Source organism: Bemisia tabaci, chromosome 6 (genome assembly GCF_918797505.1).
Source record: "Bemisia tabaci chromosome 6, PGI_BMITA_v3".
NCBI classification, from domain to species: domain Eukaryota; kingdom Metazoa; phylum Arthropoda; class Insecta; order Hemiptera; family Aleyrodidae; genus Bemisia; species Bemisia tabaci.
Window position 1 is genome coordinate 16224682 of NC_092798.1, and position 63153 is coordinate 16287834.

Here is a 63153-nt window from a genome sequence, read left to right on the forward strand (position 1 = left end):
TGGCGATTAAATCGCAACAAATTACAATTTTTGGTTGGATAAAATCGCGATCGATTTTTGTCGATGAAATAGAGATTAAATCGCCATTTATCGCGATTTTTATTTCGAAAATATCGCGATAAATTGTCGGGCGATAAAAGCGCGATTCTATCGCGATAAAATCGAGGATAATTGCTCAGATGTTGATGATCCTAGCGATTTTATCGCCGATAAAATCGCAATATATATAGCGATTTTTCTGTTGAGAAATGCTACTTGGGAGGTATATGACAACAAACACCTCCACTAGGATTCATTTTGAACGCTTTGATTTTTAGGTAAAGATCAACTGATTATTGGTATGAGGAAAAGTACCGCATGAAAACCAACGGATATTTTTTAAAAAAGTCCCTGAAAGTCGCATCCTGTTTGCAGTGCGTCTGCATCAAGTATTAAGTAGTATACACAATTTGATTGGGAAATATTCTAGAGAAGATACTTCTAGAATTACAGTCCGTCCGGATGAACAGGTACTTATTACAAATCGTTTTGTCTTAAATCGATTTATGGGATTTTCACCAAGGACGTGCCTACTTAAACTTAAGACTCTTTGAAGAAATGGCCTGAGACCCTAGCTGCAGTGCCCATGTGACTAATTTTGGTACCTAATCAAGCAGTCATTGCATTTACTTAGATATTTAAAAAAAAAGAAGCCATTGGCGACTTCTTGTATCAGTGAGATCTGAAAATCTTGATGTCTTCCAAGTCCCTCAATTATAAAGATACACTAAACAATTGGACGTTTTTGAGTGTTTCTCAGAGGAGAAATAATTAAAAAAATTGTTTTTGATCTTCTGAAATCAAGTAGGTAACAGATTTCTTTTCATTTGAAAATAAATTTTGCTATATACTTTGGAGGACATGACAGTGCAAGGATCTTAACCTGTCATTACCAAGATGCAGGACAAAACCATCAACAAAAATGCATCACCTATACTTTCAAAGCAAGACAATGTTTTTAAAAAATGATTGAGTACTTTGCGTTAATCCTTCGCCTCGCAAATATTTCAAGGCTCTTGCCTTACTTTTTGATACAAATGGAGAATAAAATGGATAGTAAGCATTCATTTTTTTTTTTTTTTTTTGGCAAAATAAAGATTTAATCGATTTAGACATTTAGTATAAAAAACAATAACATGGAAATACATCTTTACACTTTCCAAACTATGTAACATTGCTTGTGTATTTACACTACTTATTGCGTTTGAATCTTTACATTATATACAATGGATTAGCTAAAGTCATGCAAAACAATTTTTTTTAATTTGACGGACTCTTGGAGGATAAAATCTTGAGGCCCCTCATTTTTCATGAGAACAGAGTAAATGTTCCTGAGTCTAAATTCAAGAAAAAAACCTCTTTGCAGGGACCAACGAATAATTTTAAATTTAAACAGTTAATTGGTTTCCTAGTTACACATAGTAATCTTTTCTGCTCCAAATAGAAAAAAATTGAGACTATTAAGCTCAAATCGAGTCAAAATATGAGGAAAGAAAGAAAAGAAGAAGAGGGCCAACAATGGATTAGAATTCATTAATGCATAGACATTTTTGGTTAAGGTTGGGACACTATAACATTGGGAAAATTAAGAGCTTTTTTCTTTCAGATGCTACTAACAAGATTCCTATGGTAAGCGACAAAGAAATTTTTGTACACAGGTTATTGTCAGTACAGAAATGCAACTAAAACTCATGGGCATGCAAAAATAAAGCTTGTAAAATTCAATTGGTACAGCCCGGGAAAGCTACTCATTTCCTTTCAGACAAGCTCTCCTTGAGCTTGTCCGGCCCAATACTGCCAGACTTTTCACATTTTAAAGATCGTTTTTTGATGGGCTTTTTCCTTGCTTCTTCTTGCAGAACATTTTCGTTGCCTCTTTAATATCCTTACACCACACAAATCTACTACCTCTCAGATTTTTTTTGGCTTTGGGAAAATCTGACAGTTGCATGGTATAGTGTCATGTGACTTTGATCATATTTTTCAAGACATTTACAGAGGAAAATTTCAGATAGACCATGCTTGAAAGATGGGTGAAGAGAATGGGTCTGCATCTGATGTGTGATAATCAATATCTTTAAAAAGAAAAGATACTTGATTGTAGGAAATTCTTGTTTTAGGTATTATTTTTTTGTTGGTAAGAGATCTGCTTGTGAAGATCTTCAAGTAAAAATGTACGTATTAATTTTAAATCTTGATTCGAAAGTCACTTTTTTCCCTTAGGAACTGTTGGAAAATTTGCAAGTCCCTCAACAAATGCTCTTTAACACATCAAGACTCATGTGATTTTTAACCAAATAAGTTCAAAGAGAGCTTGTTTTAAGGCTAATATGAGTAATTCTTCAGGGTTATACGAATCGCATTTTGCATACTTCATTTGCTTGCTCCTACCAGAACCAATCGTATTACTTTACAGACAACTGATGTAAATAACCCTTTACCTACCTACTTTTACTTTTGCAGAGAGTAAAGTTCATTTTCGGGAATCAATTACATTATTCACAACAACAATAAAATTAATGTACTAAAAGGACTAATGTTTAAATTTTCAGTTCTGATTAGTTTCAATACCTACACAATTGCAGGTTTTCTTCATGCTGGTTTGTACTTTTATCCTCATAATTTTAGAAAAACAAAAGAGACCTGTATTTCCTGATTTGTGATTATCATGCCCAAACTTGCCTTGCCATGCCTACAGACCTCAAACATCGCCGGATATTCCTGCAAAACATTGGGATGTTGCTCCCTGAATTTGGAGGAAGCAAGGTCCTAATTTATAGTGAATGAGGTTATGAGGCCTCTAGAGGATAAGTTATAATAACAATTTTTTAACATAATGCCAAAAATTATGACTGAGCGTCTGAAGAGCACAAAAATAGGACATATTACTATGATGTTGATACTGAAAAACATGGCACTCAAACCTCAATTTCAAAGAATAGCGTGTTTCTTTTAAGAATCATATCATGCATGGCTCCAGACGAAATTCTTTTTTCAGTGATGAAAAATTTATTCTAAGATGATACCTTCATTTCATAAGCGGATTCTAGGCATCATTTTAGGCATTAAATTGTTATTCTTGTGATAAAGTATGGGGAAAAAATTGAAAAAAGATTAAATAAATACGTTTAAAAAATTGGAGTCTTTTAGTTCCTCCCTCCTAGTAAAAATCTTAAATGTTCTTCTACACGTAATATCAACTTATCATTCCGGTGGTGCGCTGAGAAGATAATAATGTTTAACATTGTAATGAGCTTAAAAATACTAGTTCCACTCCTTCTTACTTTTCGTTAGTAATTGCGGCCTATGGAGGGCTACGTCAGGAGGTGTCAAATCATACACATCACTTTCTGAATCTTTGATTGTGGAAATTCCGCTGCGATCCTGTTGAAAAAAAATCTCCGGTGACAGACCATTCGAATCACCAGGTGAGGGTGCAATTCCTGAGGAACGACCATTGGGTTTCTGCTTGATGGGGGTGGAGTGTTTTGGAGTGTTTCTGAGATGAGCCCGGCCATCACTAACATCTGATTTTTTCTTCATTTCTGCTGGGCTACTGTCGGAGCTAGAGAGGGAGTTCAAACGAGATGTTTCAGCGATTTTTTTCCACGTAGACAGTGCCCAGCTGCTACCCAAGTTCTTACAGACTTTTTCCAAGTCTGTTGGAGATAAGTCATTTCGAAGGATATTTTCCAATTCTTCGTTGATCAGCGGAGTTGAATCAGATTCTGACGTTGTTCCTTTCTTGCTTCTCCTTACTGTTGTATTTTTGTCGTTGCCATATTTATCTTTTAACTCCTTCAGCCATGGAAATGGACTGGATATTAAACCTCTTTTCAAGAGCTCGTCAACTATGTCTGGAAGTTCCGATTCAGTGCTTGTATGGTGACCATCCGAGGCTGATTTCTGTTTAACCGATGGGGAGCCTCGTGATGACTTTTCTAATCTCTTGAGCTCAGCACTGGTATCAGCACTGCAACTTTTACTCAACTCATCTATCTGCTGTTGTAATGTTTCTATCCTACTCTGCAGCAAGGCCTGTTGTCTTTGAACCGTGTGGTGGAGAGAGGTATCAGGTGACTCCTGGGGTTTTCTCTTACTTGGTTTCGATGTGCTTGGACCTTCTTGGAGGGTTGTTTGCTGAGTGGTTGATGGTGTGTCAACTTCAATGATCGTTGAGAGATCTTTTGCAACACGGATGCGCCGATTATTACTGTAAAAAAAATGGAAAACTATTTGTAGATGCAGACTAAGAGGAGAGGAGTTTCTTCTTTAAAGATTCATACATTTGTAACAGGCACCAGGAATGCAAAGAAAATGAGGGAGGGTGCGATCTTGGATACGATGTCACTTCTGGAAAAGCAAGAAAAGCTTGAAAACTTCCAGCCTTCTATTGTTGAATTGTCCAGAATTTCCTTTAATATTTGGTTTGAACGGCTAGAATGATAAAATATGGAAGTCGAGGGTGCAAATCACGCGATCATCATCGCATGGCCGCTCGCTTGAAAAAATGGGAAGATTATGAAAATTGGGAAATTCAGCTCGTGATATAGCATAAAATTCCGCTTTTCTCTTCAAATATCACAGTGAAATTCGCGTTTTTTTCACAAAATTGCGGCAAAAGGGGCATACAAACGAGGCCAAGAAAATGATCACAGCTTGGGAAATTATGGGGAAAAAGAGGTTTTTTAATGTGGGAAGGCCAATTCCAAAGACCGAAAGGCTACTTCTCATTTTCGGACTTCCCCAACTTTCTGCAACCTTTTCTTCGGAACTTTTTTCCCCTTGGAAAATACACTAAAAAAAACCAGGGAGTAATTGGCATTTTGCCGATTTAGAGACAGGAAAAACAATCACCCAGTCACACATGTGAAACATTATTGGTAGCTAAAGCTAAAAAAAGGATTTTTGGTTAGTGCCACATAAAATACACCTACTTTTAATGAGAGAAAGAAAAACAATCAATAAGAAGTGAAATTCAGACTCAACATTTTTGGGATCTCAAATGAATTAAACATATGTTTCTATTTTGTGCTATTCATACAAATTATCATAATTCATTTGAATAATTAAGACTGTATTACGAAGAAGTGTATGTTATGACAGAATAGAATAGCCATACCATACCCATAGAAAGAAACAGTGACAAGAGGTTGTTTAAAAACGCCATCTTCATGCACAGTAGATTTGCCGTTCCCCTCACATGCATCGATATTTTCTGATTGATCTGGGTCCAACTTCCTGTATTAAGAATGTTAGTTTTCATGAAAGTCCTAGATTTTGGATTTACCCAGACTTAGTTTAATAAGACAGAGACTGTTAAGGAAGGATAAAAGTGGAAACAAAACTTGATACTAATGAAGAAAAAAAAATAAAAATATGAGATTATGAGACAAGGTAACACTCGTCGTAAGAAATCATGGGATAAGGTATCTAGGAGATAAATTTAAAATTGAACCTCCAATATTGAAAGTAGCTACCAGAGTTACCACATCATTTAGAAAATGATTTTCCCTGACATTTCCCTAATTTTCTGGACACATTTTGATAAAATTCCCTGACAATTGAAGATATGCCAGATGGATAACAAAAGCAAATTTAGAAATCATTTTCAGGCAAACTTTGTTGCTTGAAACGTTGAACTCATTCTAGAAAGCAAATGAAGGTGACTTAAAAATTTTCCCCTAACGCTTTCATCACTTTTCCTGACATGTCCAGGTATCTCGTGATTTTTCCAATTTTCCTGTCATTTCCTGATTTTCCCAGAATTCCCTATCTGTGGCAGCTCTGAGTAATGTTGGGTACCTCTGAGGTATCCATAAATTCAAAGACCAATTTTGTAAGTACTAAAAATTGTTTGACGAATTCTCTTTGGGGCTAAGTTTTGTCAGAAAAACTAGCAAACATAATTATGTTTACAATGAGTCTCACCTGCGCTTAAGTCAAGAAATGGCCTGGGGCCTTCAAATTTTTCGTAACAAGTGCTAAATAAAAACGTTAACATCTTGGTTAGGAGATTTTTGTTGCATTAATCGTGTTCTCCGTAAAATTTTGAAGAGGAGACATGTATGAGCATACTGAAATTCATTCCCTGCACTTCATTGACAACAAAAAAAAGAAGGAAGAAGTAAACTGTAGAAAAGAGAGAAAAACAGAATGTATTGATGTATTCTAAAAAGAAAAAAAAAAAACCCGGCAGCATGCAACCATAAAATTTAATCTTTTGATTTTTAAACGTATATTTTACTCACTTTGATGCAGAAACTTGAGTTGGGTCATTCCTTCTGAGGAGCTGTGATTGTTCATCAGATTTTGGTGAGACTTCAGAGGAAAATACTGGTTGCCCATTTCCATTCTCTTCTGAGGTGATTGAGGATACATCCAAAGTGAAGTTCCCATGGGGCCGCTCGAAACTAGGAGCAGAGGAATTGCTCTCCATCGTTTCTGTCGAAGTTGATTGATCCGTCAAACTTCCTTCATCATCGCGCAAGGAGAATTTAGGAAGATTTGAGTTTGAGGAGAACAACACTCCACCTGACTGTTTTAAACTTCCCCTTATCGTTTCACATACTTTCTCCACAAAAGATGAGTCCTTAGATGCTGATCCTTTGTCAGGACTGGATGTGACGGGCGGCTGAAAGGTGATCGGTAATTGTGGCTGTTTTAATGACGATGTCGGTTGCTTTGACGTGGATGTTAGCTGTTTTAGCGATTCACTTAAGCGAATTGAGTCGCCATACCGAGGAGGAGGACTGCGATGGGAGGTTGAACTCGAGTTCATTGATTCAGTGCGAGTGCTTTGATTTAAAACACCAACAATATTGTTTATAACGTCTGTGTACTTATCGGCAACATTGCAATAGTAATCTATTAATTGCTCCGTCTGTCCATGCTCTGCTGGCTCCTGCAGGGACGAATCGACGATAAAATTTTGGGGTGTTACTGAGGGGACATCCTTCTTTTTAGATTCTTGACTTTGAGACAGTCTCCGGATTTCATCATGCCAGTCAGAATTGTCTTGGCTTTGAGATGTTTGATGACTTTCATTGCTTTGGTCTGAATCCTCGTGATCATGCTCATCTGCCGGTGATAAAATAGCTTGCCTATTTGTAGGAGGTTGGGAATCTTGTGTTCCAGATAGTTGTGCTGAATGAGGAGGAATTTTACAGCTTTGGAAATTTAATAGCTCGTCTAACTGACGAAGAAACTGTTGCAGTTTTGTTACTTTAACTGGTCCTGCCTTTTTTTCTGCTCCTGATGGTTTGGAGAGAGTGTCTTCTAACTGCGGTAATAATTCTAGTAAAAAGAAGAATTCGGGTAGTTTTGATGACCCACCTGAATCAGGGAGGCCGAAGTACGATTTGAATGCCTTGATCACATCGGGTGAAATATCCAGGGATTTTGAAGCCTTATCTACATTAGATGGGATACCTCTTTCTTTCGATACATTGCTCACATTGCGCAAAGCATCTCGCTGATTTGGATCCTTGCCTTTATCATCTTGCCGTTTAGATGCCTTACTTGTTACACTTTTTGTTCTGCAAGCTCCATCTGAACCAAATGAAGACTCCTGTGTTTCAGATTCTTGATCAGAGTCAACGAGAACAACTTCTGGTTTAGAGGTCTTATCAGGCTCATGTGAGGTGTGTTTTGTTTTCCATGCCTTCAGACTATCACCACTTTGAACTTGCTTGTCTTGCTTTTTGGGGTATCCTCCTTCCTGAGCATAGCTGAGATTGATATTTTCACAACACTTTGTCATCTTCCTTATTGCCCTGTGGAGAATTTCATGATTTTCATCCACGACCCTGTCCGGGGGACTCATGTAAGATGTCACTGAGCCAGATCCACTGTGAGCTTGACGGGATTTTGGTAGTTTTGGTTTCTCTGGTTTTTTCAGTTTTTTCTTTTTAACTTGGACAGGTTTTCCGAGTTTGGTGGTTTTAACTGTATGCCTTTGCCCTTTCAGTTTGACTACTACTTTGACACCCTCTACTGTTGTTTCGGAGGAATTGTTACTATCTATCATTGATCTTGAAACAGACATGTATGTCAATGACGAGGAATTACTCACAGATTCTGTGACAGTTGTTGAGTGATCTGCACAAGAATGCTGAAGATATTTTTTACAACTGCTGCAAAAATCGTTTTCCTCTTTGGTATTTTTCTTCACTCGTCCTACATCCAGGAAAGGACTTTCAGCACCTACAAAAAGAGAAAGAAATTGATAAATTCAGAGAATTTTTTTTTTTTTTTAAATACAAATTTTGACTGTTGTTATGATTGGTTTTATTTAAAAGTTACCTACAAAAAAAGGGGATTTTAAAATGTAGAAACAAATTTGAAAAAAAATAAGGAGGTCAAGAACTTTTTGCATCCCTGGTAAAGCATCCTTTTTTGTCTGGTAGTAGGTAGCACTTTCGGTCATCTTGAGCTTAGCACAAGACAAAGTGATCGTAACCAATTTACTCGAACTTGTAATGATGACTCAAAATATTGTCACTCGATTAAACTAAGCACATTGCTCCTAATTAAAAGAGTTACAGTAAGTTTAGATTACAGAGGGCTCACATTCTTACAGTACAATATAACTTTCAACTTCTTTTCAACAGAAAAACTTTGTCAATCATCAACTTGAAGTAGATGTAAACAAAAACCGTAGATGTTTTAGAGAGAAAAAAATTGAAGATGAAAAAATAACACATCACATTCATTATTTTCATATTTGTTAACACCTATCTTGGGAACCATTAAATTTTTGCGTTAATAATTTAGTTTTAATACTTGCCTTGAGATAGTGTAAGGCAAAAGAGCTTTAACGGTGGAAACTCAAATTGTTCAGTACACTAAACAAACTCAGTTGGGATGAAGAATATAAATTTTCAGTTTTTTAAACTGATCGCTTTGTAATTCTCTTGGGGATACTGGATTAAAATTTCAAGCCATGGTATGAATTGATGTCATAAACAATTGAAAAAAATCGTTCCTAAAATTAGCAACGAAGGTAGCAAACTTCATGTTTGTTTTTCTCAAATTCGCAATTTAGCATACTTCAACTTTGAACTGCTCTCAAAGGGTCAACATTAAGAATTTTTGGGTGTTCTTGTAACAAATGATGCAAGTGTTTGTAACCCCTTCAGACTGTGATGTGCTAATTTAATTTAATTTTGTTTCAATCCAAAGAGACTTTTTGTCTGGATTAATTACACACTAGGGCCTGGCCGCTCCGCGGTCCAACCCCCCAGAGGCGCTTCGCGCCTCTAATTAGCAGATATCGTGAGATCGTTAAAAGATCATTAAGAGTTAGGGAAAACCCGGTTTGGAGACAGCGGGAAGCATGTGAGCGTGCGCGGCGGGAGCGGAGCGGGGAGTGGAGGAGAAACCGGTTTGTGACATGATTAGTGTTACACCCTCAGCGTGACACGGCACCCTTATGATTTTATACTGTAGAGTAAGATATTATGGAAAATCAGATTGATTGGATAAGGCTGCATAAAAAAGTGACGATATGTACTGGATCGATCCTGAGATTTTTGACACTTCACGAAAGGCCACGGCCAAATTTTAGACAAAAGAGAGAAGGGAGATATTTTCAACTTTGACCTTCATAAGTGAAACGTTTGCCCTTCCTTAAAGTTCAGCTGCGAAGCAATGTCTTCAAACACACGAAAGCCAGCAATTAGGGATAGGCAGAGCTAGCTGGAATCTGGCCATTAATAGACCTTCCTACTTTAAGTATGAAAATAAAATGAAATTCATACCGTTTTGGTTTATGATCGAGAGACCCCTACCACATGCGGAGTCTGAGGAGATACTTTGATTGACATCGTGTTCAGAGTAAGCTGTTTGAGAAGCTTGGTTGATAGTCCGCTCTACAAACTGTCTATTCTGATTGACCCAGCAAGAATAATTTTCATATCTTTTACGGGGTTTTCCAGTTGTTTCAGTCCGAGCAGTTGGCTGAATATTTTGCTGCAAAGGGGGAAAAAAAAACCTAATGAAATAGAAAAATTTGAAAACTAAAAAAGCATTGAACACATACTGGTGAAATGCTTCAGCATGCGCACATTCATCTTAGCAGGGGCCAACCCTGAATGTTCCTTCTACTGAACCAAGGAGTGAACCATTGAAACGTAGTAACTATCAAGATTGCACATTAATAAAAAAATATTTTGAGAGTTAAGTATTAGAGCTCTTTTTTGTCATTTCAATTAGACACTGTTTCCAGAGCAATGAACGCAATTTTATGATGTTTGTGCTTACGCGATGCAAAATTTCCTTTAACATTATTGTTGAAAGTTCATTGCAGGCTCTCCCCGTAATAGAATGGCATAATGCTAAAGTAACGCATTTTTTGTTGGTAAAAGACTGGTAAAAAACTGATTTTCAATCACTAATCTTTGCTAAATTATGTTGAATTTGTGTTGATCTTCGGAATCCATTTCTTTCGATTCATTGTAATAACTTCCAAACACATGTGGAATGGCTTCATGGGATTACATACAACAAAATAGAAAAAACCATGGTTGCCAAAAATAGATTACAGGTGCTTAAGCGTGCTGTTATTCAAATTGAGAAAAAAATTAATATTTTATGATGAGAATGGATAAGCCTATGCAATTGAAAATACAACCCACTACATTCGTAAAGCATTACAACAATTTCATGACATTTTGTACATTTGATGAAGCTGAATTATCTTGCAAATTAACTGTAGTAATTAACTAAAATTTTACAAACATATTTAATTTTGATTTAAAAATACAAGTAGTTTTAGACAATGAGGAAATAAATACCTGAACTTGAGACAGGAGCTGATTACGTAGATATTTTTCTTGTTCTGCTAGTGAACCAAATTTTTTGACCAAACGATGAAGATCTTTATTCATGCCAGGGCTCGTTTCCGCACTTTTGACACTCTCTTCCAAGATTCTTGCAGCATTACTCAATTGTTCATACTATAAGTGAGAATGGCGATTGAATTATAATTTTGAAACACAAATTCAGTTTCAAAGGTAATTGAATACGAGAGGAGTGTAGCAAGCCAATTTTAGAGTTTGTATTGATTAGGGGCTTTCATTTTCCACTCGTTCCAGATATTTGAAAATTTTCCAATGAGAAAGTAGAGATACAATTTTTGATGCAGGTCTGATGTCTTCGACAATTTGACTTCATATTCACACTCTCATACCTCGAATTTCTATTTGAAATTGTCATATGATGCTTGCAACTTTTTCTAACTTCATCTGATACTTTGAAAATTGGTTGATATTAATACAATAAAAAGCCACTATCCCACTAAAAGCATAACGAATTTGCTTAAAGAAGAGGTATCGATAAGGACCGTTCGTGGACCTACCCTCAATTTCTTCATCTCTACGATTTTTGCTCATTGAAGGTCTACACCTTGTAGAGTGCATCATGATTTTGTCACTTTCCGGCCAAAGTATCACAAGCGCCATGCGACGTTTAAAAATTTCCGCCGCCATTTTATTTTTTTATGTAGAAATTGTTCGTTGAATCTGATTGAAAATTTCACTGAATTTTATCGGCAGCACAAAAAAAAACCTCAGTGAAATTTTCAAACAGATTCAACAATTTTTCAACATATTCAACAATTTTTCTTTTAAAAAAAATGTTTGATTGAGCCTAACTGCTAAAAAATCACCTTTTTTTTGGCAAGATCTAGACCACTAGTTGAGATGCCACTTGAACAGCCTCGTTGGAAGGAATGGATGACTCTCCGAGGCTTCTTAGAAGATGATTCTTTCCTAGGTTTTTTTGTGACAGAGGATGAACCTACTTGGACAGGAGGAGTCCAAGATTTATGAGAGATGTTGCTAGGCCCTTGATCTCTGGAAATTGAAAAACAATAATAAATACCAATTTCTTAAAAGTTTGTGGACACATTTCTTTTTTTAAGCGAACTGGTTGACAAGAAAAGAAATAATCATGAGGTATACACACAGGCATAACGGGAGGAATAACAAGAAAAAAATCATGACACACCATTTCATAAGTGCACTGATTTTTTCATAAATTCACTGATACTGCTTCGTTTAGGGGAAGATACTACTACTGTGAGTATGTCCATTTCACCATCTTAACTACACCACTGGCTGTTTTCTAAAAATCAGACCAGATATTTCTAACTTTGTATATACATAGGTAAATAGGGGCACCTAAATCAATAAATCATCATAAAGACTGAAAGCCCCATTTTTTGAGACACTTTGAGACACCAGAGTTCTGGTTTTAAAAAATACGAATGAGCGTTGGCAGCAGTCAAAAGTCATTCAGATTAACTGGAGATACTGAAAACATGGAATTAGACTGACAGTTTTTAAGCACAGGGTCTGATAACTGTTTGATTGACTTTATAGGAAGTAACTCTATAAAAAGTAACTGCAAAGCTATAGCAAAATCCTTTTTTAAATATTTCAGTTCCCCCACATAAAAACAAAACAAAACAAAACAAAAAAATTATACCTTTGACCAGTGATGATACGTTTTCTTTTCTGTGGAGAGGGCTGTCCTACACCCTGTGTACGGCTTTCTTGTCCTGTTGTGTCTTTGTTATTCAAATCAACTGTTGATAGTGACTCTGCGTTCATTGGAGACGTTTGACATTTCTTGTTACTTATGTTTAAAGTTTTGCTAACAGATTTTTCCAATCTTTTCTTGGGACTAATCCTGCAAGAGTGTGAGTGAAAAAAGTAACAATGAAATGGGTAGAACAAAAAAATGACACAAACACAAAAAGACAAAAAATAATAGGTGAAAAAACAAAATAAAAACCAAAATATTAATGCACGGTTGCAACTGTCTTTGTCATTTCCAGAGAAATAGACTGAACAAAATACGCATCATAGAATAAGCTTTATCAAAAGGTGAATCAAACGAAACAGGAAAGCGCTTCTTACAACTAAGACTACAGGATTCTGTGTAGGCATGTCTACATGAAAAATAATAGCTCTATATTAGTGATTCTATTAATTTTTCTTTAAAAAGAGATGTTGATGTTAAACATGACATTTTGGTGAAGAAATACTAGGCAACTCAGATTTTTTTGGGCGGCAACTTTAGTTTCAAAAACAGGTTGAATGTTCAGTTTCACAACTTTAACTTCTGTTTTCCATTAGCATAGATTATTGCAGCCGGGAGGTTCTGTTTTCCATTAGCATAGGTTATTGCAGCCTGGAGGCTTTCCATAAAGTTAGAATTTTCAAATGCCTTAGCTTTATCTACTTCTGCTTGTAAGACAAGGGGTAGTGTAATGGGGATCATGACATCAACTCAAACATGCATGAAAACAGATGGATGCATGCAAAGCTTACAGCCTGCTTTGCTGCAAGACTCTCTTAAAAGCTCCAACGCTTCCAGCCTTTCTGTCATAGCACTAACAAAAGCTGCTTGCTGAGAGTCTATGCACTACTCATGAAATCCTCAAACTTTTACCCTTGAATTGCAAGAATTTTCTCTTTGAACTCCCACAGTTTTTCCACAAAACCCCAGACTCTTTTCAGTCACTGAAAATTCTCTGACTTCGCCTATTCCAATCATTAAAATTTTCTTGACTTTCACTGTTTTCTAGTTTGCCAGAAAACTTGAGCCTCCAAACATCCCATTCCCAATAAATAATGCAACTTCAGGAAGTCAATACAGCTCAAAATATTTTTGACTCATTTTAGCTAAAGTTTTGTACTCTTTTCCCTGAAATCAAAATCTATCACAATTACAGGTGATTGTGAGTGCCAATCATTGGAACTTTTGAACAAAGATTTAAAATATCTTCTTAATTATAGTTATTTGTAGTGAGTAAGCTACAGGTCTTAGTTCTTGAGGGAGACTAGAAACTGCAAATTACACATGAGTATGATACCTTTTGCTAGATTGTTTTGGATGTGGTAAGGTTGAAACAAGACTAGAGCGGAGATCTTCTACAGTTTTCTTAAAATGCTTGGCTTTTTCGGCTTTCAATTTTTCTGATTCTTGATGAAGAGAGGTTTTGCGAACCAAGTCCATCGCTTCCTTCCCCCGCTGTTCTGCCACTTTGGCAAGTCTTTCTCTCCTCTCTTTCATTATTGCTTGCATTTCTCGCTAAAACACAGAAAAACAGTGAAGATGGTCCTATTTAAAGTTTCATGACAAAACATGAGCAAAAATTCATCTCTGACTCATTAATGTCAGACAGCTTACTAAGAAAGTGCATGACACATTACAACAGACAATGCTCCAGCATTCTTTCTCTCTCAGTTCTCATGGAATAAAATATAGGAAGGACTTGCTCAAAATGTTCTGTGGCATGAAATTTATTGATTGAATACTTCTGAAAATTAATTTTAGAGAAGGAAATGAAAAGATTAGAAGTACACAGGGTGATGCGACATAGGCAGCATATTTCAAACAGAAAGCTGGTTTTATCCAAGGGTTGGAGATCTGCTCTTCAGATTGCCAGAGTATACAGTAACTTTTTGATAGCTTGCTAGAATAGAAAGGCTAAAGAAAAAGGAAATATCGTGGGTAATAAGCAAGCCAAGGGATAATTTTAAGCAAAAGGCCATAAAAAAAGGTTATTAATTGAAAATTTAAAATTTATGGGGTTTTCAAATCAGAGAGGGTAATTGGAAAAATTTGAGAGGGCAAAGACCTAAACACATTCCTGGAACTGAAATCGCTGAATAAAAGGCATACCTTTTATTGTTTCACAAACTTTGCCTCTTTTCTATTCGATTCAGTTTAGTGCAATTAGGACAGCTTGATAAACTAAAAGTAAGCTTTGGACAGTTCAAAGGAAATAATATTTGATTAGATTTTACTGACATAGTAGTTGAACACAACATTACAAAATGTAGTGTTAAATGCAACGATACTACATACCTAGTTGAAACTTTCAAGCTTTCATCTGCGTTACATAATTATTAAGGTGAACTAGAAATAAGCAATACAATGATACCTCTTCTTGAGCTTTCTGCTCTGCGCGTTTCACTTCTTCCAAACATTCTTTGAACTGCTTCTCCAATGACTCTATCTTCTTCAACTGCCATTCTTTCAGCAATGCATCGTGTAATTTTTCTTCAGCCATTCGCCGATTTTCTTTCTCAGCGTTCACACTGGAGCGAATTCGGTTAGCAGCATCTTTCGACTGCTCACGAACCTAACCCATGAAGATTTTTTGGTGAGAATACTTGAAGGTAATTCAAAAGAGGGCAGGATAATGATCTCATTGATGGAATTTTAGACATTCCCAAATTTTGGCTGGGGGTCTAAAAAATATACTACAACTAGTATGACAGACTGTACACTTTCTAGTTTAAAAAAGGAAACTTAAAACTTACTCATGTTAAGAATACGATTTTTTCAAAATAAAAACTAATTGGATTTCATTTTGAAAAATCATGCAGCGCAAGCGCGCTAATTTTAATTTTCATCTTTCTACAAAATGATCCCTTCATCCAAAATTAATGGAGACACAGGATAAAATGTTTTAAAAACAATGTCAATCTCTCTGAACTCAAGTGTTTTTCATTGTAAAAATGCATATAACACAGACCAATCTGTCAGCACGGGTTAATATAATCCGATTTGGTTGAAACTTGCTGAGGACCTTTTTTGATCAAATGGATCAATTTCACAGGGTAAGACAGAAATACACTGCAAAAATATTTTGCTATATCTAATGATCGGGCCACCATGAAGCACTATCTCTGTTCACAACTGAGTTAGAACTGAGTTACAAAAGAAAGATGAGTATTGAAGGTTAAAAAGAATTTGGGCATTTTTAAACATGAGATTACCTATGTTGAATGAAATGGCCACTATTAGACATTGGTTCCCGATTCAAGCAATAAGACAGAGGGGTAGCACAAAAACTTGGACTATTCCTTAAGTTAGTAGTTCCTTAAGGAGTTCCTCAAGTTTCAAGTTATGGTGATTTCAAAAAGGAAAGAAAAATAAGCTTACGAAGGTTGAGTAGAGTTGCTTTGTCAGTTCAAGACTAAGTATATTACCTCAAAAGCAATGTTCTCAACATTATTATCCAAAACTAAGTTCATTGCACCAAAAATGGCACCCTATTTTACCTTTTCTCCGAAAAATGGTTTCCGGTGTGGTCAAACTGAAGTGAGATACATCACATCGATTTTGTCAAAAATCACACACACACACATTTGAATTTTCAGCCTAAAAAATGACGACAGCCCCTGCACATGAGCCTAGAGAATCAGTTTAAAGAAAAAAATTGGCAAATCTTGAAAAATGAAAGCAGAATTCTGTTTGGAATAAAAACCTTGAATTGGATACAGAGATCGATAGCTGTATGGAATGCGAGGTTTTTCCCAAATAGCATTCTGCTTTCATTTCTCTAGATTTTGCCAATTTTTTGGTTTAGAATGATTCTATGCGCTCACATGCACAGGAATGCTTGCCTTTTCTTTGCTAAAAATTCATAATGTATAGAGAATTTTGAGAAAATGGATGCAATATATCCCACGCCAGTTCAACCACACCAGAAACCGTGACGAACCGCCTTAAACTGATCATCTAATAATTGTTAGAAAAGGCTCATTATTGATCATTTTCAGGGAATTGGAAATTTGGCAGTGAATCCGTATGTTGATTTTTTGCGATCCATCAATTAGTTCCTGGCCGCAAACGTTGGATGGTTCTCTAAAATCACTTACCTCTACGCAGAGCTTCACTGAGGCCGAATTTTGTCAGCTTTTTCACACGAAGTGCAACAGCCATCGATGAGTTCAAACCGCACCACCAGCCAATCAGAAGCACTAAGCCGGACTTAAGTGCAGTCGAGACCCCTCCTATGTATATTTAAGTGCGGTGGAAGGACCGACAAAATTTGGCCCCAGGTCTTAAATACAACTCTGATGATAATAATTGATAAGTTCTTTGATACTTTTGCTTAACAAGTGGTACCAAGCACTCATTACTATAAAAATCTGCATCTATAACTTAAAAAGATAAATGCCTACTGGAGAAACTAAATACTTGGTTGTATCACTTCACAGCAAATGATTTTCATACTCAAACCGTGGGATGCATGAGTGACAAACCTTCAGCCGTTCAAAATTCATAGAGGTTTCCAACCCTGATGTAAAGGAGGAGATATTGAAAATCTTACTTGTTTGATTCGCATTTGCCTTCTTCGGTTGTATTCATCTTTCTTCGCAGCTTCCACATCTTTCAGAAGAATACTGCTGCTACCGATTGGATGAATTGTTACATGAACAGACATTATTAACCAAACACATATTAGAAAAGATTTCCCAAAATCTCACAGAGGTGTAACTGATAAAAGATGGCCATGATGGCAAATGAAAAATCCTAAATTATGCTAAAATTGCAATCCAAAGAGCGTTATGATTTCTTCAAAAACTTGACTGACAGCTAATCAGCTAATCTTGCTTTGCTTGTCAGATTGTTGTCAGTTACGAATTTCTAACCTCCTTTTAAAAGCAAAATCGCACAAATTCCCGCATTCTGATTGGCTGGTCAGTTCTTACAGCCATTAGATAGGTTTGAATTATCTGTAGATGGTGCTCTACACTGATTCTCATGATATAGGGATCAAGTGCTCCAATCAGAGCTCTCTGCTTACTCTCGTAGAGGTACACTGTTTTTTTCCTGTATCCTGTATTGCAACTGTAATTGCAACGGGATGCTCAGATAATAAGTTACAAAATTGCGCGGACTTTATTTTTTCTCTGAATTGAAAAGTTTTTACAATAATGAAAAGAAGTTGCTACTAGACGCGGATCCGAGGACATTTTTACTCATTTTTGTAAAAGTGAAGTTGAATTACAAACTTCGCGGTTCTCGAGTCACCGTAAAATGGCGGAACAAATGTTGTTTTGTTTTTATTACTACATTTCCTCCTTGTTTGGATTTGGTGTGTGATTCCAGTTAGGTCACTTATGTTCGTGGACAATGGTGGGTCGGAGTCAGTGACTTACTTGCACGATTTTCTCTCTTTTTCGGCTGGAATCCCATATTAAGCGCTCCGCGATGGGTAATCACAACACACATCCAGATAATTCCAAACGATCTCTCTCCAGGAACAGCTCCAGCGTCGATATTCAGGAGAAGTCTCAACTCCTGCCCATTGAAAAGTTGGCCAAAGTAAGTAGGCTGTAGCCTTAAGCATTCACCTTGAAATCAGACTATACTCAGCCTTAGTTTTACTTTTAAAGTCTACTGGCATGTAAGTTGCAGCTTTGTAATGTCATGGCTGCCAAGAGGATTTTGAATCGCAACTTCAGTTTGCTTACTTTTCCGTACGGAAGTTCCATTATGGCAACTCTCACCAATGACGGACGCTGTACATTTTGGTACATCCGATTACCTTAGTTACACAGCCAAAGAACAATACCATTGTCATGCTTTACCTCATATTGTTACTGGGGTTCCATACCTCATTGTTATGAATCAATTTCTCAACGAGAACCTCAGGAGTTATTGAGCTTTTGACCACCATTGAACATCATTAGTCTGCTGAGAAGTTCGTTCTCGATTATATAGACAAAACAGTTTTTCTGTCCATTTAGGTATGCGTCTTTGAGAAGATGCCAGTTGATTTTATTATTTACTTTAACCATCATCTAGGTATACCTCAGTATTTCTATCGACCTATTTAAGAGTAATCATTTTTATCTAGAACTGCACTTATTATCATCATTCCAATTAGCTGGCCATGATGTTAACTTGATCAGTAAAAACTGTTAGTCTATGGTCCTGTTAGTATGCGCCACAGTTAAGTTTTCTGAACGATCCTTTCTTTTGGGCAACCGAAAGGTGTAGATCAGCTGTCTCTCCGGTTGATGAGGAATCAAGGATTCATAATGCTTATTTTCTGTTCCTAGTGCAGATATCATTGGTTAACCAAGAAGTGCTCAAAGAATTAGATACTTTTCTTTTACCTGGGTAACCCTCTTTTTGATCAAAAGATTAGTGAAGCGCATCTATTGTCACAGTCAAGGAAGCAACTTAGTACAGGGACTATTGTCGAGTTCACTTCAGCAGAGATTAGAAACTATTATGAACCCCTAAATGCATCCTTGCTATCTATGCATTCCAGAAAATTGAATGAGGGGAACCCTTTAGTGAAGATTGTCAACTTCCTGTTGTGTAGTGGTTGTGGCTCTATAATTGGGAGGTCGCAAGTTTGATTCCAGGCCAGGTGACCGGAGTTTGATGGTCTTAAATAACGATCACCTGGTGTTGGCTTCATCAGGGGCTGAGGGGATTGGGACGCTAACTATAAGCATGGAATCATCCCCTCAGGGGTATTTGAAAAAAAAAAACCCTTATCCTTCTCCGGTTGGCTTACTTTTTATCATTAATATAATGGTGTCTGACTAATTTTGCCTTTTTTCTTTCTTATTTTAGCTACTGGCTAACAAAAGTCTCACGGAGGATGCTATCGAAGGAATTGGCGCAAGTGCATTTAAGGTACGATGTGATCCTAATGAAAGGAAACAATGCCAGTTTTTTATCTTGATTTATTTCTGTCCTACGGAGAAGATAAATCTTCAAAGTCTTGAAGTGTTGATATTAAGCTCCTTTCTTTTTAAAAAAGACCGAATGACAGAAAGCCTGCGATCAGGGTGTCTACAAGTCTGGCAATAGTACTAATTTTTTAAGGGGGTCCGAAAGTACTGGAAAAGTGCAGAAATTCCGCAAGAGGTCCAGAATTTTTTTCATTGTTGTCTCAATTTGAGCAAGAAATTCAAATGTTTGAAATTTTTTGAATTTCATCAACTGGAAGTACTGCAAAAGTACTGAATTTTTCTGCTTAGAAGGCACTGAATGTTTTGGGAATGTACTGAAAAATAAGTAGTGTAAAAGTACTGATTTTTGGCCAGCCTGTTTTAGTAGACACTCTGGCAATGTCTCAAACCAAGATTGAAAGGTTTGGAAGTTACACCGTCAATACCTCATCAATACTAATACTTGATTTAGCTAAAACATAATTCTGGGCCAATAAATTATTCGGCCCAACTTTTTACATCAAACAATCGATCATAAATTAATATACTCGAAAGAGAAGTGCTTGACTTGAGTGGATAGAGAGTGCATGTAGGAGCTGAGTTCCCTCCTGTAACAGCCCTAGATGCTGAGTTTCAGTTGCCTCAAATGTGACTGACATCAAAATTGAAGCTAATACTTAAAGCTCATCACAGTCTATCCAACCAGAACAATCTAGAGCGGAAGCTCCTGGGGAAATGGATAAAAACTTCAGAGCACTGTGTTGGCCCTACGAGGACAAGCCTGCAGAGGGCCAATTATTGAAATTTATATGCAAAGAAGACAAAAAGGATATGGAGTGATCTTATTGGTGGAAGCAGGTTGTTGCGATGGACAAAGGTCGTAGTTAATAGACTAACTAACGGCAACCCACGAGAGACCCAATAATTAGTCCATCATTTACCCCCTTAGTCTATTAGAACCACCCATTTCAACAATAGGATCGCCCTATGCTCCTTATATCTTCTTTGTCTAAAAATTTCAATAATCAGCCCGCTGGAGTTGAAGTCCTTGCTCGCAGGACTTGGAAAACTTGGAGCTTGGTTTAAGACCATGCAATATGTGCGAAATTGTTGTATCATTAGAACTTGTCTGCACAGAGAAGATTCATGGTCAAGATTCTTCTTTGCCCCCACCTCCTGTCGTATAACTACCTTTCATGCGGGGTGTCCTCATTTCCCGCAGCTCTTGAAACTCATCAAAATGTTTGGAAACGGCATTCAGTATGAAGATTTGTGGTAAATTTTTTTTTTTTAACCCACAGAGATATCTATTTCCCAACTACCCAGAATTATCAAGACGTTTGTTCTCGTTCCTTGCGGTCAACGCAGGCTTACCTGGAAGCTCACATGTAATTAGTCCGAACCAGTTCAAACTTCAGAGTGAAAAACTCCTGGGAATTCTAGCCGAAGAAGAACAAGTATTGATGTATGTTCGGGTGAGCATATTTTACTCAAATTTCACTTTTATTTTTTACTTTTTTGTTTTATATATTTATAACCAACAATAATCTTGTGATTTTTAATCAGGAAATGATAATCATTCAGGGCTAAATTTTTAGAATTAAATGTCCAATTGATGTAACTGCTGACTTCGGCAATAACCCAATCTGAGGTTTTTTTCACATTTTCTTTTGTTTTACAGACAAATATTTTTTAGAGATTACGGTGCTTTTATTGCCAAAAGAACATTTGTTTGTATCAAAGGAGAGATCTCGGAAAACATTCCAAGTTTTTTTTTCTTTTTAAATTTTGATTTGATGCTGCGTGTACATTATGCATGTCAAATTTTATAGAATTTAATGGAGGTCAACGTTCTATGGTGGCACTGATGAAATGAAGTGATCAAGGATGTAATTCTCATGATACCGTTAAAAAAAGAGATTTTGATCAGTCAAACAAATTTTCTTCAATTCTCTCTAATCACTTCAGTGCTCTATCTAGGCCTGGTCTGATTTTTTTAAAAAATTTCTCCATCCATCCATGAATGAGTGTTTAATTCCATTGTTGGATCATTCTCCTGGATATTTCTAAATTCTCTTTATCTCGTAGTTAATTTATTTTTCCTGGATGTTTCTAAATTCTCTTTATCTCTGATTTTCTTTTCAGATGTTTGCTGACAACAGTGATGAGATAACACCAGAACAGTTTAGAGACTTACTGTTCATAATTTACAAAATTGCAATGGATCACTACGCTGAAGGACCGCAGTCCTGTCGTCAGACATTTAAAACAATCCAAGCTGTAGTTGATTCTGCCGTAAGCCTCTATTATCGTAATCTATATTGTTTATTCTCAAATAAATTGTTTTACATTTAAAACTCATCCGTTTTCACATAGTAAGTTGACCAATACCAAAGTTTTCTTCTATCTATCACAGTTAATGTTTAATTTTTATCTTGTTTTTTTAAATGATTTCATTAGATTTTTACAAATTGAATCACTGTCTCTGCTTTTTTCTCCTCTTTTTTTCTGTCAAAGTATGGATTTAATATTTGTTCATATTAATTGATGATTTTTTTGAGTTCTCATAGCCTATTACAGTTTTACATCATCCGGTCAATGCATCCATTACCTGATGTGGTAACAGTTCGTTTTATATTCTATCGAAATTGGTTTTAGCGAAAAAACTGCTTTCTCTTAAAGAGGGAAAATATGTAGATTTCAAGAAACAGTGATTCGTTTTGGTTTGTTAGTCGCTGAATTTTCATCTTGAGTACTTGCAATAGTATTAGTTTGATCCTGGTTGTCCGAACGCTCCCTTTGAAAATCTTTGTAGGTTAATTCTGTTATTTTAACCAAACCATAACGCTGGTGGCTTCATCCAAAAATGTATACATATTTTCCTCTTTTCTGAAATGTCTCTATTTTGGAAACCTCCTGTTAACTTGAAACAAGCTTTTTCAGAAATTTTTAGATCTTGCATTTTGGACAAGCAGGGAGTGCAACTAGTTCACTGGGATTCTCCTGAATTCCTGAATGATATTATGTAGGAACAATGAGTGCCAAGTTGCGTATTTTGAACCTTCATTGGAACGGGTATCGCTGGAAAAAGAGATAAGGTGCCCCAAAATATCTGTTCTACCTCAGGCACGCTTTCGACCGTACAACCCTTTTGCTGTGGTTCATAATCTGTGCATTATTTATCATCGCAGGGCCTCACGGACCATGAATTAAAACCTAGGGGTTGTGTAATCAAAAGTGTGCCCAAGGCGGGATATATATTATCCTTGAGATAAGCAAATAAGCAGGAGCTCATAATACGCGACTTTAAACTCAGTTTTTCTGGGTCAATATTGTTGAAAAATGCCAGGAAATTTCTGTGAACGAAGTACACTCCCTTCTTTTAAAAATGCAATAATTAAATAATACTGAACAAGCGAATTTACTTTCTAATGATCATTACCAATGGACTTCGTTTTGTAACAAGGAATCACTATTTTCGGCTCATCCATTGAAGAACGTAACTACACGGAAAGTCTAATGTCACATACGTTGTAGCATAAATGAATCAGAAAAAGTGGTTTTGTATCGCCAAATTCAGTCCAAATCTAGCAAAGAGTGAAAGAACTCTAGGCTGGTGTCATTTTAGTATCCGAATGCCCAAATGAGGTTCAGATAAGTTGGCAGTTGTGTTCTTTCCGTTTGTCAGCAACTGTGCTTCCACCATCCAATAGCGAACGAGGATTGATTGGGCAACATCAACGCTGTGCTGCTGATACCAAAAACCAATGCCTTCCTTTGAGGTGACATTGCCAGATTCTCCTCAGAAGTAAACAACTGCCAACTTATAGGATGAGATTTCTGAAAGGAATGATATGTGCAGGATGGATTACATATTTTCTAAGTTCTTTCAAGTTATGTCGTGGAAGATCCTTTCACAATAATTTACAACATCTACCATTTTCTTTAAAACCTTGCATACTTTTCACTTCTCTATTGATTCATATAATGACTAGGATCAGAGATAAAATCTCAACATCAGCAGAATAAAGTGTTACTACAGGGAAAAGAAAAAATAACATTAAACATATGAACATGCAAAGAGATCTCAATGAAGTGCCTCTCAGAGGAAACCAAATCAGTCGCTATTTCTTTCTTTACTCCTGAGTATGTTTTGATATTGCTTCGAATGCTAAAATGAGCAATACAGTTGCATGCTTCTTGCAACATGCAGGAGCAATTAAAGTATTTTGATATCATTTTCAGTTACTACAATTGCATATCAGTTATTTTACAGTTTCCTTCATCATTTCAATTGACTCACAGCTTACAAGTGGTTTTCTACAGTACCATTTAGTCGCACCCCATGTAATGGAACATTTTTCAAATGTTTAGCCTAAGTTCTGCCCTTTGAAATAAATCACAATGAAACATGTTCCCTCATCAAAGTTTATTTATTTGATTTTTTTGCCAAGCAAGAATTTTGATTTTCCGAACTTCCCAAACGGCTTAATTCTCATCTATGAGTTAAAATTAGATGCTCCCGTAAACTTTGATGAAAAAATGTGTATCATGATGTATGGTTTCTGAATTTTCACAGTGGTCTAATATTCATGGTTTTATGCACTTCAACTTTCTTTCAAAAGTAACTTTTGTGTCGTAGGTTTTTTTTTGTTTTTTTCCCCTAATATCATCATTAAGTATTGCATGGGACAAATCTACAAATTCCGATGCCTTTGTTTTTTCAGAAGAAAAATTCCTTCAAAACATCCACTCATTTTAAACCATTCAAATCTTCAGCTGTAATTTTCTTTCTTCAATGACAAGCAACTTAAATGTTTTTGAGCCTCTTTGTCTGATGTTTGTTTTATTTTGATTTGTTTCTTCCCTTTCAGTTCCACAAAAAAAATGTTGTTGGCGTCAACTACATGACCACCTGGCTCCTTGGAAACTGCCCAAGATTAGTAATTTTGTTACATCGCTACATCGTCCACATTTTGTCTACTTCTTACCGTATATTAGTAGAGAAACAAGCCACTGATAAACCTCCCGTAAGTTGTTTTGATGATCTTGTAGCAATGTAAGAATGAGGAATCTTGTTCGGTCATTTTGTTCCTAATTTGCTATCGGTAGTGATGCACCTTCAGGTTTCAGTGATTAGTTATCTATTTTGAATATCACATCATAGATTTTAGAACTTCAAAAATAGACCAGGTAAAATGTCCGCTTGTGAACAATCAAAGAGAGTAGGTCAGTGGTAGGGGTCAGAACGTTGCAACTTTTTGTTTCATTTTTAAAACTCCCCAGTGAGCTAAGACTGAAAGGATCCTTGGCTTTGAAATCAGATAAGTATCTCGGGAGTTATGACAATTTACGTCAATGTGTTGAAATGCTTCAGTTTTAATGAAGCAACCTCTCTCCGTTATCCCTCATGAGAAAAAAATTGTGAAAAATGCTCTAAACTTAGTGCCTTGAATACTTTAACATGAAGCAATAAAAGTCTGTCGTGCTACTGACCCATCAGAAATTAAATAAATAATGAAGGAGACTATGAGGGGGGTGCCAAAGTTTTCTCTGTTCCACTTTTTCATGGGTGTGCTGTGAGGGAAAAAAACTTTCCAATTACCCGACCTGACACTCTAATTTAATGTCTGAAATGGACCGTGAGACATGGTGCAAATTTAATCATCATGATGTATCTGATCAAAATTTCTCATAGACCATGATTTGTATGATGAGAATTATTGAAAGTAACTCCTAACCAAAATATTAACGTCTCTCGATGCATAAATTTAAACTTTCCACTCATAAAAAAATCACAATATACCTAAGTACTATTGCACATTAAACGTTGCGTTGACACTCTCAGAGGTATGAAAATATGACAACCGCAATCTCGTTTCAGGAGCTCAGATATTGCACATTGTTAGAATAACATAGGACAAGGAGAGAACACTGCTTGATTGAGAAGCCTACCAAAACCGTTGTAGTGGGCTTTTTGATTCTAGTAAACCCGTGTTTTCTATGTGAGTGGGAAATTCGTATTTGTCGTAGCCCATGTTAAATAAAAATGTTAATATTTCAGTCGGAATTTGATTTCAGGAATTTTTGTTGTGCAAATCGTGTTCTGCGTGAAATTTTGAGGAGAAACTGTATCAGGACGCTTAAATTTGTAACTTGTAACTAGTGGTCAGTCATTGAGAGAAATAAAGAATTAAATTGAATATCAGCAGTCTGTGTTTTATATGTTTCTAGAGAATGAATTATTAAGTGAGAAATGTTGCTAGGTATGTACTTTGAAGTAGTTAAATGTGCAAGCTGCCTTCAGGTATGAGTTTTTGCTTTCTGGTGTGCAACTGGTCTTTTCATTTTAACAATGTCAATCTAAAATCTATCTGGTCTCCATTGTAACTGCCTTTTAACGAATTCTATGATGCCTTGAATTTAATTGCTCAGTGGCATAACATTTCTGCAGAGTATCTAACAACTGTTCCGAAGGTAAAATCAAAGGAAAATATAACAAATATAAATAAAATGAAGTAAAAAGTCCTTGAAAAGTTTAAAAAACACTTTTCAGGGGAGAAGAAGCGGATAAAAGCTTTGCCAACTAGAAGCTGACAGCTAGGATGACGTTACTAAGCCATCTCTTCAGCTGGGCTTTAGCCAATCAGTGAATACAGACTCTCTCGCCTGCCATTGTCATATCAGCAGCTTGATTCTTGAAACTTTAACTGGCTATGTCAGCAAGATAAGACAAGACATAGCCCTATCTGAGCCGTGTAATAGATCGATTTTCGATTCTTGTCGTGCCGAAATACATTTCAACAATCGGGCTGCAGACTGCCAAAAATGTTGTTTCAGATGGGCCCAGATTTTGGCGATTTCACAATCAATTTTTTTTGTCAATTTAAGTGAAAAAAAAAATATGCGCTTCTGACCCACAATGAACAAGTGTATAAGCCGTGAGCTCTGATTCATAAGGTTATATGTTTAGTTTCTGTGCGAAATTGAAAAATTCTCACTCCTCCAACTTAAAACCAAATGAGCAAATTTAATTGATTGAGCTGACCTCTCTCTTTATATTTTCTCTCATTGTGCTTTTTTCCCTTTTTTTTCAGGAACTAGAATTAACAACACCTGTGCTTGAAAAGTCATCTCCATTAGACGAAACGCCACAACCACTCTTACCCTTGTCGCAAGTGTGGCTTTTGACAACAACTTTACCACCTCTGTACACTCGACCCACCTTGACCTCACCTTCAATAAATACTTCCTTCTCTGCTCAAAACTTCCTTGCAAAATTCGTAAGTCTGCCATAAGGAAACCTATTATTTTAACTGTTGTGTTTATTTTTCATTAATCTATGAGTGTCTGCCTTTAAATCATTATTCTAAGGACAAAGCTGAACCAGTGTTGCAAATTTGGACTTCAATTTCATACTATTCAGCCATATCTAAGGATGGCTAAAGTTTGATTCTTACAATAAACACCATCCTTGGCTATGACTAAAAATTCGAAGATACCCGTAAGTGTGATTTTGAGACTTCGTGTTTCAAAAATAATTGGAGTTTGTTCTTTTTTACCATTCTCGCTTTTGTTAATACGTTAATGTATAAACTGAATAACTTCATGAGCTTCTTCAAGTGAGAGGAAGGTGCACTATTCTTCTAAGAAAAAATCAAGTGCCACTGATTTTGAAAGATGATTCTTCTGGAAGCAGTCATATATTTTACCCCAATCAGCTGACAAAGAATTGGGAAGATCACAAATTGTTTGCTGGTCCCATCTGAGTATAGTCGTATTTTGCTTGAGGTAACAGCTGGAACTTGTTTCGGAAACATTATTTGTGTTACTTTTTCTCAATCAAAGCAATCAATGAGAGAACAGTCAAGCAAAGTGAGGTTAGAAACTCCGTAGCAATTTCTGAAACCTGCTCAGAGGATGTTCTGATTGTTGCGCATTAAAATGTTACGCCATTGCCACATGGTACAAAAAATGTTTTCAATTAAAGAAGCCCTGCCCTCCAACTTTCGGTAACACTCTAATATAAAACAAAATAGAAATGTTCTGCACTTTTGTGAAACAATTACGATTGTTACATCAAACCAAATACGGCTTTTGAATTGCTTTTTTCTTTTGTCGTGTTTGCCCTTGATTTGTACGGTGGTTGAGACATTTCAGAAAGAATCAATCAAAAATATAGTCTGCATGAGAGAAATTTTTGGAATTTGGCAACATAAGCAATAGCTGAAGTCCTGAGAAGTGAGGAAAGTCAACATGATTTTCATTTTCATATGTGCTTAATTGCAGTTGGATTTTTCTTGCCCATCGCACTGGACTATACTGTACAACAGTTCTCAACATGGCCTTGGTGCCAATAGGTAATCTCTACCTCTAAAATTATTTTTTTTAGTCTAACACAATTCAGTGAACACAGAAGATTTATACCAGTTCAGGTCTAAAGTGTTCCTGAAAATAACCCTCTTTTTAGCAGATCAACATATTGATGGCTAACAAACAGTACTGCCCATCTGCAAACTGACAATTTTGCAGAACAAAGAGAAAACTTCGTCATTTTTGTAATTTCAAGGTAAAATTTTTATTCATTCATACACTACAGTATCATTGAAGCGCTCCCCTATGGAATTGGAAAAAACTAAAATCAGCAGCTTGCGTATTTTATACTGTAGAATGCGACAAAGTCGCTAACTCATTTTTGTCAAAATTGTCATTGGTATTGTTTGTTAGCCCTCGATATTTTTCCATGGAACTGAAGGCACGGATGGGTACTCTGATTTCCGTGTGCTTCAATCCTTGAGTACGGTTCCTTGAAGTTTGATTTTTGCCTCCAATCAAAAAGAAGTCTAGAAAATTCATCTCATACCCTGTTCTCTCAATGAAGTATAAAGAGAAAAAAAAAACAGCTTCTATCAGATGAATGAACAAATTTCAATTTTATCGAAGTACTACAATATTTCTTAGAAGTTTTTAGGCTTCTCAAATAGTTTTTTTTGTTTCTATGACTTCCTTCCCTCCCCTTCCCCCCCCCCAAACAAATTTATTAATATCTCCGTGGATACTGTTTGAAACCTCAAAGTTGTTGGCTAGACAAGTCATAAGTAAGCTGATCTCATATGTAGTGGATATTAATGAGCGGTACGGTCTGTCAATCATTAAGATTAGAAGAGAACTTTTTTATCAGAATCATAGAAAGTGTAGGAAGTTTTTCATCAAATATGAAGATGCTTCAAATTAATTCTCCATCCTTTTTAATCAAGTTGAACCGAGAGATGAGTAATCAAGCACTGTCATTATAAAGACAGCAATTGTAACTGAAAGCTCAAAAAATGAGGCCTCGCTTTTTATTTATTGTCAGAGACTTAGGCATGTAGCATAGCTATGGCTTGCTTTTCTTATGATAAAATTATGCTCATTTTCCAGTTACTTCATTTCAGTGATTCTTGGAAATATGTTTTAGGTTCCTACATCATACGTTAAGTTACCGCGGTCCCACGCTCACTTTTATTCGCGGAGAGAATGACCTAGAGCTCTGCTGTGGTGCCACTGATGAATGGAGAGAGTCACATGTTTACTGGGGCCGTGAAGAATGCATTTGCCTGCAGATTTTACCTCTTTTCAAAGTTTTGGATCGTAAGTTCAATTTTTTTCTCTGTATTAATTATAAAACTTTGACAAATGAGGCTTTCTTATAGTAAAGGTGTGGACATTTTTACCAAGGATAACTTTCTCAGTATCAATTGTAAGTTTGATTAGATATCAGGATGAGGATATTGTTGATCCTTTACCTAACTACAAAATCCAATCACAAAACGAATCCAATAATTCTTTAGGGTGCCACTCTACAGGAACTGAAAAAAAATTTCAATAATTTATAAGACACCTCTCATTATTTTGCGTAGAAAATATTAGGTCTAGTTTTGTATTGCAGGAGCTCTTTCAGCCAGATTTTTTTGGGTGTAGCTTGTTTGAAGCAGACAACACACCAAGGTTTATGATTTGTGTCTTGCAATTAGTTACATTTTTTCCCCCAATACAATCGAACTTCTGTGATCTGGATCAATGAGGATCGGACTACATCTGGTTCCTGAAGTATCCAAATTTTGTGGAATCAGGTTGATGGAACACCGTAAAATTCAATTTGTTACAGATATGCGGCAAACTAATAGTATGACAGGGCTTGAAGGATGACTCATATCATCTACTTTGAAAGAAACCGGTATTGGATAGTTGCACTGTAGTGTTTTAGAGTATTTTCTGAGAGCAAAACCACTACTTTTCTTTTGCTGACAGCCAAATCCTTGTTTCTCTTCAGCCGTAATAGTTGAATTAGACATATCTTAGCTAAAAAAAACTATGTGCATAAAATTTGCTTGCAACCTACCTCCTTTTAGCATAAATACGTCCGATCTAAGTACATGCCTATTACTGAAAGGGTCATAACATGGCAGTTTATAAGTTCTTAACCGGTCTGGATAACCGGAGGTCTGGACGATGAAAGCGTGCAGAACTAGAGTTTTACTATGGTTTATAACGTCAGAACTGTAGGATGGTCTTCTGTATTTTTGATTTTAACAATTATCATTTTAGATGATCTAGAGCATTGCATTGCCCTCGACTCTTCTAATCTGTTTTAATTTTCGCAGCGTGCAGGTTTTTCCTCTTAAACTTTTTTCTTTTCGTCTCATGCTGAATACCTTGGAATAGAGTCTCATTCAGTGAAATGTAAAACCGTGCAAAACTCAATTAAATAAGTTGTCTAAATTACTGTTATTAAGACCTAAAAAATTCTGATTCAGAGAGGAATTTTTTTCTCTGAGGAAATGGATAAGGGATAGTCAAACCTTTGACTTGGATCATTTATCAAACTCTCAGAACATAGTTGTGCAGAACTCGCATTAGATAAGTTGACAGTTGTTCTCTTTCCTTTTGCAAGCGATGCAATGCTGCCGGCCAATAGCAATTAAGGATTAACTGGAGGTAACAACTCTACTGAGTTGCCATTGTGCCTAGATATTTGAAACCAATACATGCCTCTGAAGGCGTGTTGCTAAAACTATCTATTGCATATGACAATCAAAAGTAAAGAACTGCCAACTTATCTGATGCAGGTTACACTGCATTTTATTTTTAACCATTGCCTGAGCGATTCTGGATTTAAAACTTTTCGGGTGTGCAGAGGAGGATTGCACAAAAGCCAAGTGGACAAATTTTTAAACTCACATCTTTCCCACTGGAAACAGCGTCCATTTTTTTTTTCATAGGGCAAAAAGTGCAATCAAAAGTAGAAAGGGTCATCAGGGAGGTTGGGAGGAAATGTTTATAAATTGATGAAGGAGAAGCCCTCTATCCTAAAGCACCTTTTAAAAACCAATCATCTGGAATATATGTGAATTTTTTAAAAATATTTAATTTAATAAATTATGTGGATCTGTCTCATTTCACTCTCGTTATTGTTCTTGCAGAAGGAGGCTGGAGAGTTAAACTTTTAAGCTAATAAATACTTTCTTGCTTGCAGGTGGTCCCAAGCTGATGTACCTGAACACATCGATCAGGGGTTATCCATTAGGTCTTAGAGCAGGTAAAGACACCCGCAAGCCTTGCATAGAAGTTAATAATTCCTTTGACCAAGTCATGTTCAACGGTGTGCCATTCAGGCTGCACAGCGTGGAAGTCTGGGGCTGCGGTACACCCCAATCAAGGTGAGTGTTACAAATTCTGGGATAAATTTTCTTCTTCCTTCTCTCTTCCACAATCTTGAGTTCTCAGTGTGCTCTCAATTGATCCTTAAAACGCACTCATCTTGTTTTTATTAAATTTATCCTTATTCAGATAATGCCTGACATCGATGCTCTGGTAGAACTCAAGGTCCTTGGATTCATTAGGCAGTTGAGTGCTGTTTCGATTTCGTGAGGCACTTTCTTTTGTGAATCTTAATTGATGTGCATTTTAGCATTCGATTCGGGGTTAACAAAAAAAAATGAGGGATTAAAAATAGTGAGGAGCTGTAAATAGTCCTTCGAGTTATGAAGTTGCCTGGTTTATTTTTTCAATTCCATCCTGACCAGAATGTTTCAAATTATATTGGCTACAGCTTGACAACAGGAAGCTGACAACTCGGAAATTGTATATTTGCATCTTACAGCAATTGGATAGTTTGGTGCTGCCTTTAATTCAACTTTGCTCTTCAATTCTAATAAGTAGTTTGTTTGCCACAGCTTTTGCAACACTTATTTTCCTTGAAAATAATTCATAGGATTCTCAAGAGAATCAGGGAATTTTGCGGAGAGTGCATCAGCATAGTAACATCAGCTGGTGCCTTCGGAGAGGAAGTGAACCATTTTTGTGTGCCTTTTTCCATAGTTTGAATATCTAAAAATGAAAGTTTTTACTAAATTTAGCAAAAATTAGCTTATCAAGTAAAAAATTAAGTGAAAGTTTTGTTTGAAAATGAGGGAAAAGTCCGACAATTCAAAAAATGCAAAGTCAGGGAAAAGTAGAATAGGTAAGAGAAAGTCAGGAAATTTAGAAATGAAGACACTGAGGCGCTGAGTGGGATAAAACCACTTCTCAGTTATAGTATTTTAGAATCTCTGCTAATATTTTTTGATTGATTGTAAGGAAAGTGGATCCATGTATTCCATTGAAATTGGCTCTGAATATTTTCATGGTTCTATAATGTCCTACAGAAAAAATTCGGGGGAAATCACCCATACTCTAAGACGCTAGTTAGCAATGGAAATTCTGAATTGCAGCCAAGAAGTTTCTCAGAACCATCACCTTAATTATGAAAATCCTGATTTAGTACCTTAAAATTACCTGAATATCGAAGGAGGACCATTGTAGGCACCCTGATACAAACTGAGTTTAAAAGAGATGCGGGGAGTCGCCTTTTGGAAAAAAGTTAGTCATGAGTATTTCTGAATTCAACCAATCGTAATTATTTTCTCTTAAAAATTCCAAGTTGAGAAAAAATATTTTGAAAGTTAAAATTGTCCTCGCATTTAGGTCTTACGGAGTTTTAAAACTTCAAACCTCTTTTTCTCGGTTCAAACTCAAGGCGACGCTTTGTGTTCCTGTCAAATTCGGTCCATATGACCCATTCATGATGATTTATCAATATGTGTCAGAGTATTTCTTTTTTTCTTATGTCAAATCTTTTATATCCCAGAGAAATTCAACTGGATATCAAACAATGGCAACTGAAGCAAGTTGAAAAGCAGCGTCAAGTCAAAATGAGCTCAAAAGATTGGCTGGATCACCCCGACAGATATCTACTTGAAATGGCTGGCAGACAAAATTACACACCCAGCTAATCAAGAATGGACACCAAGTATTGTAATTTCATCCTAATGCTTTTCCATTAATCCTTTTTTTTGTCCTGCACTCTCGCCTTAACCAATTTTAAGAAGACAGATGGATTCAGCTGTTGTATCAATTTCTCGCAGACGAACTTAGTAATTATTTTAAACCTAAGTGGTGTTTAAATGTAATTTCAGGATGAGAAATAAAGGACAATCTTTTATTTCTTTGGATTTGAAATTTGAGTTTTTTGACAAGCGTATAATTTTAACGTGAGGACTCTCAATGCATTGCCTTGATTCGTAGTTATCTACTGACCTTTTGCATTAAACGAAATGATACTAAAGCTTCACATGGGTCAGTAACCTGCTCTCTTTTTTTTTTGCAATACTGGTAATGATTTTCCATCTCACATGAAGAGACATGTGGCGCAGTGTGCTCGAAATGATGCAGAAAGTTGCATTGTCCTCATAGATCCTCAGGAGCACCTGCGCACTGTGAAAAGCGGAGGAAACATTCCCCGTAAAAATGATGATCTCAGTAACGAAAGATAGGAATTTTTGGATTCTTAGCTGTCAGTAAAGCTGTGTACTGTTTCAAGCCTAGCTTGAAGATCAGGAAGAGACCTAATCTTTGTGGATATTAAATTAAATGGAATTATAGAAGAAGTAAAATGACATAAATCTTTAAGGTGTATGACTCAATATGCATTCTCTAAGATGAAGAAACAAGTTTCATGAATCAACTTTTAACCAATAAAAAGTGCTTTTCATTTATGTTCACATGACGCTTCAGTTGAAAAGTTGTTAAGTTTTTCGTAAAAGCAAAAGCTCCAAATGCGTTGTTTAGATCTGAATAAAGGCAGTGGCAATAGTGAAGCAAGTTGATAAAATTCTGAAATTTCAAGTGAGTGCACCATGTTGACATATTTGTAAAAATCAAACTGGTCGAAAATTTGGTGGAAATGAATCGGTTCAATTGTACATGAATTTGACTTGAAATATCTAGATTTCTCCTTTTGAAAAAACACCATTTTTGGCACCTTATCAAGTAAAATATAAGTCAAGTTAAAGAAGGAGGTTCTTTTAATTTATTAAGATCCTCTTCAGTCTTCACGTGCTCTATCAAAGATCCTTGCCTCTATCCTTGATCCCAAAAAAATTTCTTTTAAGTGTAATTAAAAAACTGAATGTAGACCATTTCCTCTGTTCTGTGAGTATTTTTTAGTATTTGTGTTTACTTCTGACACCAGAAGTAAGCTAATTTTAATTTTCTATTTTAACCTTTGCAACCGTAGTTGCTGTTGAGTTGCTAATTGACGAACTGGCCCTTAAGTCTTTTTGAGCGTCATGACCAATTCAATTGGGAACAGAGCTTCTCTAGTGACAGAAAAAAAGTTATTGGTCATGCAGTGGCGATAGTCTGGTGGTGACAGTAACAGACTGTCGCCATTGAATCGAAGATGTTACCATTGAATTGTTCTGTTCAATAAAAACAAAACTTAGTAGGGTTTTTGAACAGATAAATTATGGTGTTGTTTTAAATTGGCTTTTGCTATCACTTAATCACAATCGTAATCTGTATTCATCACCTGAATTAAAGTTCCAGACATTTTTGTGGCGCAGGAAATTGTATGGTGCAATTTTATTTTTCTGGGAGGGAGAGAGGCAGTAGAGTGAAATTTTTGTGCGTATAAATTTTCAGGGATCATAGAACAATGAATGGATTTAACGGTCCTGTTCATAAAATATGTAACACTAAATTTTAGATATTTTAACCTCCCCCTTCCCCCCTAATGCTTTTGTGACATAGGTCCCTACCCCTTAACATGTTAAAAAATATGGTGTTATACTTTTTTTGAACCGCCTAGAGAGTTGCGTTCTTTACGTAAGGCCCCACATTGAGATGAATTCTCGGATTGTTTGCCCGAAGCTTTAATTCTTCAAAATTCTGAGTTACAATCATTGGCTAATTTGTTTATCAAATTGTTTTTGAGATGAGCATCCTAAAATCTCTCAACAATTTCAACAATCTCTGTGTAGTATTCAATATTCTTTTTCATTTATTAAATAAAAATTTCAGAGTAGCTAATGCTTATTTGTGAGGACTAAATTAAGCTTAAACAGATAATCTATTTTGTTTAATAATGTCTTTGAAATCAAGATTGAAAATATGATAAAATATGACAAATATGCCAATATTATGCGGACAAGTGAATGTTTTTACTGTGAGCTCTTCAAATAAGAAAAGCTTATCAACCAAAACATTAAAAAAAAAACATTTTAAGAAGAAAAGCAAGCTCCTCTCAATTTATAATGCTAGTATGTACTGATTATGGTGCCAAGAAATAACTATTTTGAAAATGAATTTATTGTTAAGTATTTTAGCAAAACTTTTCACGCCGACAAATTTTAAACTTTTTATTGTAGAAGAAAATTTAACACTTCGGAAGCTTAGCTAGCAAATTTCCTTTACATTCTTCCACAAACCAGAAGTGGAAAATACACTTTTGCACATTATCAAGGACCTTTATTTGGATTCAGTTGTGCCAATTTTATTGAAGAACCTGAGTCCAGCTTTGTAATTTTATTCAGTTTCTTCAATCTGGGACTTTCTGAAATTTTGTGATAAGAGAAAAAAGGTCATCATACAATGCCTTATTTCATTGTAATTAGCTTAATTTTTTAGCATGATTTTATTTTATGTAATGCAACCCCACATTAGAAGTTTGCTTTGAGACGGATTGATATTTTTATTTAAATTTGGAATTATTATTGAACGAAGGAGTCTTTTTTGGAATATAAAATATGCTGGGGAATGAAGTAAAAACTTGATATTTCTGAGTAGAAGTAGTATTTTTTTGGTGTCTCTCTAGACACAATTACCAAACTAATATCATATTTATTGTAAATTCTTCCTTTGTAATATTTTTTTAACTAATTCATAATTTCTATTTATATTTCCACTACTCAAAATTTTGGTATTTGATTAATTGGTAAGAACCCATTTTATTGTCTGTATTTGAGAGCGGAATTATTGCTGAGTATCTCAATAACATCCTGTCGTTCAGTAATGATTTCAAGTATAGGAGCAAATGAAGTGTGTAAGAATAATTGGATAGAATTTATCCAAACGGTCAAATCTACGTAGTGGTATTTCAAAATCTCATCTCCTTTTTTAATTTTTCGGAAAGAAACCAACCAAAATCCCCACTTAAAAATTGCTGAATTTACCTTGCCCTCACAAAGGTTATTCCCACTAATAATTTGAAAATATTGGTTAGTTTCCTCCAAAAAAGTTAAAGAGGAGGTAAGATTTTTGTAGCCCTGTAATAAAGGTCTAACCGTGTTTTGCTTAGAATCCAGGACAAATAAGTTTACCCATTTTGAGACTGCGACAGATGATCCGCCATCTTGCTTCATGCATTTACTTTACATGTAAAAGTGACGTCAAACGATCTTCTGTGGCAGTCAAGAAGTGTTAAACTTATTTAACACTGACTCCAACCCTAACCAATTCATTCAACAAGATTTATAATGACTATGTAAACAGTAATTTGTTTTGCCACCAATTTTACTCCTAGCAACTTCAACCTACCTTGAGAATCCAGTTTGGCGTATCTGTCCATGTGTATCTGTTTTTGTATATATCACTATGTCTCAATTATTACTAATTCTAGTTAATTTAAAGAGTCTAGTTATTTTTTTAAGTGAATTACTAGGATTTATTTTTTTTATATATATTTATTTATATATATATCTGAGTTGTATGCTATATAGAGAATTTTAGTCATTTTTCAATTTTGAAGTGTCATTTAAGAAGCTTTTGCACACTGTTCCCAGTCGAGGCGAAAGCATGATGAAATCAAGCAGTCAGTACTTGTTAGGTGTACAAGAGCTTGTTTGTACTAATTTTGCTCCATACATATGGATGAGACTTCGTTCTTTTCATGGTTTCTTATCTTGTCCCTTTTACTCATCACGCTGGCAGTGGAGGTGCATTTCAGCGAACATAAGCACTGTTAGACACCTGCAACTGTCATGTCCCCAAATCTCAATCCTGCTGTTTTTATGGACTGAAGTCAAAAATGAGCGATAGTTTAAACTTGAATTAGAAAACATGTTTTGAGATATTTTGTGGAGTCTGGAGATCATAACTTGTAGATGAAAAGAATTATCATTCCACTCCCTGATGTTCATCAGTCACTCAACAGCACCTGACACCATTGTCACTGTGTTAATCTGATCATGATAAGAAAAGTACAGTTGGCTCCTAATTTTATGTTTATTCCTGACCTATGTAGAAATTTTTATCTATCTCAGCGTTTATGTTTTTCAATCTTTTCAGATGTTTTCAGTTTGAATAATTCTTTGCTTTGATGGCAAGAAGGACCAACTTTTTGATCTTTTCCCTGTTCATTGATAGCAATCTTTCTCTTAAATTTTTGTTTTCCAGCAGTTTCTTAAATCTGTTAGCGCCCTCTGGCAAATCTTCAGGTTGGTCCAGGAATGTCTTTAGAATTAAGGTTTTTTAAGTTTTTAAAAATTAAATACAACATTAAATATCCGTAGACTTTGCAGTGCTAACTTTTCTTTTTTATTTTATTTATTTATTGAGGCTTTTAGTGTGTTACTTGATGCCCAAATGTACTCCGCTTTTTAATTTTTAAATAGGGTAATCTCAAATCTAAAGTGGGTACTCTCTGCTTTTCTGAAGTGGAAAAACGATTGACCAACCAAAATAAGTATTATATGAAATGCATCCCAAATCAGGATCAAAAGAGATGTCATTAGTTTAATCATTTTTTAAAATTTACAAATGTACAATTGCAAGAAAGTTATTGGTAAAGTTCAATTGCGAATTTTTAATGAACATATACACATAAATCGGCCGATGTTTAAACAAAAAACGTCCATTATTTGATGAACCTTTTAATAAGATCATTCTGGTGAAGCCACAAACTGACCAGCAAATGAACTTATAAGGTTTTTTCATGAACAGATTAATGTCAAGTTAAAGCATTGTTGCCATATACTTCAGAAAAATCAGCATTTTAAGCGAAATCAAAATATAATATCCTAATTTTATTGCACATCCTGGTAACCTAGATTTAATGACATAAAAAAATTGGTAAGGGCAGTGAATCGCTAGATACTGACCAAATTTCAGACTTAAAATTGCTGAATTAGTCATTTGGATGATCCAGAATCGGTCATCTGCATTTTTGTTATAGAGTGAATTAACAGTCACTGTGTACTGGAGCGCCACTGAAGTCAATCCTTGATCGGTGGTTTTCTGTTCCCTGAGCAATGAGACCAAGCTAAGACTGTTTTCGCAGTTTTTGACACAGCGGCCCACTGAAAAATTGTCGGCTGGAGTGTTTTTTTTTTTGGAATTTATTCATTTAACCAATCATTACTCTTGTGGATTTTGAAGAATAATGTTGACCAGCATCAGATTACGGTACTCAAGGTTTTTATGTAATCAAGTTTTACCTGAACTAGCTTATGTGGCATCGCCAGTCACCGCACACCAATCTAAGCGGATAAAACAGCTTCCAAAAGTGACTTCGGCGGCACTCCAGTACGAAGCGCCTAAAATGTACTCTGATTGTATTGCGATGATGTGTGAGAGTTCCCATGATGGTCATAGGTTAGCCTTTTTTACCTTGACATTCTTTCCATTATTTTCTACGTTTTTAGTTTTTTCTCCCAAAACTTTGTTACATTTTTTTACAGTCCAAGTTTATGGCATTGTACCATTAAGTCAGAATGGTTGTACTTAACTCATCTTCCAAAAGCCAAGCCAAAGGATATAGATGGAGATAGATATGTGGAGAAGTTTCAAGCAACCCTCCATTTGTAACATTATCTCTATTTTCATTTAACTATGGAGTTGAATCCGTCCTTAATCATCCTTCCCAATCATTAAAAGGGTTTAGTCTAAGAGCATGAAACTTACAAATGGATTATTTAAGTACTTAGTGACGAAGATATGAAACTGTTAAAAAGTTGAGGATTAAGCTGCATTTAAAGATTAAGAAAAAGTAAAAATAACATGTATTCAATCAAAGAGGGTGATAATACTTCAACCTTCAATTTATTTTATTTTTCTCCGTTTTTTATCTATTGGTTTTCTGAATTACTATATTTGTGAAATTGTCAGAGGAATCCAATGTATGTTTTTGCTTTTTTTTAAAAAAAAAATTAAATAAAATGACTCAACTTGAATTTTGAATCTGTGTCCTAATTTCTTAGAGAGATAACACGAGGTCCTTCGTGTTTTTTGCTTTAATTTTGTTTAAAGAATCGTTTGACCTGCAGTGCGCTACTCGTGGCTTTTCTGATTTTAAAACCCTTCTAAGCAGGAAAGAGGAAAAGGGACATTTATATGGAAGGTTTTGTTGTGGCTTTTTTTTCTTTTTTTTTTTCTTGATGCCTCACATAATTTAACCATGATTAATTAGCAAGGAGATCACAGACTTTTCCTCCATCATTGTATGTAGCCATCGGTGAGTCATCTCTAACACCTGTGCACTCAATCGTTCAGAGTAGCTGAGAATAGCTGTGTATGCAAAGATAAAGTATGCAAATAATAATTTGCTACTCGGGCATATACATTTGGCTTCGAAAGAATGTTGAAGAGCCCCTCCCCTAAGAAACTGATAAAAGTAAAAATTCACATGCATGTGTTAGGAACATTAGGATAGGAGCAACACAGCAAAAAATATATTGAGCACTGATTTTGCATTTTTTAAAAGCTAAATACAGTTGTATCTCGTTATAAACGTATTTGACGGGGAACCAAAAGTAGAATGTTGTTTCGGAGAAAGTGGTATCTCAAGCAAAACTTTAATGAGCAGTGGCCGTCAGGGAGTTGGAAAAAATGAAAGTTATTTCCGGGAGAACATAATTTTGAGGAAGATTTTAAGGAGGTATGACTGTAGTTACAAAAATCAGAATTTAACTCAAAAATTCTGTGACAAACACCTGTCAGCACTAATTGTCAGTGTTTATTACAATCTTTAACCAGTCAAATCTGTTGAACATTAACTGATCTTTGGCCAATGCAATTTAAAAAAAAAATGGTAACCGACTCCAAATTATTTTATAGTTATTTTTAATTCCGGTAGCATTCTATCTCTGAGCAAAGTTTGATTCTTGTTCTTTAAGTACTTCATTGTTTCTACTCCACCATCACCGTTTCAAAATCATAGGTATTAAATCTTTCAAAAATTAAAATTTCAATCTATGGAAATGGTGATCTAGGTTGGAACGTGAGAGCGACTTTATTATTTCTATTTTCACTACTCTATTTTTCATGCTCTCTCTTAACAGCATATCACTTGATGGTGGTCATGAACCGGGAAAGAAAGTGATAAAAGAAAGTGAAAATTAAATTTTTACGATCAGGGTTCCTTTCTATTCATCACTGATTTAAGATGATGATTGCAACTCATTAAATGAACTATATTCACTGCACAGGTTTGACTGGTCACCATTTAAGACGAATGTCTAGAACTAAGCTAAAATTCGGGCTCATGTAATAAGTTTATTACGTAGTTTTATTCTTTTCAATGATATATTGCAAAGAGAGGTCGCCATTTACTGGGGCCCAATCAGGTTGCATGGAAGAGTCCTTAAAACTCGAACTTCGTGTGAAACAAAAATTCTCATTTCAAAGAGAATGAAATCCTCATGAGCAAAGTTTTCCCTCTTAAAAATATACTGTCAGATGTACGTATCACCACAGTCTACTAAGAAGACATTCTGCAGATGTGTCTCATTGGAAGGGTATTAAGTAATGTGGAAACTTCAATTTTTAGGCCTCTAAAATTTGTTCATAAAATATATGTTTTTAGAACTATTAAAGGTCCTCGATGTTGATTTTAGAAAGCCACCATAATATTTGAATAAATCTCTGCTCTATGTTACTTAAAACATGAGGGTGGGTTTTAGGAAGTTGGAAGAAAGTTACCCTGCAATATTTACTAAGTAGTCATCAATAACAGTAAGTATTATTTGTTTTTCGAAATGCGTAACTTCTGGAGGGCAACCAGGCTTATTTTTCTCGTAAACTTCCGTAGCACGAATGTTCGAGTTTCAGCTAAAATTCTCGAGAAAAATTCAAAAAACGCGCGTTTTAAATTTTCCTGAACAGCCTTGCAATGGCAAAACAACAGTGCTCTTTGCGTGAAGGTTTTAAGTGTATCATCCCCACGACATTAAGTCCGTGGCCTCAATTCATTGGGCTAATAAAAAAAAAGACGTAAAAAATTAGAGGTCTACTGTATAATTCGAATCCTCGGAACTCTAGATTTTTCCGATGAAACAGTGAGGAAACGAAAATTATGGTTTCAGAAAAATTTGGCATCTCTGCTATAAGTTTGTTTACTTTCCGCCCGTTTCCGCTGTCGCCGAGTCTGATTGTTTCCGTTTCCGGCTCGCACCGGAAATGAAATTAACCTGAAAAGAGAAGTCTTCCAAACGGAAACGGAGGTAACTTGTGTGTTCAGCGCAGCGTGTGCGTGTTGATCTTGAGTGCTTATCACTTTCACTCACATGAGAAGAAGTAAGAACTCTTTTATCAAAAGCGATCGTGCATCATCTGGTTCCAAATATCATTCAGTTTGTGTGCATTTGTGCATTATTCACTTAATTAATTAGTTAATCACTGTTGCTGCTGTGTTCCTTGAGTCTGGTGGACGAGGTGCTGAGAGTATCAAAAGATCTCCTACTTATAACCCTGGTCGTTCGTCCTGCTCATAGGTCTTGCCTCAGCCAGTAGAATCTCACTAATTTTCCATGTAAGTAAGGGTTAAAACTTTAATTCCTATTTCGAAACGTCTAGCAAATTACGTGCAGGAGTGATTCGAAGTTCCATTGGAATCGTAATGCATCATCCATTATAAGTACCTACTTTAGGGCCGGATTTACGATTTTTCCGCTGGAAGCCGAATAAAATTTGCCGCCCCGGGGGGGTCTGGGGGGACCCCCCCCAGCCCGAGGGGGGTCCGGGGGGCCTCCCCCGGAAAATTTTCAAAATAATGACCTGGAAAACACCATTTTTTGCTACCTTTTCTGTATTTTTCGCCTCATTTCGTGTCGATTTTGAGGTGTGACAATACACCGGTCACCGGGTTTAATACCTTTGGATTTTATTTGATTATTTTGAGCGAAATTAAGGAGCTAAAAAATAATTACCAGTCTACCAGAGCTCACCGCGGGGAGTCCTTGGACTTTGAAGTTCCGCCACCCCTGTGCATCCTAAATTTTGCCAACTTTTAGTATTCTATATAATATTTTTGGAGGTAAAATAAAATTGAGAAGGGATAATATGAAAAAGCAAATAAAATATTTTAGAAGATGGATTTGCTCACCGATTCCGTGCGGTGCCTCCACAATCAATGCAGTAACACACGACGACTCTTTTTAGCAGCAAACGCGTCGATGATTTCTTCGTAGTCCAGAGATTGAAGTATCTCGTTCTCAATTTGTAAAATCCCCAAGGCACTCAGTCTTTCCTCATTCATGCTTGATCGGAGGTAGTTCAAAACTCGTCGTAGACATGAAAAACTTCTCTCGGCAGAGCAATTAGCTATTGGCGTGCATACACACATCCGAAGAGCTATGTCAATATTCGGAAACACGCTGTGAATATTTTGATTCCGAATTTTTTTCAACAATTTGGTTGGTGTTTTTGCGTCCTCGGTGTAATTTTGGGAATTGCACAAAGCTTGAAATTGAATACATTCGCCAATAAAACATTCTTCTATATCATCTGGATATATTTGAACAAGCGCTTCAGCTTTTTTCTTCAACTCTTCTGAACTGAGGGCTGTTAAATTTAGAAGGAAAAAAAATCGCTCATAATACATTTCATACGCATTTCGACGTTTCTTAAGTTCGGTAATTAGTTTGTCAATGATCACTAGGAAAGTTTCAACTCTCATGGTGTCACGGCCATTGAATTCCACCTCTCCCGTAGCTTTTTCGCCTGATCGAAGCGTTCTTTTTCTTTTTCGCCCCTTATCTTTCTGGTAACTTTCAGCGGCTGTCATGAGTAAAGTCCTTGCTTCGGTTTCAAATCCATCAAACTTCTCACGACTCTCAGAAATGAGAGCGATTAAGGAATCGTACAACTGGACGGCAGTGAAAATATCAATTTCTGGGTCTTGCAGCAGTTTGTTAGTTAGATTAAAACGCTCGAGAAGAAAGCCCCAAAAAACAACCATGAAGGCCATTTCAAAACTTTCAAGCTTTAAACGAATTCCTTTAGCTTCACATTTTGCGTTTGGATTTTGCTGGTCATCTTCTTCGACGTCAAAAAGAGCACTAATCACTTCCCAATAGGATTCGAACAACGCTACACAGGCATCTGAACGTGCTGACCATCGAGTTTTTGACAGATTTTGCAAGATATGTGTTCTCTTGTTCTCTTTCGATTCCTTTCGCTTTTTCTCTGCTTTCTCATATTGGTTAAATAAAATATTCCATCTGGCAGTTGACGCTGTGAAAAATGTGTAAACTTCTTGCAAGGTATCAAAAAAAAGGACTGCTGATTCGCAACATTTTGCAGCACACTCTCCAACCAAATTCAGTGAGTGAGCCGCACAGGGAACATATTCGGCAGTTGGAGAAATTTGTTTAATTTTAGCTTGTAAACCGTTGTAAGGCCCGGACATGTTTGCAGCATTGTCATATGATTGCCCTCGACAATTATTCATGTTTATTTTAAGCTCTTCAATTAATTCCACCACAGCGTCTTTTATGAGTTCAGCTTTATGCCCAACATTCGGAATAAATTTAATAAATCGCTCTATTGGCGTACCATCACTTTGAACATAACGAATTATTAAAGATAGTTGATCAACGTGTGTTAAATCCGGCGTAGAGTCCACAATGATAGAAAAATACTTGGCGATGTGTATTTCACTTAAAACCAATTCTGTCACTTTCGATGCTAAAATTTCGACGAACTCTTCATAAATAGTTGACGAAAGGTAATTGGTGCGACCGCTACCAGGGTTGCCGTATTTCGCAATATGAGTAGCCATAAATGGATCGAACTGTGCGATAAGCTCAATAGCCATTAAAAAATTGCCGTTGTGGACCGAACCGATTGTTTCATTGTCGCCTCGTAACGGCAAACCTCGCGACACGAGAGATTTTACGGTTTCAACCACTCGTCTCAACACACTTTTCCAATATACTTTTTCTTCTTCTAGTTGACGTTCTACCTGGTGATCAATCCGTCCGTGTTTTTTACCTCTCTCCAACATTTGAAGAACTGAAGATTTATGATCTGGCGAATTTTCATGTTGTGCCAAGCGTTTCGCATTTTTCCAGTCATTGAAACCTTCCTTTAGAACGCCAAACTGTGAACCACCGTTAAAGGCGAGGCAAGGCCCGCAATAAACTCGACCTGAGCTTTGAGAGTAAATTAACCAGTCCCTCTGAATTTTTTCGCAATTTTTAAGTTCTCGCTCGAACATAGAACGTGTAAAATATCGCGCATGATCATTATATTCGCGTTTGCTTTTCTTGAAGTCGGCATCCAAATTTTGCTTAAATCCATATTTTGCCACGTAATTTCGAAGAGAATCATTGATTTCCCACTCGACTGGGTCGTCACTGAGAATAAACAAAATGTTTGAATTCACTGCCTGTTCGGAGACGGGGGATTTGGAAGTATCTGCTTCTGAACACACGTTTTTGTTATCCGTTTCAATTTCGTAACTCGCCGCACTAGTCGCACTTGTTGATGGAACGGTTTCCCCAACTTCAACTACCGTAGACGTATCGCGCTCGCGTGGAGGCTGCATCTGGCTTTTCGCACTTTTTACAAAAAAAGAATCGATTTTTTTAGTTTTTTTTAGTAACTTGCGTTCTTTTTCCTCTTTTTCCTCTCGGTTTAGTTTGTACTGGTGACCGCTTAGTCGCGACCTGCCGTCACTCATCTTTTATTTTCCACTATTAAACTTTAAGAAATAAAAACCGAAAACAAAAATGCCCGCTTTTGCGCGAATTTACTACACGGCTCAAGCTTCGATGCTTGAACTTCAACGATTACAGGGACACTGACCATGTCTGCGAAATATAAATTGCTTGTCAGAAATTAATCTAGAAAATGAAAACAACGTCAAAAAGCCAGCCAGCATCAGCCCCCTCCACCCCTGACATAATGTAGTGCGATAAAGCCAGTGGTGCCAGTGGTGAAGAAATGAATATGCAAAAACTGCCTACATTAGCACATCTTGAGTGTAATTGTGCTCCGCCGCTCCGAAAAGAGTCTGGACATTCGATCCTGGGATTTGAGCTGTACATTTTTGAGATAAGGACCTCCGAGTCCGAGGAGCTGTGTGATAGGTGGCGTTTTTCATGTCTGGGATCCTTCGCCTCTCCGTCCTGCTCTGCTGATACTGTGCTCGAAAACGGAACGAGTTCCATGCGAATCAAGAAGCACTCATTTCAGTGTAAAATATAAATAATACCAAAAAAAAAAACCTCGAATTTCAAAATTTGCCGCCCCTCAAAATTTGCCGCTGTAGGCCGCGGCCTACCCGGCCTAATGGGAAATATACTTTAATCCTTAACAAGATGGAATGCAGGGAATTCTAGCTTGAAACTGTTTTTTATGCTTGTTGAATCTTTCATGGCACTTATGATAGAAAGTGCGATCAATACATGTTTTAAAATAGATTCATACTGTCAGTAGGTGATGAATTCAAAATATGACATAACCTCCAAGGGGATATAGACTCAGGAATCATCGGGCATATACAGCGTTCTACTTGGCAATTGGGAGCAAAAGTCACCATTAACTTGCTGGTTGCTGGTTATGGTATCAAGCAGGTACCTACACCCAACAGCTCTTTTAACTTTTCGGCAGTGCCAGGTGTTAAGGACTAATAGAATAGTCCAACATTATAATAGTACAACATTATAATGTTGAACTGTAGTTATCGATCAATAATCATCAATTTAAATTAATAAATCCCAAAAACAACTCACAGCCTGCGATTCTCCCACGAGCCGTCATGTTTAAAAGTGCCATTTTGTTCACATTTTTGGCAAACAAGGGGCTTGGAATGGCTTATTCATTGATTAACTTCATTGGCGCTCTAGTACTTTGAGTCTCTAGTATCGTACCTACTTTACGGTTAATTTAGGCAATCATGACTTCAGCTCCCTCATTTCTAAGATTCTATGTGCTGTACCTACTTACCTATTATGTTGGACGAATGGTTGAGCTTTTGAAACATAATGATCACTCAGTGACTTTAGAGTATTCGGAAGTAAATATTCATCACATTGAATTTTAATCCTACCAGATATCAGATCGCTATTCAAGCATATATATATCAATCCAGCAATCAATTTTCATTGAAAACACATTGGAAATCCCCATATTGACTGTGTAAGTCGGCAATCACATAACTCGATTTGCGACGTCGCAGACTTCCTGTCATACCAACTTAATTTTTTAAACGGAAAACCACTCAATGGCACTTCTTTAAAACTGCCATGGTTTTTCTTCTCTGTGCGAAGAAAATTCTGCAAAAACTTTAAGGAATGATGTCAATTTGTTTGCCTTAAAAAAAATAACATACCCTAGTAGCAATGGCTCTTAAAAAAAATTCTACAAAAAGTTGTCAAAAAAAATGTAAAAAACTTGTAAATTTCAAGAGTTCGTAAATTTTAAGTAAAAAAAAACTCTTAAATTACTCGTTTTAGAAAATCCTTTTGGGGAATTTTTTTTCCCTCATTTTTGCACGCAGGAAGTTCATTAAAGAAAAAAAAAATACGTAAATTTTACTTAAAATTTATGTAAGAAAAATTACTTAAAATTTTTCTTCAATTTTAAGTAAAAAAAAGTCCCTGACAGGGTTTCCTGATACGAATTATTCAAGAGTTCTTTACGTAATTTTCAAGTGGTTTTGAAGTACATTTTAAGTTCTCTAAAAATTTACGTGTTTTTTACAACTTTTCTCAATATCCACTGCTATTAGGGTAGAGGCAGAGATTTTCGGACACCGCAAACGAGATATGTGATTGTGGACTCATGCCGTCGATATGTATTTTAAAATCTTAAGCTTAATTACTGGGTATTGAATCATTTCGGAGAAACCCACTGGTTTAAGGTACAGAAATCCGTTTATATTGAGAGTAAAAAGAATAATCATTTTTATCATATACTCTGTACTTTTCCTAAAATTGCAAATAAAAGCTTTGTGCCTCTCATGCCTCATATTTTTGAAGCTGTATTTTTCTCCTTTTTGTAGCTTTCTTTTTTTGTTTCTTTCAGGAGTTCTACAGGGAATAATGAGCCCTCCTCTAGTTCTTCGAACCAACCTGAAATGAATTTTTCAAGCCATGCTGGAATGAATCCCATGTTCATGCCCCAGGGGCTGTTCAATGTCCCTTTCATGCCGCCATACTACCAACCACCGCAATTTATGCCTTTCCAAAATATGATGAGCCAGCCTTTTAATCCTATGATGTACTCAATGCCTTCTCAATCCGGCCCGAGTGCATTGAAATCTGGATCTGCTTTTACCTTCAATCCTAGTAACTTTCCACCGTTCAACTTTATGTCACCTTTAAGTCAAAACCAGTCCAGAATGTCTGCCTCGCAAAGCACCCAAAATTTTATGAATCAAGAAAATATGCATCTCCCTGGAGTTGAAATTACAAACACATCCACTGAGAATAGCACTCGGGATGCTTTAAAGCCAAAAAATATTCCTCCTGCCTCTCAAAATGCTTCTTTTGCCTCCACATCTGGATGTTCACAGATGCCATCCTATAATATTGAGAAAACCTCTCGCTCTTCATCAACTCAGCAGTGTTCTAACGTGTCTCAGAATGCTATGGAAAGCTCAAATAAAAGAGTTAAGAGTTTGATGGAAAACGAGCATGAAGATGGTGCAGCATGGTCTAAAACTAAAAGCCAAACAAAACAGAAAGAACTTGAAACTCCAGTACCAATGGATGTAGACTCATCTTTCCTTCTAAGGAAAGAAGGAGGAAGAGGTGTAAGTTCCAGTTTTTAACTTCATCAAATTCATCCAGTAAAAAAATCCACTTTTTTTCAAATTGCATCGATTCTGTACGTTTTTTTGGACCTTCTCTACGACTCTCTTAGTATTAAAATCAGTGACATCAAAAGTCCATTCTCGGTGAGTTGTGGTCTAATTTTGAGAAAATAGATTTGAAAGAGGCCTTGAAATGCGTCTGAGATCAATGAAGTTTAAGAGTTAGATACTTATAATAGTTTTTCTTTCCAAAAGCTAGAGTTAAGATTCTCTCGACATTTAAAATTTTTCTTCGATGAAAGTCTATATTCACGTGATCAGTCTTTATCAGCACAAGATGAGCTTCCATGCTCAAATTAACTCTTGTAAGTTTTTAACAGAGGCACAGACATTCCTCTTCATCAACTAAAATAAGAAGATTATACTTACGTAATTGCACAAAATTTTTAAATGAAAATGTTTGGTTTCCCTCCAAACCATTGAAAAAGCGTAAAAGATTTTGAAGCTTTGCAGTGTTGGCGTGATTTTTTTACTTAATTCCATCCAAGCAAAACTCTAAATTTTTCCAAAGTTTAATTTCAAATTTTTTCTCATTTGGTTTTTTTTTGGATTAGGAACATGAAACAATGCGAATAATTTTAGGCACAGTTGAAGATGTCTTGAAGTGGAGTTCAGCCGAGAAAAGTCTCAGTCCTTCAGAAATTTTAATTCAATGCATAGGTTTGTCCTGTATACTTTTTTACTCTCTCTACGTTTTGAATTGGAATGATAAATAGACAAAACCGATAATAGTATGCATAAACTAAAGAGCCTTTGGTAAAGCACCAAAGTTTTACCATCTCAAAAGTGTCTTCCCCCAGTATTCTTAGAATGCATTCGATTTTCCAATTTTGCATCAGTCACATTAATTGATTTGTGCCCCATTTTTCAATTTCATTCTGCTTTACTATTTCTGACGTTCAGGTGTTTTTATCAAAGTGTTGAAGTCCGATACATACCAAACTCTGTTATTGGTGCGAGGGTTGAAACCTAACTCACCGAGTTTGCAGGTTGTATTTTATCCATTCGACCGAAGTTTACCTCCTGTGTCTCCGAATCAGATTGTGCTGTAAGTATTTCTTTCTATATACAGCAAACCTTATTTTTCTGGTGTGATTTCTTCTCTTCATCCACTGGTGGATCTAGCAAGTTGGCAGCACTGTTTCTCTCCATTTAAATTCATGGAAATAAATTAATTCTTGAGGGGCCAGGTGCTCTGATAGGAATCGCTCATTCAACACAGGTTTAAACAGAGAAAAGCCAGTGTTGCCATCCTTCCGGATCTGCTTCTGTCTCATAGAGAAAAAAAAGGAGGTGTTTTGCATCTTGAGGATTGTACGTACCCTGTGACGTAGGTCGGTACAACCTGGTCAGCAAAATCCGGAATTCGAAGTATGAAAAACGGACCACAGCGTCCGATTTTTTTGCTAAGATCAACTCATGATATAATTTCGAACACTTTATGTAGAATGCATTTTGTCCATAAAATACATCATTTCCAAGAAAATTGATGACAAAAGTCACCGTACTAACTTACGTCCTCAAAAAAAGTCCAAGATACCCGAAATGCAAACACCTCCTTTTTTTTTTCTATGCTCCTATCTTCATCCATGTTTTTCTCATTCTTGAATCAATTGTTACAATGTTAGGTGTCCCAAAAGTTCATTTTTAAAATAACCATTATGAATAGCCGACAAAAATCTTTTCTCAAAGGTTTTGAAATTGTGAATTAAATTTTAAGTGACCCAGAGAATCAGGAGCATTTTAAGTGCTGCAAATGACAAGTACTAGTAATGGAATGAGTTTGAAAGTTAAGAGGAATGATGCAAAGATAAGAAATGCAGTTTATATCTCAACCTAATAAAAAGAAGAAAAATTCAATGTTTTAGCTGTCCCCTGTTTAGTGACTTCAGCTCTTAGTTTCATTGAATAAGTCAGTTTTTCTTTTACAAAACTTCACTAATTTAAAAAGGAAGAAATACTGTGCTTTTTGCCTATTTTTCTCCTTGTAAAACGTTGATTCATTTGTATTCACCCACCTCAATTTACTTTCTTCTAGTTGCACTGGATGTCTGAAAGGGTCTCGCAATTTTCAAGCGTATGACTTGGAAATTTTAGATGGATGCTCTCCGTCAAAACTTGAAACAGACCTTAGGAGAGTGCTTCTATTCTCTAATCAAGTGGTTCAAGATTTTCAGGACACGCGTTAATGCTTAGAATTCTGGAAAATCACGTCAATAGTTTACTGTCTGGTCACTGATACTGACTTTCTCTAACTGTGTTATTTTCAACCTTTTTTGAGACTAAGGCCTCATTTCTGTAAGACCTCTATCTGTCAAGAATGAGGTCTTAAAAGAATCAGTATTTTATCTCAATTATAGTTCAAACTCAATAGCTATTTCTTTTTGTCGTGAAAGGTGATAGATTTTATTTTTTTTTTGGTTTGTAAAATCAAGATTTTGTTCTGTATGGTCCTTTTTATTCATTAAATGTGTATTGTTTTTGAAAATTTAAGTATATTGTAAAATTCTCATCAAGTTTTTCAGCTACTCAATTTTTCCTAAACTCCTCATTCGCAGGATTAATATTTTCTTTGTTTCTCCTCGATCGTTACCTCAGTAGATGGTTATTACCATTCAGTTTCTTGAGCACTTTTTCATTCTGAAATTCAAATTGTATTATTTTATTTTATTCTACAGTTGTAATACTCTAAATTTGTATCCCTCTCTAGACGAAGTAATTAAGGTTTTTTCAGTCTGACACTTCAAATTGTATAATTTTATTTTACTCTACAGCTGTAATATTCAAAATTTGTATCCTTCTTTGATGGAGTAATTTATTCTGCTGATAAATTCATTATTTTATTCAGTTTCAAAAGAACGCCTTCCTATGTTCACTAAATAAATATACTTCCCTCTACTTGAATCAGAGTCTTATCATTCTGCAGATTCCCTTTTCATGAATATAAATTATTTGATTTCTTAGCATCGCTCTTCCCTTTTTTGGCTCGTTTACACATCTGAATTTTGTACTGGACCTTAAAAATCTGGAAATTCTGCATTTAGACACTCCCTTGTGTCTTCCTAATTATATATCGAGATAATATATCAACGGTGAAACTAAATGTATCTTGGCTCCTATTTTATTTTTTAAAAGGAGAGCAAATCAACATTATGGCTTGAATAGGGCTTTTCACAGAATATGCTCTTTATAAAGCAGAAAAATCACTGAAATTTTAGAAAAATGACGTTCAGCAGTTTTCTGTGTGGAAAATAACGTATGATAGGAAATCTGCAATGCACAGAGAGAGATGTACTTTTGCAGTTTTGCCATCGATATTTCAATATCGGTGTACCAAAATTTTTACCTTCATGAATTTCATCGCAATTTGACAGGGCAGAAGCCGAATTTTTCAAGAACCGCAGCTGTAAACTAAGGGCCGTGGTCACTTCATGAGTCAATAAGCCACTTCGCAATTTGACTTGGTTCTGGGCTTAGCCATACAACGTATAAATTTTCTATGAATCAAAGCAAAACTTGCAAGAGAGATTGGGGTTGTATTTATCATCCTTTTTATATTCTTCCTCGCTTTGTTGGTATATACGGTTCGCAGTTCTCTAAAATACCTACGCATCCACCCTCATACATTAATGGTCCAGCTTTACTGTGAGGATATGTACTCAATTGTTTTAAAAAAAAAGTCAACCTTAAACTGCAAGTTAAATCACAGGAATAATTTCTGGAGCAATGAAACATGAAGCAATTTAGAAGTGACAATGTTACTCCTAAATATTTTTGACACGTATTTCTTGGAATTAAAACATTTGCTCAGGCAGAGCATGTTAACTTTGTGCATAAGGTGAATCACCTCTACAACTTGATCTAACAGTATAGTATTAAACCACCACCGAGATTGTGTTAACTTCTTCATATTAATTCCATTACTTGCAAGTAATTAAGCATTTTAAAAGCTTTATGCTGGTCAATCTCTGTGCATTTGACTGACAGTTGGACTGCATTTTGCAATTTGGAACTATAAATTCTAGCCCGGTTGAAAAACAACGTATGTGCCATTGGTTTCCCTATGCACATAAGTGTTTTTCCAGAAGAGCCAGAATTTATAGTTCCAAATTGCAAAATGCAGTCCAGTTAATCCAATAATTGAATTGCGTTTTTCTTATGCAGCTAAGGCTGCTACCTAATAATTTTTATTAAAGTTGCTCAATTGTGACAACAATTACTTAAAATCCACCAACTTTCTCAGTAAAAAGTACATAAATCCACCAACTTTCTCAGTAAAAAAACTTTTCACAACAAAACTTTAACCAAAATTTTCTGAATTTGTCATTAGCTAATCCCTAAGAACATACTCCGTTCAAGATCAAAGAAACTATCAAAAACAGGAAGAACTCAGCTAGAGGAGCTAGTCTATGGTTACAATCAGACCTCGAGTTATTATCTGAAACTCATTTTAAAGCCCAGTAAGTATTGTAATTTGCAAGAATCGCCTATGTAGAGCATCTCCAGCGGCTGAGAAAGAATTATTTTGCTGAGCACGGATGAAAACAACTATTTTGAAAGTAAGTACTTCATTGGAAATTCCATATCCACAGCATACGCGGCGGGCATTGTCTGCGGCAAAGATGTGGACCACCCGCTAAATTGAACCTTCGCGGTTATTTTTGTATTCTGCCACTAGAGAGCGCCACTTCGTGGACTGGTGTAAATAGCCAATCAGCGCTTACGTTACATTCCTCGTAGGTTTTCATTGGCTCTCGGCAGTTTTTCAGCGCAACGTTGCAATAAAGGATTTTGAGCCTGGCGAAGAGGAAAGAAATAGCAAAGCCGACGCCATTTTTTTTTTTTTCATCACCACAACCCCTCATTGCCATCAACTGCGGTTTCATCTCGTGTAAGTATCTGTTATTTCTAGATGTTTAGCCTGCAACCAACCGATTCAATGCATTTACATTTGCCTTTAGCTCTAATGCTATTAATGAGAGTCCTCATTGATCATCATCCTATTTCCAAGCCACAATTTCTGTGTATCAACCACTTGTTGGAACCCAAGCACATGTCTGACTTAATCAAGAAACTCAGACCTCTTTATCATCTCTGACTGTCCCAACTGTTGCCATAATACCAAATTGTCCATACTATTTCCTGAAAATCTATCATAAAACCGAGCACCTACTAATTTCTGTTTCATGGGAGATAGGCATGGAACTTGTCAGCTGTTAAATACCAACGGAGCATTGCTTCAATCTGACAGATTCTCTCAGTCTCATTCATATCTGGATGTCTTGCAGAGAAGTGTCTTGTAGAGATAGAAGACTTGCAGTGTTCATGCAAGTGTGGCTTTGATAGGAATCATTTTTGCTCCCTTCAGCATGATTTTGAACAAGAGCACAGGCTCGTTCCGACTCAGTCTCTCTGCGTCAATTGAGTTTCATAACCACATGAGCTGCCGTGAAACAGTTTGCTTGACCCGAGGGGGTCGAATAGAAATTTTCCAGTGGCCATGTGCTGACTACTAGGTCAGTTGGTATGCGCCTCATGGGGACTACAAGAGTGATAGCAGTTTAGAATGTCTTCGCACGGGTTGGCTGATATTGAGAGAGTGGTATCACCCTCACCAACCACATAACTAGATGAACTCTTACAGTGTGACCTGCAGCCTGATTGTTGAAATTGTTTGTTTGTCGGGACGAGATGACATGGGTTAAAGGCGAAGCGAGATTGGTCGGCTATGTCTTATCGCTGCTTTGTCGTGCCTATGTCGGGTTGACCTCTGAACAAGCTAACGGCACCTCTTAAGTTTCCGACAGTATGTCGATCATTCCACCTGACAAAGGCACGATAAAGCAGCGATAAGACATAGCCGACCAATCACGCTTTGCCTTTTAACCTATGTCATCTATGTCGTCCCGACAATCAAAAAATTTCAGCAATCAGGCTGCAGGACCTATAGTTGATTTTACTAAGTGTCTAAAGTTAAAGAAGTTGTATATCGACGGTGTATGTCGGCAATCACATAACTCGGTTTGCGACGTTGCAGACTTCCTGTCATACTTTATTTTTTAAACGGAAAACTACTCAATGGCAATTCTTTAAAATTGCCGTGATTTTTCTTCTCTGTGCGAAGAAAATTCTGCGAAAACTTCAAGGAATGATGTCAATTTGTTTCCCTTTAGAGAAATAACATAGAGGCGGAGACTTTTAGACACCGCAAACGAGCTATGTGATTTCCGACTCACACTGTGAATGTGTGACTGCGCTGTTGCAATCTGCCCATGTTGTATTTACCAATTGAAGACTAACCAGTATTGAGAGTCTTTTATTTTACCCATTCATACCAGCAGGAAATTCTTATTAGAGATTCTGAATAGTTCTCTACTCCACTAACTTATCATGGCTAAGGTGTCACTCAGGGACAGCAGAGTGGTAGTAATTTCCTCTCCCCTCTTTGCACTCAAAATTTTCCTACCACTCCCAAGTCCGAACACTCCAGGAAATCTGCAGTCATCCTATTCGACAACATACATCAGTCTTTCTCTTTTCCCTCTCTGTTTGAATTATAAGTTACATACCCAGACCCCCTAGAATCCACGCCAAACAAGTTAATACATTTTCAGACTGCGACAGAAGTCTTTAGACGTCATTTCCCCATGGAAAGTTAATGGAGGAAGCAAGACAGCCGATCTTCAGTCGCACTCGAAAAGGCGTACTGTAAACCTATGGCGTGGACTCAACCAGTAACCGACTTATTTTTCTAAACGGCCTTCGACAAAACCAAATTGTCCACGGAGGGTAAGTTCATAGGAACGTCCTTAGGTTTTTCCCCCCAGCATATTTCAGGCGCTAGAAAACCCGAAAAATCAGCTCTGGCAGAAGGTGTCCGTCAGGCTGCAATCTCCCATAACAGCGTGCACGTGCAGATCTGCAGATTTCAAGGTCTTCGAAGGGTGGCCACGAAAACTGATAACCAATCCCCCCTCCGCTCCCTCCATTCTCCTTTGATGACGTTGCCAAATAATTTTGCCGTGTCGCAGTGTGAGAGCGGGAAAGTTAATCAGAATCAATTATATTACGTCTGGCAACACTACGGTCAGACAGGTTGGAGTCTGTTTTGAGCTTTGCGCATCTCAGCGGCGCAGTGTGCTTGCGTTTCTTCGGCGGTGTCTCCTAGGCCCTAGGCGGCTTCTTTTGATCCCCCGTCTCCGACCCACGGTTTTGATCGGTTCCTCAGAGTGTTCGCCAAATACTGTTTGCTGTTATGGTATTCGCTTGTCGCCGGGTCAAAATGATTGTTCTTGTTTATTAGGCGGCCTCTAAGTGCTTAGTTCATGAAGTGATTTCTCATAACGTTTCATCCTGAAATCATTTCGAATAATTAGTCGTGATCATGTGGAGTTAAGCAAGAGCAGCGTGGTTGAATGCGGATCGTAATACCTCTGGAGCTTCGAAACTGAAAAGTGTCAGCCCCTCTTCAGCAAATTTGAAGCTTTTCACAAGTTCTGGTAAGAATTGTAGATCAAGTTGGTTGGTATTCTTAAGTATTTCTTTGCCTGTGAAATCAATCAGGCCGCATGGAGGAAAGACAGTGCCTCTTCGTTGTGTGTAAGCAGGTCTGGCCCTCAACTTACAGTCCTTTTGATTTAATCTCAATGCTGCTCAGAAACTCTTCTATTACTAACTTGTTCTGCATTCAATTTGTCTTCAACCTTTCAGTGGACAAGGTATGAGAGCAGATACCTAACTGTCCGCCCCTTATTCTCCAATAATCCCTGCGTCTCAATTGTAATGCTGCGAAGTCTTTATGGAATCCCACATATTCAGACGGAATAATGAATAGGTAGTTCAGTAGCGCCATAGACATATTTCTACAGCATGACCACGGAATGAAGAAAAGATATCTAGAGACATGATGCCAATGGTGCGCATGACTTATTTTCCTCTTAGGCAAGGAGTCAAGGAGTAATGTTTGAAAGTAATTTCCGAGGCGTTGCCATATTGTTTTACAGAGATTTTAAGTCAGGTTGGCTCTGCTCCTTGAAAAAGTTGATACACAGTGATTGTGGATATCTTTGAAAACATGTTGTGTGAAACCGTAGGTAGGTAAATGATTGTACCAGACTATCTTGCTAGATTGATGGAAACCAAAAATCATTTGAAACAAGAACCCTCAAAATAGGGAGAAGAAGGAGGTTTTCTGAAGAAAATTAGCTCTTTTGCTTTATTAAATGCAACTGAAGCTCCGAGGTAACGGTGAGGGAGGGTGGGGAGGAGTAGTTAACCACTTATTAATGTATTTAAATTCTTTACCAAGTAAGCAATTCAGAGGGCAAATTTTTATCACTTATGTTTTACTTACCATACTTCCAAGGCAAGATCACTTTTTGCGTCATTCGTCTGCAAGGACTTAAATTCACTTTCTCACCTCGTCCTACAAGGGCCTGTGTAATAATCCAAAACAAAATGCACTCACGAGTGCAGTGTGCATAGACTCTCACATGAGTCAATCCTCAGGCGTTCTCCTCTAGGCGATATTGGAAAAAGAAATGAGCCTGTGCCGCACAAAAAATAAAACTCTTGTCCACTAGAGAATATCTACCCCCTGATAATGTATGCCCTAATTTTTTAGCTTTCGGACCTACTGTAAACTGAGTTGATCGACTAAATTTTTGAGGTTGTATTCTTGAATTTGGGTGATGGTTTTTTTCGAAATTCTTCATTTTTTGCCATTTTTCATGTGCAGGTTAGCATACTTGCTGAAGTTTAAGTCTCTCAGAGGAAGTTGTATGAACGCTAGTGTGAGATTCAATCTGTAGTGTCCGTGGCAGTTTCTACCATTTCACTTGATGCCTGCATGCAAAGCTTTTATGACAACAGTGTGAGTGGTGGTAATTCGTCCATTAAACTTTTCATGGATTCTGCAAACATTGGATTACATTTTAACGGCTGGACTGAAGTATATCAACTCTAAAGAATCTGATAAGCTATACCATCTTTTTTCCCCCTTCCTTTCTCCTCCCCCCCCCCCCCCCCCGAAATGATTAAATTAATAACTACCCTTACTTTAAACCTCCATTTGATGGATGATCAATTTTGGAGCTCGTTGAGAGAGATCTGCATGTCAGCATGCCATATCTTTTGTTTCAAATTTCACCCTAAATATCTGTTTAGATATCTTCAGAAAACAGAGAGATTTATGGAGACAGTGCAAAACTTAATCGATTTATGAAAATCAATTCATTTTCTCATTTTCAAAACTTGTGTCCCTTTTATCTAATTTTGTAATGGAACTTCGTGCTTAACAAACTTAACGAACTTAAATGTTCGTTTTATGACTTCTTATGTGTTTATCCGTCATTTTAGCCCCCCCCCCCCCATTTGTAGTCATTTCCTGTAAATTTATTCATCATTATTTTAAAGTAATATGGCTAAAATATTTGGTTATTAACTGAAATAATAAATTTGCTTGAAGGAACAATGAATTTGATTTAAAATTGTTCACATTTCGGAAAAATTAAGTTTGTGCGCATATTGACACGAACATAACGAACGTGTCATATGCTCACAAGCTGAATCTATCGAAAACATAACTACATCAGAAAATTTGGGAAATTATGCGATTGCAGAAGCAAAGTAATGCGCTAAGAAAGGACTTAATAGAAACAATCCCTGTCAAAACTACTAATATTGCATAGTAGAGAGTGTGACCTGATACTTTTTGACTGTCGGTTGTCATTACCTCCTCGGCAGCCAGGCAAGGAGATACTTGCAGTATTCCTCCATTGATATTTCCTTTAGGTATTTTCTTTTTTTCAAAAATTGAATCCAGTATTGTGTCAGTATTGTTAGAAGAAAATTAGTACCTATCAAGAATGAATTTTTTCACAAATACTAGAGGTCAAGCGGAGTGTGCTTTGTGCATTGTTGAGAAGGAAGAGGAGATGTGCCAGAAATTGAAACTTTTTATTGACCATGAATATTTTGCATACATTGAATATTCTCTATTGCCAAGTTGGGAAGTGACCCTCGAGGATCTATTTTATTAACTTAGATGCCCCATTTTCACTCGAATTCATCATTTTTCGCCCTTTCTTTCTGTGCAGGTCACCAAATTTAGCAGAGTTTACAGTTTGTTGAGGAAGTCTCAGTTTTATTAGTCGTGCGAGATTCCTCGTGAGGTGCTCAAGAGCAAAGCTTGTTCAAGAACAGAGTGAGTGGTAGTGATTTGTCTGAAAACTCGCGAGTGGTCTCTTCTGGATTATTTGCAGCACCGGTGGATTAAACTTCTCATGGCTTCTTCACTTTAATGGATTATATTGGCGGGGCTGGATGGAAGTGCCCTCATCATCAGATCATCAAATAATGGGATAAGTTTCTATCTTTATTTTCAATCAAAAAAAAAAAAAAAAAAAAGAACAGAAAGAACCAAATTATCTCTGGTCTTTGAAATGTCTCCGAAATTGAAGGTATGAAAGTGGGTTACTTTCTAGTAAAAAAGGGAGGAAATGAGTGAATGAAAGGCACATCACCTCACGAGAAGCATAGAAATGAGTAGTTAAACTTGTAATGCATCTGAGTGACACCAGAGTGTTAAATGAAGACAAGGTAGATCCCGGTGCCAAGCAAATGAGTCATAGAGAGCACCCTGATCATAAGGGAAGTGACATTGAAGTAAAATTGAGAAAATTAAGAGGGGTAAACGATGGAGTTCGAGTGCCCTGGTAAAAATAAGCCATACAAATTACCTAAGTATAGCCCGGCCATAGGAAAAATCCTATGGTAAATTGAAACATGGCCTTTTGGCGATAGGAATTTTCTATAGCCGGCGATTGAGAATTCCTATGGCTGGCTGTAGGAATTCTCAATCGCCGGCTATAGAAAATTTAGGGGTTCGCAGCTAGGGGATGGTGGAAAAGGGTTAATTGTGGAAATAAATTTTGAAACCATGAAAAATAATAATAATGAAACTACTGCGACGCAATTTACCCGATTATGAAGATTAGACATTTTTACCTACCTTAGGGATTGAACCCGGGACCTGCCTAACACAAACCGAAGACCCTAACCATTAAGCTACACCAGATGCTGCCTTCATGTGACGCAAAACCGATATTTAACGTCGATTTGAACGGGAAACTAGGATATTTTCAATCTGCCTGGATTTGTCCGTGTATTTATTTTACTTTTTACTTTACTATATTTTTTAAATTTATTTTATCGTTTTACTTGATTTATTTCCTTGCTGACTCTATTTTTTTCTTCACTCTATTTTATTTTTTCAAGTACTTCATTTTTTTTCTTATAAATTATTTACTTCTTATTCCCTTATTTTGTTTTATTTTTTACTGTAATTTATTTTAATACTTCATCATGTTTACTTTTTAAATTCATTCTATTCTTTAACCTCATTTAGTTTCTTCCCTTATCCTTTATTTTTTCTTCACCTCATTTTTTTACTTCATCTCCTTGCTCCCTCTAATTTTTTACTTCAATTTAGTCTTTGACTTCATTTTATCATATATTTAATTTACTTTATTTGATTTCTCTTCTGTTGTCTCTGTAATTCTATTATTTCTGCTACTCTATTATTTCCACTATTCTATTCTTTTATTTTACTTATTTAAACTTTAAATTTTTCATTTTCATCATTGGATTGGTAGGCCTAAAGGGAAGAAGAGACAGTATAGAGCGCTAGTGCGAGAGAGAGATAGCCTAGGTGCGCGTGACTTAGGGCCCAACTGAAGCTCCAGTGCTGAGTGCTTTGCGCACTCATGCGACACATCTCAGCACCTATGCGCTGAATCTCACTCCCCTGTTCATTCTCAATCCGAATTTTCAGTTGGACGGAATCAACGATTTTTAACAGTGTATATGGCCGATTCAAATAAAAAAAAAAATCAAAATCAAATCAAATTTTGGAAAAGTAAGAATTATTGAGAAAAAATTGAAGAAAAATATTTTTAGAAAAGAAACCAGGATAGATTTACTGGCGCTTATGATGATTTTCGAAAAAAATTACTTTTTTAATTGCCCCTCGTGCACACGCGTATTTCCAATCGCCGGATACTGAACATTCTGTTGCCGGCTACAGATGGCTGTTTTGGCAGCGGATGGTTATTGCCGTTATCCACAAGTGGCCAGCTATTGAATGTCCTATCGCTGACTATTCACGGCTAACGCCGGCTGCAGAACGTTCTATCGCGGCCATTCGTGGCTATCGCTGGCTGTAGAACTTTCTATCGCCGGCTGTAGAACTTTCTCTCGCCAGCCATACGTGGCTATAGCCGGCGATTGAACGTTCTATCGCTGGCCATTCGTGGCTATAACCGGCGATTGAACGTTCTATCGCCGGCCATTCGTGGCTATAGCCGGCGGTTGAACGTTCCATCGCCGGCCATTCGTGGCTATAGCCGGCGATTGAGCCTTCTATCGCCGGCCATTCGTGGCGATAGAGCTTTTTATCGCCGGCCATAAGGGCGATAAGAAAATCCTATCGCCAGCTATAAAAGCTATAGAAAATCCAACAGACGGCCATAAGATTTCTCTATCGCCTTTATGGCTTATTTTTACCAGGGTGATTCTGTTAGATTCAGGTCGCTGCACCTATTTTGGCTAAGTATTATTTCTAGTCCAACGCTTTTTGCTTTTATTTCCTTGTCATCAACAGAATTCAGTTGGAGAAATTTTTTTACGATTTGTATTGCTAGATAACATATGAGGACTTATCTGTAACAATAGCGGATGTGAAAAATTACCTTTTCGAAATACATTAAAAAAACTGTTTTGGCATCGAGAAAATTTTGAGAAAATACATGCGATGTGATCTTTGAGATCTGTACATTATGCCAGAGCCAAACATATTACATTCTTGTGTGAACAAAACAGTTTTTTAAGCGTGTTTCTAAAAGGTAATTTTTCACATCCGCCATTGTTACATATAACGCCTCAACTAATTTTGGATTGATATTTTTTTATTCCCACAATCCTACAAAATTTAAACTATGTTGACACTTTATGACTAGTTTTCAAAGTTGACAGCAAATTTTACTTCCTACAATTACATAATGAGTCAAAGACAACGTCTGAATGCCTCATGGAATTAGTGAAAGGGACAAAGCATCACTGCCATGAATCATGACAAGAGAGAAATTAAAGATAAAGATTGGCTCGTTAAAACAGTTTGCAGACTAATTGGAAGTTGTAAAAAACCGATTTCTGTGAGGAATGTATGAAGTTGAGAGAGGAGTGGGTTTACATCGCTTGCAAGATGGACATCTTGTGTAATGTTGTTTCAAATCATAAATATTGCGACTGATCTTGAATTTTTGCATGTATTCAAAACGTCTCATGTATCAATTTGCAAAGCAACTACTTGAATGTCACCAAAATTGATCATTCTTGGTTTTTTCTGTGCAGGTTGGTAAGCATGGTGGAGCTCTCGTCTCATGCTGGAAGTCCTGTCTCTCCTGGTTGTGAAAGATTCAATATTAAGTGTTACTTAGTGGTGCATTTCTACTATTTCAAATGGTGCGTATGTCTAAAGTGTGTCGCATAACAGTGCAAGTGGTGGTGATACGTTTCAAATCTTGCAAGTGATAACAAATGAATTACCGCACAACGCACTTGGATTAAATTTTTCATGGATTCTGCCAGAAAATGGATTACACTTGCAAGGCTAGATTGGAGCATTTTATCTGGAAAAATGAGACAAGTGACTATCCTTTAATTTTTCTCGTTTTCCTTCAGAAATAACAAAGAACCCCGCACAGAGCATGGGGTCAGCAGCTCTCGATGAAAGTCGATGAAACTTTAATAGATTGATGTAAAGTTTATAATTAAGGGAAAGCCAAAAAATTAGCTCACTTTTGCGAGTAGAAGCCGAGATATTCGCGTTTGAACCCGGACTATTTTCTGTGCGGCGGAGGTAAATTCTCCCGTGTCGCCTTACCTTGCTTGAGCACTTCGGCCAGGAAACTCCCTCTCCCTACCAGGTAACTACGATGTCCCATTGTTTACACTCACTCCTTTCATTTGGACGCTCCATTCGAGCTGTGCGATATGGAGTTCCCTGCTTCTCGCACCTCTCCCGTGCCGGCGCCGCCGGTCAGTTTAATCTGAAATGTAGTTGCTCAAACAGAATTGACAGATGCGGGGAGAGAAAGGGAGTACAGCAATTGCACCGGCCGAGCGCATAAGCACCTATCTTCACGTGAGTGACGTGAGGTCTGATCGAGAACGCCGAACAACGAGAGGAGAGGACTCGGAATTTTTCCGCCATGCTGCAGCATGATAGAAAATAGTCCGGATTCAATTGCGAACATCTCGGTTTCTACTCGCAAAATTGCGCTAATTTTTTGGCTTTCCCTTAATTATGAACTTTATATCAATCTAATAAAGTTTCATCGACTTTCATCGAGAGCCATTGACCCCATGTTCTGTGCAGGGTTCTTTCACACTTCAGTATATTTGATTTTTTGTTCCGAAATTTAAAAAAACTGCTCAACAGGATAAATATGTGCCATCCTAAGACCAAGACTGCCCGATAATCGCTACTGATAGGAGCATCTTGAATATGATTCTTATTAAATAGAAACTCAGGCTACTTTTTGGCAATTGAGTATCCTCGTGCTTTATCCTTAATTATTTTTCTTTCTTCTTCAAAAATAACCAATTTTACAGCAACATAATTTATTCCCTTGTTTGAGAGTTGTTAAGCTTCGGAGGTTGTTTCGAGAGAGCTCCTTGTCAGTATATGGGATTTTTCCTCCAAAATTAGCGAATATCTGCCTAACAAGATAAGTGTTTGCTATCCAAAGACCAAGATTGCCTAATATTTCCTCCATTCAGGAGAATCATGAATATGTATCTAATTGAGTAAATGAAACACACTCAGCCTGGCATCTGAGTATGTAAACCGATTATTGCTGTACATCTTTGAAAGTGGAGTTGTGAAAGGTTGTGTTGTAAGGATTTATTTACAACACAATTGGATTGAACTTATCATTGATTCTCCAAGAAAAGGAATCACATTTGATAGGCGGAATTAGAGCAATTTAGCTATGAACGTATGATAGGTGGCTTTCTTAATTTTGTTTTACAGGGCGGTATTTTTGACTTAAAGAAGGAGGAAATGAGTGAAAAAGAGACACATCACTTCACATGAAGCATAATTACGGATGGGTCTTAAACTTGAAATTCATCCGAGTGACACCTGCCTGATTA

At 36.6% G+C, this 63153-nt stretch overlaps 4 protein-coding genes and 1 long non-coding RNA gene across 5 annotated transcripts; 3 read left to right on the forward strand and 2 right to left on the reverse strand.

The window, feature by feature from the left end:
- Positions 1-1509: 1509 nt before the first annotated feature.
- Positions 1510-17493, reverse strand: LOC109036787 (uncharacterized). Its single transcript, XM_019051160.2, has 9 exons — positions 17177-17493; positions 14996-15196; positions 13922-14139; positions 12529-12732; positions 11708-11894; positions 10836-10997; positions 9801-10011; positions 6291-8244; positions 1510-4252 (listed from the first exon to the last, which is right to left on the reverse strand). Exons 1-9 carry the CDS (start codon positions 17288-17290, stop codon positions 3304-3306), a joined length of 4200 nt encoding a protein of 1399 aa, XP_018906705.2. The 5' UTR covers positions 17291-17493; the 3' UTR covers positions 1510-3303.
- Positions 17494-17923: 430 nt separating this feature from the next.
- Positions 17924-39077, forward strand: LOC109036778 (uncharacterized). The gene is made up of 10 exons (XM_019051146.2): positions 17924-18174; positions 19441-19503; positions 20843-21016; positions 21687-21836; positions 24416-24571; positions 26639-26824; positions 27831-27901; positions 28999-29171; positions 31057-31240; positions 32710-39077. Exons 1-10 carry the CDS (start codon positions 18061-18063, stop codon positions 32852-32854), a joined length of 1416 nt encoding a protein of 471 aa, XP_018906691.1. The 5' UTR covers positions 17924-18060; the 3' UTR covers positions 32855-39077.
- Positions 39078-39215: 138 nt separating this feature from the next.
- Positions 39216-50841, forward strand: LOC109036765 (uncharacterized). The gene is made up of 5 exons (XM_019051130.2): positions 39216-41646; positions 47148-47877; positions 48492-48597; positions 48841-48985; positions 49976-50841. Coding segments are annotated over exons 1-5 (1134 nt in total). The 5' UTR covers positions 39216-41644; the 3' UTR covers positions 50127-50841.
- On the reverse strand, positions 41761-45413 carry LOC140224865 (zinc finger MYM-type protein 1-like). The gene has a single exon (XM_072301729.1). It carries the CDS (start codon positions 44797-44799, stop codon positions 42244-42246), a length of 2556 nt encoding a protein of 851 aa, XP_072157830.1. The 5' UTR covers positions 44800-45413; the 3' UTR covers positions 41761-42243.
- A 4015-nt stretch (positions 50842-54856) lies between the features above and the next one.
- On the forward strand, positions 54857-58641 carry LOC140224869 (uncharacterized). The gene is made up of 3 exons (XR_011900080.1): positions 54857-55436; positions 56675-56809; positions 58035-58641. It is a non-coding gene; the product is annotated as an uncharacterized lncRNA (long non-coding RNA).
- The last annotated feature ends 4512 nt before the right edge of the window (positions 58642-63153 follow it).

What these genes read in the sequence shown, in the direction of transcription:
- LOC109036778 (XM_019051146.2), top strand. Translation starts at nt 18,061, where the DNA reads ATGGGTAATCACAACACACATCCAGATAATTCCAAACGATCTCTCTCC. An exon ending in TTGGCGCAAGTGCATTTAAG is followed by an intron (nt 19,504 to 20,842) that starts GTACGATGTGAT and finishes TTTAACCCACAG; the next exon opens with AGATATCTATTTCCCAACTA. An exon ending in AAAACTTCCTTGCAAAATTC is followed by an intron (nt 26,825 to 27,830) that starts GTAAGTCTGCCA and finishes GCTTAATTGCAG; the next exon opens with TTGGATTTTTCTTGCCCATC.
- LOC140224865 (XM_072301729.1), bottom strand. Translation starts at nt 44,799, where the DNA reads ATGAGTGACGGCAGGTCGCGACTAAGCGGTCACCAGTACAAACTAAAC.
- LOC109036787 (XM_019051160.2), bottom strand. Translation starts at nt 17,290, where the DNA reads ATGTCTGTTCATGTAACAATTCATCCAATCGGTAGCAGCAGTATTCTT. An exon ending in AGCAGAAAGCTCAAGAAGAG is followed by an intron (nt 14,140 to 14,995) that starts GTATCATTGTAT and finishes TCTGTGTTTTAG; the next exon opens with CGAGAAATGCAAGCAATAAT. An exon ending in CGTATCATCACTGGTCAAAG is followed by an intron (nt 11,895 to 12,528) that starts GTATAATTTTTT and finishes TTCAATTTCCAG; the next exon opens with AGATCAAGGGCCTAGCAACA.
- LOC109036765 (XM_019051130.2), top strand. An exon ending in GGAAAGAAGGAGGAAGAGGT is followed by an intron (nt 47,878 to 48,491) that starts GTAAGTTCCAGT and finishes TTTTTGGATTAG; the next exon opens with GAACATGAAACAATGCGAAT. An exon ending in AATTTTAATTCAATGCATAG is followed by an intron (nt 48,598 to 48,840) that starts GTTTGTCCTGTA and finishes TCTGACGTTCAG; the next exon opens with GTGTTTTTATCAAAGTGTTG.